At 47.9% G+C, this 71500-nt stretch overlaps 1 protein-coding gene across 4 annotated transcripts; it reads right to left on the reverse strand.

Moving 5' to 3' along the window:
* Positions 1-24873: 24873 nt before the first annotated feature.
* Positions 24874-57198, reverse strand: LOC134943904 (uncharacterized). Of its 4 annotated transcripts, none has more exons than XM_063932471.1 (5): positions 57114-57198; positions 46620-46842; positions 43104-43227; positions 40659-40732; positions 24874-26085 (listed from the first exon to the last, which is right to left on the reverse strand). In XM_063932471.1, exons 2-5 carry the CDS (start codon positions 46714-46716, stop codon positions 25556-25558), a joined length of 825 nt encoding a protein of 274 aa, XP_063788541.1. In that variant the 5' UTR covers positions 46717-46842; positions 57114-57198; the 3' UTR covers positions 24874-25555. The 4 variants fall into 4 exon arrangements, with proteins under 4 accessions (XP_063788541.1, XP_063788540.1, XP_063788538.1 ...); XM_063932470.1 differs by having other exon boundaries at positions 56734-57191; XM_063932468.1 differs by having other exon boundaries at positions 46620-46967; positions 56734-57191.
* Between the last annotated feature and the right edge of the window lie 14302 nt (positions 57199-71500).

Here is a 71500-nt window from a genome sequence, read left to right on the forward strand (position 1 = left end):
GCACTGCTCTAACACACACAAACAGGGTTACACTGAACTGCTGCAACACATACACACAGGGTTACACTGAACTGCTCCAACACACATACACACAGGGTTACACTGCACTGCTCCAGCACACATACACACAGGGTTACACTGCACCGCTCCAACACACATACACACAGGGTTGCACTGCACTGCTCCAACATACACACACAGGGTTACACTGCACTGCTCCAGTTCACACACAGGGTTACACTGCACTGCTCCATCAGACACACACTGGGTAACACTGAACTGCGCCAGCACATGCACACACACACACACACACACACACACACACACACACACACACACACACACACACGGTTACACAGAACTGCTCCAACACACATACACACAGGGTTACACTGCACTGCTCTAACACACACAAACAGGGTTACACTGAACTGCTGCAACACATACACACAGGGTTACACTGCACTGCTCTTACACACACAAACAGGGTTACACTGAACTGCTCCAACACACATACACACAGGGTTACACTGCACTGCTCCAGCACACATACACACAGGGTTACACTGCACTGCTCTAACACACACAAACAGGGTTACACTGAACTGCTGCAACACACATACACGCAGGGTTACACTGCACTGCTCTAACACACACAAACAGGGTTACACTGAACTGCTCCAACACACATACACACAGGGTTACACTGCACTGCTCCAGCACACGTACACACAGGGTTACACTGCACCGCTCCAACACACATACACACAGGGTTGCACTGCACTGCTCCAACATACACACGCACACAGGGTTACACTGCACTGCTCCAACGCACATACACAAAGGGTTACACTGCACTGCTCCATCAGACACACACTGGGTAACACTGAACTGCGCCAGCACATGCATGCACACACACACACACACACACACACACACAGGGTTACACTGCACTGCTCCAACACTCATACACACAGGGTGACACTGCACCACTCCAACGCACATACACACAGGGTTACACTGCACCGCTCCAACACACATACACACAGGGTTGCACAGCACTGCTCCAACATACACACACAGGGTTACACTGCACTGCTCCAGTTCACACACAGGGTTACACTGCACTGCTCCATCAGACACACACTGGGTAACACTGAACTGCGCCAGCACATGCATGCACACACACACACAGGGTTACACTGCACTGCACCTACACTCATACACACAGGGTGACACTGCACTGCTCCAACACACATACACAAAGGGTTACACTGCACTGCTTCAACACGCACACAGGGTTACACTGCACTGCTCCAACACACATACACAAAGGGTTACACTGCACTGCTTCAACACACACACACGCACACAGGGTTACACTGCACTGCTCCAACACACACACACACACACACACACACACACACACACACACACACACACACACACACACACTCACTCACTCACTCAGGGTTACACTGCACTGCTCACACACACTAGGTTAAAGTACAACACTGCACACACACATATTATACATATAATATAGCTGTCCGCCTCTCCCTACCTTTACACACATCTAGTGATGATCAGTCAGGGCCCCGTCCTCTCCGTTTCTGAAGATGGCCGTCACACACACACACCGCTGGCAGATGATTATGTGAGTGTGAAGGGGCGCCTCTGTGTTTCCGGAAGCAGACTCTAACGGAGCATCCTGGCGCAGTGGAGCGGGGAGGAGCGACTTCAGCCCTGCGCCGTCCTACACTGCATGTTTCCGCTTACCGCCCGCGCCGGCGCCCTCTCTCATTCCGCGCCCAGGTCGCGTGCTCCCCTAGCCCCCCCCTAGTTTCGGCCCTGATACTGGTCACAACAATGCAGCAGATATTGAGCACTGATCAGGATACTAGAACTGAGTCTGACACGGAGATGCAAGATACAGCAATGGCCTACTGTACTGTACTATATTTATACTGCTGGTCACCAAAATGCTGCATTGTCCTACTATATACTGCTCACAACAATGCAGCACAGATATGGAATGGATACTTGCAGTGACACAGAGCTGCAAGATACAGCAATGGCCTACTGTACAACTATATACTGCTGGTCACCAAAATGCTGCACTGTCCTACTATATACTGCTCACAACAATGCAGCACAGATATGGAATGGATACTTGCAGTGACACAGAGCTGCAAGATACAGCAATGGCCTACTGTACTGTACTACCATAATTATATACTGGTGGTCCCCACAATGCAGCACACTGAGCACAGATATTACCAGGTGTATCTCACACATCGCTCAGTACAGATTACAGGATGTATAATCACCAGGTGTATAACACACGTCGCACAGTACAGTATACAATATGCAGCTCTGGAGGGATCAGTATTTGGCAGGAAGGCGAGGCCTGGTCCTGGCAGCAGAGTGACAGGCGGCCGTACAGTAGCAGCCAGCTCCAAATCTGGCAGTGTGTGGAGAGGGAGGGGGTGAGGGAAGGGAACGAGCGCTGGAGTGTCTGAGCGGAACCCTTGTGGCGCCATATAAATAAAGGATAATAATAATAATAATAATAATATAGGGTGTATAATCCCCAGGTGTATCTCACACATCGTTCAGTACAGTATATAGGGTGTATTATCCCCAGGTGTATCTCACACATCACACAGTACAGTATATAGGGTGTATAATCCCCAGGTGTATCTCACACATCACACAGTACAGTATATAGGGTGTATAATCCCAAAGTGTATCTCACACATCGCTCAGTACAGTATACAGGGTGTATAATCACCAGGTATATAACACATGTCGCACAGTACAGTATACAGGGTGTATAATTAATTACCAGGAGTATCTCACACATCACACAGTACAGTATATAGGGTGTATAATCCCAAAGTGTATCTCACGCATCGCTCAGTACAGTATACAGGGTGTATAATCACCAGGTGTATCACAAATGTTGCACAGTACAGTATACAGGGTGTATAATCCCTAAGTGTATCTCACACATCACACAGTACAGATTACAGGATGTATAAAATCACCAGGTGTATAACACACGGTGCACAGTACAGTATACATACTGGTCACAACAATGCAGCAGATATTGAGCACTGATCAGGATACTAGAAGTGACACAGAGCTGCAAGATACAACAATGGCCTACTGTACTGTACTATATGTATACTGCTGGTCACCAAAATACTGCACTGTCCTACTATATACTGCTCACAATAATGCAGCACAGATATGGATAGCTTCTGCCCACACTGCAACTTCTGCCCACACTGCAGCCGGACTCGTTTCAGCGCTTTAATGACCACACTGTCATCAGGCTACCAGGTAGCCTGATGACAGTGCGGTCATTAAAGCACTGAAACGTTGCCAATAGGTCTTGCGTCTAAGAGTTTGATTTCGAGTTCGGGAGTGCTGCACCTTGGAGTTCTGTATATATATATATATATATATATATATATAATACTGCAACTATCCAAATAGCAAACAGAAAGGATTGTTACTCACAGGTAAAGGAGAACAAGGCAGTTACAGTAAATATTTTGAAAATGTACAGCATGGCTAATGGCCTATATATTATACTATAGGGCAATAGGGCATAGTATACTTGTTTCCTTCCTTGGTTCACCAACTTTGTGGTAGGTACATTTAACCCTTTTACTGCAGCAATATTGTCTAAGATGTTTTGTATATATATATATATATATATATATATATATAACACACGAGGGGTGGGGGATGAAGCGACCAATGGTGTCTTAGAATATTTCAATAAAAGTGGATCTAGAAGATATACAAAAATATACTATGTCTAAAGAGTAATGACCAGATCAAATGGATCTATAAAAAGTTAATTTATTAATACATTAAAACAGACAATTATTAATCAGCTAGACTAAAATTTGAGCAGCAAAAAATTCTTAAAAAATGGGATAAAAGCAACAGACACAATGCATAGTAATACCAGTTAAAAATATGTTAAAATATGTAAAACAATTTTAACTTAACTTGGTATGAGGTCACTGCCAGGTAGGCCAACGCGTTTCGTCATTCAGACTTCATCAAGGGGTAAATGTAAAGTGGGACCAGACTTCTATTTATACCAGTGATACTCTCATAGTGATTATGACATCACTTCCTGTTACTCAGGCATATGTTGAACAGTGGATAAGGAACTTCTATTTATACTTATACAGTAACTTAATTTAATAGTGTGTATGAACATAATATTGGGTGTGTATTTAAAAGACAGGTTTGGTGCTGGAGAGCTTTTAAAAACTCCCATATAGATGCGCCGGCGGACCTATTCTGCCCCACTTCCGGTTTCGGGCCGTCGCGTCATTTCCGCCCCACTTCCGGTACATTTAACCCTTTTACTGCAGCATTATTGTCTAAGATGTTTTGTATATATATATATATATATATATATATATATATATGCATCAGACCAGTGGTGTAACTCCCAGAGACAAAGGAGACATTTGCCAGTTTCTGTTTTGCCTGTGGGTGTCTGGCATGAACTTACACCCCTGCATCAGACCTAAAGAAGACATATTACAGTCCATGTTGGTCCTCACTGGCTGTAAATGGACGTGGCGCACTTAACATCCCCTATGGTCAGAAATTAAGAGCAACTCCATTCTACATAAATAACACTATTAACCCCCTCATCCCCACTTTTAACCCCCACATCATCAGTGACTGCATATAATGTATATCAGTAGTACTGCAGAGAAATGACTGTATATGAATGTACTGTAGTAGCAGAAGTATTACCATAGCAGGAAGTTATGTATACTGTATACTGTAAAATCCCTTTGTAATCAGCTGAATCTGCAAGCAGATATAACTGGCAGTGTAGCTATAATTCCCCAGAATAGCATAAAGTTAATTTTTAACATAAAATAAGACAGGTTAAGGAGGTACACAGACCTTTTAATCTCGGTGGTTAAAAAGCACATAAACAGTTTGTACTGTTACCTGTAAAAGTCAGGGCTTTAGTATTCTGAAACCCTACAAAGTTTGAATCTGTATTCTAAGAGCAAACTATGAATGGACATTTGAAGCCAATGGTTAGCAACTATCGATGTTCCCAATTTGATGGAAGTACTTTGTCCCATCGAATTGCGAGTATTCGATGGCTACTAGCCATCAGCTGCTATTTTCCAATACCCATATGATGGCTAACTGTTTCTGCAGGGCCACCATAAGGAATGACTGCCAGGACAGGAGTCCCGGACCCAGACAGAGAGGGCATTCTGGGTGACAGCAGGCAGTGGATTTGGCACTGCGGCTGCCAACTAGTTGCAGTTGGTGGACCGGCAGGCAGCCATGGTGAGACAACACAGGTGGCATTTCAAATCTAGCAGTGGCGATGAGCCAATTGGAGCTCATGGACTAGCAGACCAACAGGGTCGACCCGACGCATACGCGAGGTATGCGGATGTGTAGAGCGACAGACTAGGAGGGTGCTGCAGTCGTGTAGCGGGTCCCGGTGCTGCAGCTGTCACGAGAAGCACGTTAGACATCCCACACTTTCCTTAGAACTCCGGAGCATCTCCCAGGGTAAACCCAAGGCACGGCCGTGAGCAAGATCAGTCAGGATCACGTGACCACCACTCCAGGACCCGGAAGAGTGCCAGAGAGCAGGCTGTGAAGACCAACACAAGCGGACGCTGGGACATAGAGAATGGAAGTGCAGGTAAGACTCTGTAAGGGGGAATAGTGCCAGGCAAACAGTCCTAGGTGGGCCTTGAAGTTGTTGATTCCACTTACCCTCCCTCCACCCAAGCTGTAACTGCATCTTGTCAAGCACGACGTAGCCGGAGAGTGTGAGGAGTGTGTGCCTGCTGTGTGGCCGGCTGCTGAAGCACCGAAGGGCTAGGGAGGAGGCATCAAAGGGTGTATGTTTAGGGAATATGGAATAGGAAATTGTCACCCCTGCCTCATTAGTCACCTACTATCTATCTGTTACCCCTGCCTCCTCTGTCACCCACTATCTGTTTGTCACCCCTGCCTCCCCTGTCACCCACTATCTGTCTGTCGTCCCTGCCTCCCCTGTCACCCACTATCTGTCTGTCACCCCTGCCTCCCCTGTCACCCACTATTACCCCTTTCACACCGCAGCTTCAACTAAAGTGCCAATTTTTCTGCCATCCAAACCGGTTCTAGCTGCAGTGTGAAAGGGCCACCTTGAATTTACCGTTTTTAAAAAAACGGTATTTTGAAACGGTTAAAAAGTAGGGTCCTACACGGTTCAGACCCATTTTATTGTGCAGTGTGAAAGGCTCAGAAACGGTATTTCCAAGCCACAGAAGGTGATAGGCTGCCTCCATGCGTGATGTCACCAGGCAGAAGCAGGTAACTGGTGGAAAAACACATGAGACACATGAGAGTGAGTTTAGAAGCGTTTTCTTACTGCAAATATATTATACAATGGCAACTTGGACTGATGAAGAGGTGAGGGAGCTGCTAAGGATCAGAGGGGATGAGGAAATCTGCAGACAAATAACTGGGACAGTCAAGGATGCACTCATATATAAAAACATGGGCCCTCATTCCGAGTTGATCGCTCGCAAGGCGAATTTAGCAGAGTTACACACGCTAAGCCACCGCCTACTGGGAGTGAATCTTAGCTTCTTAAAAGTGCGACCGAAGTAATCGCAATATTGCGATCACAAACCTCGTAGCAGTTTTAGAGTAGCTCCACACTTACTCTGCCTGTGCGATCAGTTCAGTGCTTGTCGTTCCTGGTTGACGTCACAAACACACCCAGCGTTCGCCCAGGCACTCCCACCGTTTCTCCGGCCACTCCTGCGTTTTTTCCGGAAACGGTAGCGTTTTCAGCCACACGCCCCTAAAACGCCGTGTTTCCGCCCAGTAACACCCATTTCCTGTCAATCACACTACGATCGCCGGAGCGAAGAAAAAGCCGTGAGTAAAAATACTTTCTTCTTAGCAAAATAACTTGGCGCAGTCGCAGTGCGAACATTGCGCATGCGTACTAAGCGGAATTTCACTGCGATGCGATGAAAAATACCGAGCGAACAACTCGGAATGAGGGCCATGGTTAAAGTGCTTCAAGCTGCTGGTTTCCAGTGTACAACAGGGAATATTATTAATAAGTTGAAGGCCCTTAAGCGTAACTTTCATAAAATCCATGACCATAACAGGAACAGGAGTGGAGCTGGCCGCATTGAGTGGCAGTACTACGAGCAGTGTTGCAGTGTATTTGGCCACACAGCACTTGCCACTCCAGTGAGCTTGTCATCCAGCATCGCAGCAGCTGAAACAAGGCAGGTACTAGTGGCGGAAACAAGCCAGTCCTATGCTGCGGAATTCATTCCAGGTCCTGTGCCACTATGTCAGTCCCCACCATCGTCCTCGCTCTTACTTGATGAGGACACACAAGAGACGGAAACCGTGGTGACTGAGGCAAGTAGTGAAGGCATCACAACAACACCCAATGTGGCTGTGGAAGAAACGCAGACTGGGCCCAGTCAGCGCCGGATTCCAGGAACGACGCCCTTACGTGGAAACAGTAAGTACAACACTCCAAAATACATAAATAATTAACATAACCTACTAACGAAAAAAAACTACTAATGTAAACTATAAACTCAACTATAAACATAACTACATTTAATATTAACAGTAACTTAACATATGACAACTATGGGGTATATTCAATAAAAGTCGGGTCCAGTCCGACATACAGTTGTCAGAATGGACCCGACAACCCCTCTTCAAAAGAGCGGCCAAATCCGACTGTCGGATTTGGCCGCTCCCATGTCCTGCTGCTGCTGTCAGTGCTGCAGGTGCGCTGACAGCAGCGGCAGAGGGAGCTGTCAGCGGCGCCGGGGGCAGAGGGGAGTGGTGAGCGGCGCCGGGGGTGAGGAGGAGCGTAGGAGATGGAGCGTACGGCGTAGGAGACGGGGGACCAGCGGCTGCAGCAGTGGAGGCTCACGGCAGCGTCCACCCGGCTCCAGCAAGCGGGACGTCGCTTGCTGGAGCTGGGTGGACGCTGCCGGTGGGTCCCTGCTCTCCCCACTGCTCCCCCGTCTCCTTCTCTCAGATCACATATCTCAATCCGACTTTTTTTAAAGTCGGATTGAGATTGTTGGAAACGGGGCTAAACCTGTTGGGTTTGGCCCTGTTTCCGAAAATGCAAGCTGTGTGTATTCCGACAAGTCGGGTTTCCCGACTTGTCGGAAAAAATAGGGCCGTAATGACTAGGTCGGAACCCCTTCCAACCTAAAACTGTCGGAAGCTGCCGTCTTTCCAACAAGACGAAGGCTTCCGACAGTTATTGAATATACCCCATTAAATGAAAAATCTGGTAGAGTGTACGCAGTGTGTAGGTGGGAGGAGGGCACAAACACGTTTTCAAACTCTGCTGCTTTTGTAATGTATTCTTGAACAAAGATGTTTTTTAGTTTACATTTTTATCCACAGTATATAATGTGCCCGCAAGGAGGCGCCGTCCCAACAAAATGGAACAAGCATCACGAATAATGACGACTGTCTTAGCAGAGAAACTTGAGCAGATGGATGCAGCCATGGCAGCTCGAGAGGATGCCCGCCTTGAGCGCTTCCTGTGGGCTCAGCAGGACATGAATAGTACCCTGATGGCCCACATTACTGTGGATACAAGGGAATGCATGAGGGAAATTCAGTCATTTCAAACCTCATTATTCGAAAGATTTTTTGCCATGAGGGAACGTCCACACACAATGGCACCTCAGCAACCCCCTACAAACATCACTCTACACTATCCACACTGTGGCCCTTCATTCTACTATGACCAAACCCAACCTCAATATACCCATCCTCCACAAACCTGCCCTCAATATACCCATCCTCCACAAACCCATCCTCAATATACTCATCCTCCACAAACCCATCCTCAATATACCCAGCCTACACAAACCCACCCTCAACATACCCAGCCTCCACAAACCCACCCTCAACATACCCAGCCTCCACAAACCCACCCTCAATATACCCAGCCTCCACAAACCCACCCTCAACATACCCAGCCTCCACAAACCCACCCTCAGTATACCCAGCCTCGACAAACCCACCTCCAACACACCCCACCTGAATCTGACCATCCTCCACGTACAACTCCTGACTCTCCTGTTTACAGGATGTTACCTTGAGAGGTTATTGTTTATATTGTTTCTTTCATTTAATATTTGATAATGCAAGTGTATTGCAAACAATGTTGATACAAAAGTTTTTGATACCAAGGTTTTACATTATAAAAATTTATAAGGTCCTTGGCCGGTTGTTAAGCCTGTGTCCATGTCTATAATTTCAAATTGGGACAACACACAAACATTAACCTGGTTTATTTGAACTGAACACACAAATGCCATGAATAAACAACAAACTGAAAAAATTTAAGGCAATAATGAGGAAAGTTTGGCCATTAGACCAGCCCTCATCTGTTCTGCACTTCCAGAATGTTCGCACATATAGGTATTGGATTCAGGTGCAGGGTGCTCAGCTGAGTCCTTAACGGCCCACTCTGGCAGAAATTCCTCCCTCTGAAATTCACACAGGTTGTGAAGATTACAGCAAGCCGCAACAATGTTCGTCATGTTTGCAAGGTCCACATCATTGCGCTTCATAAGGCAGAGCCAACGTCCCTTTAAGCGTCCAAATGCGTCTTCCACAACCATTCTTGCAGAGCTCAGAGTGTGCGTGAAGGCAACTTGATTAGGTGTCAGTGTAACATGTTGGGTGTACCCCTTCATCAGCCATCTTCGTAAGGAGTAGGCTGCGTCACCGATTATGTGGACTTGAATTTCCACTCAATCCACAAATTTAGATTTCTAGTTTAAAAATAGAAAAAGATTCAAATTAGCAAAGATGAATTGGTATATGCACATAATCACATGGGTGGTCTTCAGGTTGCCGACTGTCGGGATCCCGGCGCACAGTATAGCGGCGTCAGAAGCCCGACAGCCGGCATACCGACAGTTTTTCCCCCTCGTCGTGGTCCACGACACCCCTGGAGGGAGAATAAATAGCGTGGCGCCTGTAGCGCACCACCGTGCTCGCAAGGGGCTCATTTGCGCTCGCCACACTGTTGGTATGCCAGTGGTTGGGCTTCCGGCGCCGGTATGCTGGTCACCGGGAGCCCAGCCACCGGCATACCATACTACACCACATTACATTCCTGCATCCGGGTCAATGGTCGTTGAATGACATTACATATCTCATGGGACTGCATCCTCTGCTGTCCAACTGACTAGGAACTACACATCCCAGCATGCCCTACTACATTTCTGCTCTTAGACAATGCTATATCTGGGCCACAGCATACTGACAAATGTATTACCAAACTAGCTGGAAAGGCAACATTCTACAGGCATAATGTAAGCATTACTCATTCATATTTACCACTCCAAATGACCCAACCCATTTGGGTCCAAATGCTCGGCTACTGGGCTTTCCTCAATGTATGATTGCCGTCACCTGTGTATAAACACCATTATTACTTCAACACGGGTGATTGCAGTCATACAGGGGGAAAGTCCAGAGCAGTTTATGTTGGTGTGTAATATTGACAGTATGGCAATTTATAATAAAGTACATGAACACCAGGCCCTGCAATTACAAATTATAATGATTATATATTTTGACATACCTCTCTTGGAAAAAGCCGTCCAGCTTGCTTGTCCTCTGCTACATGGTATAGATCGGAATTAGCAAGCAGACGTGCATCACGTGAACGACCCGGCCATCCAATGAAAACATCTGTGAAGCTAAATATATATATATATATATATATATATATATATATATTTACTTTTTATAGTAGGTTACAAAAATACACTTCATTAAAAAAAACAGAATGGACAGAACATTCTTACCAATACTTATGATCGACCACAGCTCGCAAAACAATTGAATGCCATCCTTTTCTGTTATGGTAATCCGCTGGATTGTCCTCAGGAGCAATTATAGGGATGTGTGTTCCATCTATTGCGCCAGCGCACTGCGGATATCCGTTTGAAGCAAACCCCTGAATGGTCTCGTCTAAACGTGGGCCTTGCGGAAGACAAATAAATCTATGGTATAGATTGTCCACCAAAGCGCGGGTGACTTCATGAACAGTGTTGCAGACAGTAGAAATTCTGACTCCAAATAGACAAGCAATTGTGCGATATTCGCCAGGAGTGGCGTTCCACCACAAAGCAATAGCAAGCCTCCTGCTTGGCTCTAATGGTCGACGGAAGTTTGTAACTTGTCTAGTGAGTGCTGGGGTTCATAGATCTAAAAGGTAGTGGAATGTCTCACGTGACATTCTAAAGTGAGCCTTCCACTGCACGTCCTGAAAGTTAAGGACACTCTGCATGAATACATCACCACTCGGACGATCTCTAGCCCACAATCTTCGCTGTGTCGACAGATTTAAGGCTAGAATAGGGTTCATGGAAGCAGATATGAAAGACCTCCTCCTGCGCAGGTATTGTCGCCTTAAAAGGGCTCTCTCTCGCACGACAATGCGCATACTCCTTCCACACTCAGACAAACACTGCAGTCTTCTACTACTCCCCCTAAAACACTCGATTACCAAGCTACATAATGTGAGAATAGCAAATATCCTCTCATAAGCAGAATCCAGAAGTAGTACAGCGGAAACAATGACAAAGTCGCTGGAGACATGTGCTGTGTGCCATGATTGCTGCACTGATCAAAGCACTCCCTACCACCTCCCCCTCCTTTGTAAACACGTCATATGTGTGTGCCAGAAAAGTCCATTTATAATGACAACCACTGTTTTCTATGGGTGAAACGGGTTCAGTGTGAAAGGCACCAAAACGGTAATGAAATGGTAATATACTGGTTACAACATGCGATGTGAAGGGGGTTTAACTGCTCAGACCCGTTTTAAGAACCGTTTAGAGATCCGTTTCAAAAGCAGGTTTTGCGATGTGAAAGCAGCATATCTGTCTGTCATCCCTGCCTCATTAGTCACCTACTATCTATCTGTCACCCCTGCCTCCCCTGTCACCCACTATCTGTCTGTCATCCCTGCCTCATTAGTCACCTACTATCTATCTGTCACCCCTGCCTCCCCTGTCACCCACTATCTGTCTGTCATCCCTGCCTCCCCTGTCACCCACTATCTGTCATCCCTGCCTCATTAGTCACCTACTATCTATCTGTCACCCCTGCCTCCCCTGTCACCCACTATCTGTCTGTCATTCCTGCCTCCCCTGTCACCCACTATCTGTCTGTCACCCCTGTCACCCACTCTCTGACTGTCATCCCTGCCTCCCTTGTCACCCACTATCTGTCTGTCATCCCTGCCTCATTAGTCACCTACTATCTATCTGTCACCCCTTCCTCCCCTGTCACCCACTATCTGTCTGTCATCCCTGCCTCATTAGTCACCTACTATCTATCTGTCATCCCTGCCTCCCCTGTCACCCACTATCTGTCTGTCATCCCTGCCTCATTAGTCACCTACTATCTATCTGTCACCCCTGCCTCCCCTGTCACCCACTATCAGTCTGTCATCCCTGCCTCCCCTGTCACCCACTATCTGTCTGTCATCCCTGCCTCATTAGTCACCTACTATCTATCACCCCTGCCTCCCCTGTCACCCACTATCTGTCTGTCATCCCTGCCTCCCCTGTCACCCACTATCTGTCTGTCACCCCTGTCACCCACTCTCTGACTGTCATCCCTGCCTCCCCTGTCACCCACTATCTGTCTGTCATCCCTGCCTCATTAGTCACCTACTATCTATCTGTCACCCCTGCCTCCCCTGTCACCCACTATCTGTCTGTCATCCCTGCCTCATTAGTCACCTACTATCTATCTGTCACCCCTGCCTCCCCTGTCACCCACTATCTGTCTGTTATCCCTGTCTCCCCTGTCACCCACTATCTGTCTGTCTGTCACCCGTCACCCACTCTCTGACTGTCATCCCTGCCTCCCCTGTCACCCACTATCTGTCTGTCATCCCTGCCTCCCCAATTACCTACAATATCGCTGTACCCTGGGGGGGGGGGTGCAATTATGTGGCCACGCCCCTTTCCTGGGAGACCACATCCCTTTTTGCTGCGAGCGCCTTCGGTGTGCAACTCCCTTTAAGGAGTATATACCATCAAAGGGCACCAAAATTTATATTTGCTTACCAAAAAAAATAAGCTCGGGCCAGCCATGGCTTCTCACCGGCTCCAAATTTTAAAAGCCGCCAGAGCTGTATCTCCATGACTGTCTACTGGTCTGCTAGCTGGCGCCAAATCTACACCTGCTGGTGGGACACAGGGGAGATGAGAGGCTTCTGGAGGTACAGAGGGAGGGGAGAGGCTGTTGGAGGAAGTGGGACATAGGGGGCGAGGTGAGAGACTGCTGGAGGGAGTGGGACACTGGGAGGTGAGAGTTTGCTGGAAGGATAGAGGTGGAGGTGAGAGGCTGCTGGAGAGACATAGGGGGAGGTGTGAGGTTGCTATCACAGCCTAAAATCTCTAGGTGGGAACGTTTTCCTCTCAAGTCCAGCACATACACAGTAGCAGCAAAGTAATGTAACAAGCGACATGGGTGGGGAGACTTACCTCAGCACCAACCTATGCACTGGATGCTACAAGAGAGGAATAGCGGCCACAACAGCTCTTGCAGCCGATGTCTACACTACAGGTCCCATAGGTGACATGTGTTTCCCAGGAGATGGGGAGGGGTTGCACACTCAGAGTATTATTGGTCTCCATCTGCAACCTCAGAGACAAATTCTTTCTTCTTGCAAATGCCGGTGAGTGCGGCCAGATATAGATGGCCTGCAGCCACATGCATTGGTTTCTGGCCAGCCAGGGGCACTATGAAAAAAGACTCAAGCAGATGCCAAATAGCACCATGGCCCCATTGACCTACCAGGAATTCTCCCAATAATGGCAATGGTCAGGGGCGTAGCCAGAACTTTGTGGGCCCTATAGCAACATTTTGAAGGGGCCCCTGTCCCAATGCGTTTAGAGAGACACTTCTCTGCAGCAGTGCCCCCACTTTTTACTGTGCCCCAGTTCATATTATGTCACACTATAGTACCTCAGCTTTATATTGTGCCACATTACTGTGCCCCAGTTCATATTATGCCACACTATAGTACCTCCACTTTATATTGTGATACATTACAGTGCCACTGTTCTTATTATGCCACACTATAGTACCTCCACTTTATATTGTATTTGTACCACATTACAGTGAAATAGTTCTTATTATGCCACACTATAGTACCTCCACTTTATATTGTATCACATTACAGTGTAATTGTGTAACCGTATAATGTCCTCCAGTGCATTTTATACCACATTACAATGAGCAGATCCAGGAGCATAAGTAGATATATTGTAGTCCCCATGGCAGAAGTTTGTAAAGCCTCTTGTGTATCACCACTGATGAAAAATAGAAAAATATATATATAACACATGTAACTGTGACAGGGAAGGTGGCCCCTCTCAGCTCTGGGCCCCATAGCAGCTGCACTCCCTGCACCTATGGTAGCTACACCCTGTATATAACCATAGGTGTGCGCAGGGGGGGTGCCTGGTGCGCACAGGCACCCCCTAATGTCTGACACCCCAATCTCACATGCCTGATGCATCGATCGCCGAGCAGGCTGATTACTGTCCCCTCTGCGCTGCACCCTGTCAGGACTGTATTACTGACCGGACGCCTTGGTTAATTAAGGGTGCCACTGCCACTGGTTTTCAAACTCCCGGCTCCACCTCCATGTACAAAAACAGCGTGATGTGATGTGATTACGTCATGCTGCTCGCACGCCCACCCGCCACATGCCCACCTCTCTCCTTCTATGCTGTGCCAACGCCAGCCACTGATGAGGATCAGAATGCAGCCAGTGTTCCTCTTAGGAAGACAAATTCAATACTGGCAGGCGGTCAGCAGCAGCATTGACACGTCACTCGTTTTTCCAGCAGCAGCAGTACTAGTCTGCGACTGTCAGTGTCAGTGAGTGACTTGTAAGTAAGCTGCTGCAGCTTTCAGAAGAAAGAGAGGGGGAGCCAGACCAGGCTGAGGAGGAGCAGTGTAATTGCAGTGAGTGCCATCAGGGGTGTTTGTTTGGTGCACATCTGACAATGTATCTGCTTTATTAGGATTGGTACAAGGATGGATATTTTATATTGCGTTGACCGCCAATAGATGGTGCTAGACACGCCCAAAAGGCGGTGCTAGACACACCCCTCCAACGGTGCACCCCCTAATAAATTGTGCTGCGCACGCCTATGTATATAACACATGTAACTGTGACAGGGAAGGTGGCCTCTCTCAGCTCTGGCCCCATAGCAGCTGCACTCCCTGCACCTATGGTAGCTACACCCTGTATATAACACATGTAACTGTGACAGAGAAGGTGGCCCCTCTCAGCTCTGGGCCCCATAGCGGCTGCACTGCCAGCACCTATGGTAGCTACACCCTGTATATAACACATGTAACTGTGACAGGGAAGGTGGCCCCTCTCAGCTCTGTGCCCCATAGCAGCTGTACTCCCTGCACCTATGGTAGCTACACCCTGTATATAACACATGTAACTGTGACAGGGAAGGTGGCTCCTCTCAGCTCTGGGCCCCATAGCAGCTGCACTCCCTGCACCTATAGTAGCTACACTCTGTATATAGCACATGTAACTGTGACAGGAAAGGTGGCTCCTCTCAGCTCTGGGCCCCATAGCAGCTGTACTCCCTGCACCTATGGTAGCTACACCCTGTATATAACACATGTAACTGTGACAGAGAAGGTGGCCCCTCTCAGCTCTGGGCCCCATAGCGGCTGCACTCCCTGCACCTATGGTAGCTACACCCTGTATATAACACATGTAACTGTGACAGGGAAGGTGGCTCCTCTCAGCTCTGGCACCATAGCAGCTGCACTCCCTGCACCTATGCTAGCTACACTCTGTATATAACACATGTAACTGTGACAGGGAAGGTGGCCCCTCTCAGATTTGGGCCCCATAGCGGCTGCACTCCCTGCACCTATGGTAGCTACACCCCTGTATATAACACATGTAACTGTGACAGGGAGGGTGGCCCCTCTCAGCTCTGGGCCCCATAGCAGCTGCACTCCCTGCACCTATGGTAGCTACGCCCTTGTCAATGTTCAAACCTCCCTTAGTAGCCAGTAAAAGTGAATCTATTTGTGAACACTGTATATTATAGGATAACATTTCAGTGCATCAATGTACAGCCCTGTTTATTCAGAAGAACCTTATCTTGAGAATTAAAATAAAATGTGAAAACAGTTGTAACAGGTCAATCTGGTGAGAATGTGGTTTCAGGTATAGGTGTCGGTGGTCATACCTGGATTCTTCACCCGGGATCGCGTCTTAGACCGGATCAGCTGCTGGAACCCTAGGCAGAGGAACAAGGAACCCCAACCCCAAACACAAGTCACCACACGTTTGGACGGTGACTAAGAATTTATTATGCCGGATCAGGAAGAGTGGTCACCGCTATTAATTTCGACTTAGATATAAAGGGGTAACAACATTCACAATTTCAGAATAAGAAATACATTCAGTACATAGGTAACATTAGCCAGAGAAATTAACATTTACATGACATTTACCAACATTTATCCCCAATGACGCTATAAAGTCTACATTACACAGTTTTGCTCTGAGTAAGGCTATTATGATATGAAAGAAAGTTCCCTCAGTACAGGTTATACCATATAACAATTAAACTTAAAATGTTAGTTAGTTAATTAATCAGCTTTAGCATATGCTGTATCTAAACTTTGAGTGTCTCTCAAGCAAAGTCAGTGGTGCATAATAAGAACGGGGGTAATTCCAAGTTGATCGCAGCAGGATTTTTGATTGCAACTGGGCAAAACCATCTGCACTGCAGGGGAGGCAGATATAACATGTGCAGAGAGAGTTAGATTTGGGTGGGGTGTGTTCAATCTGCAATCTAATTTGCAGTGTAAAAATAAAGCAGCCAGTATTTACCCTGCACAGAAACAATATAACCCACCCAAATCTATCTCTTTCTGCACGTGTAATATCTGCCCCCCCTGCAGTGCACATGGTTTTGCCCAGTTGCTATCAAAAATCCTGCTGCGATCAACTTGGAATTACCCCCACAGTTCAAAGCAAGCAGATTAGTGGGAGTAGTAGGAAACGGGAATGCCGAAATAGTTGACAGGAATTCCTTGACATGCAAGTAGCAGATGTTAGTTACAGTGCACACGATGATTGATTATATGCCAATATCTTTGCAAAGCAAGCAAATGGAATGGAAGGATGAGGAGAGAGATACTGTACATCCCCTCTAGATTCCTGCCATGAGATGGACTCTTTTTATCCTATTTGTCAGTCTGAGCTATCTAAGGAAAAGCTTGCTCCCGGCTCACTGTCTTTCCCTGTATAGTGCCGGAGCACACGGAGACCATAACACTTTCCCTCTCTCTCTCCTTTGGAGCTGTAATATACAATATTTGTAGTGAGAGGTGTAACAATCTGGATGCTGACTGTCTCTGACAGGAAAGGTGAGGAGGATTGAGGTGCAGAAGTTCCTGAATGCTGCTTTTTCTGACTCTCAGGGTGACCCCACATTACTTTACCCCTCTTGCTCCCTCAGATCGGCGGGCAGCAATACTGAAGTTGCTTTTAACTAGTTATGTGCGGCCGGCAGCTTAGGGCTCCCCAATCACTGGCCTTTTTACAGTCCCCTCAGTGCGGCTCCCCTTTGGCAGCAACGCTCACCTCAGCAGCCTCAATTACCCCAGCAGCGGCTCCCACTTCTATGATGGCTCTGTCCCCACAGCGCCCGACAGCTCCCTTCTCTACCTTGCAGCCATGGCTGGCAGGTCTCTTCTGCGGCGGCTCTGTCTCCCTCTGACAGCAGCCACTGTGTCTCCTCCGCGGCGGCTGGCAGGGCCACTTTGGCAGCGGCTGGTGGGTTCCTGTTGGCGGCGGCTGGCGTGTCTTCTTTAGCGGCGGGTCTCGTCGTCAGACACGGCTCCCGTCTCTCTTCAGCGTCGCCGCCTCTCCTCCTCACAGCGGCGCTTCCGGCAGCAGTGCTCAACCCGGCTCCTCTCCACTCAGCGGCGGCGCGATCCTTCTTCCAGCAGCAGCTCCGTCTCTTCTCCTCAGCGCAGCTCCGTCCCGTTCAGAGGTCTCCTCAGCACAGCACTAACGGCTCCCCACGGCCCCCCTTAACAACAGTTCATTTCAAATTCCCGGATGCTTCCTGCTCTGTGCAGCGGCGATCGGGAATCCCCAGGTCCTTGTGCCCCCCGTGTTTTGGGGGCTGCAGCTCACATCATCCGGGGACTAGGAGAGAGGGTATTAGCCCCTTCTGTGTTGCTGGTCTCATTAAGGGCGAATGGGGAGAAATATATATATATATATATATATATATATTTAGATATATCAGAGTATCACACAGTGATGTAGCACAATGCATTTTATTTGAACAATTAATAATTGGGTTCATTGATTCTTTAAGGTTGATAACAGATGATTTAGATAAAACTCCAATATAACCAAATAACAGTTTTACTCCCAGCCAATCCGAACCCACCACGTTCTGCAGGACTCAAAACAGCCTGGGACGTGGTATACAGGACAGTACAGTACGATCTACAAAACTGTAGGATCCATTTACATCTAGATATGGTTATAGAAAATTCAAGCCATCAGTAGGTAATTTTTATTGAATGTAGACAACTTACGGCCCGATTCAGACGTGTGCACTACGACCCGCACGCATGCGCAGTCTATTGATAATTGTACGCCCTGCAGTGATCAGGTCTGAGTTAAGCCCTTCGTCAGAGGTTTAATTATTGTAGACACTGTATAGTGGCCCTCATTCAGAGTCGTTCGCTTGGTAAATTTCATCGCATCGCAGTGATTTTCCGCTTAGTGCGCATGCGCAATGTTCGCACTGCGACTGCGCCAAGTAATTTTAGAATGAAGGTAGTATTTTTACTCACGGCTTTTTCTTCGCTCCGGCGATCGTAGTGTGATTGACAGGAAATGGGTGTTTCTGGGCGGAAACAGGCCGTTTTATGGGCGTGTGGGAAAAAACGCTACAGTTTCCGGGAAAAACGCGGGAGTGGCTGGAGAAACGGAGGAGTGTCTGAGCGAACGCTGGGTGTGTTTGTGACGTCAAACCAGGAACGACAAGCACTGAACTGATCGCAGATGCCGAGTAAGTCTGAAGCTACTCAGAAACTGCTAAGAAGTTTGTAATCGCAATATTGCGAATCTTTCATTCGCAATTTTAAGAAGCTAAGATTCACTCCCAGTAGGCGGCGGCTTAGCATGAGCAACTCTGCTAAAATCGCCTTGCGAGCGAACAACTCGGAATGACCTCCAATATCCAGAGATTACTGTTATCATTGGCTGGAAGACTGCGCAGGAAACTACATTCCTGCACTTAGCTAACGTGAATCTTTTCCATTTCCATCACTATAGGACAGATTTATTTGAGCTTGGAAGCTGCTGGGACCTGTGATCTTGCCTGCGGCCTGTTGCAGGTGTCGGCACAATACGCGTACATTATTAATAGGTGGAAATATGCACAATGCGTGCTACTAACTTCAGCTCGGGTTCAAATGAATCTGCCCCTAAGTGGTGACTGCTTTCTGATAGAAGGAATAAGATGCTGCCCACTGTGCAATCTATTTACACCGAAGGTAAAATGCTCACGTGAAAATGGATTACACAAGATACAGTATGTGTGGCTGATTCCGGGCCGGAGACAAGCAATAAAAGCAGTGACTTTGCATCTGGACAGACCATGCTGAACTGCAAGGGGAGGTGTGTGTGTGTGTGGAGGGGGGGGGGAAGGAATACATTTGCAATGTTTGCATGTGGGGTAAATACTGGCTGCTTTTCCATGTAGCCCACACATTCTGTAAAGCTTTCATTTTAAACTGCAATATAGATCTGAGTTTAGACACGCCCAACCCGAATCTAACTGTCCCTGCACATCATACATCTGCCCCCCCCCCCTCCCATCAGTGCAGCATGATGTTACCCAGGTGCACAGGCTACATACAGTGGCGGATCTTGCCACGGGTAAGCAGGACTTTTGCCCGGGGCGCCGCCTTCCGGAGGGCGCTGGCGCCATCCGGAGGGCGCCGCACCGTGGCAAGATCCGCCACTGCTGCCCGCTGTGTCCCTGTCCGCCTCCGCTGCCGTCCCCGTCCCGATCCCCGTCCGCCTCCTGAAGGGAACTAGACGCTATGCGTCTAGTTTCCCTTCGTGGAGAGGACCTTTTGCTGTGCGGTGCGCGATGACGTCATCGCGCACCGCTCAGCATTCAAGCGGCGCTTTTAATGTACAGGGGGCGTAATTGACCACGCCCCCTGTATTAGGCCACACCCCATTTCCTGCCCGGGGCGCAGAGCGCCCTTGAACTGGCCCTGGCTACATACCTCCCAACTGTCCCGATTTTCACTGGACAGACCCGTTTTTTGGGGACTGTCCCGCTGTCCCACCCACGGGCCGCAGTGTCCCGCAGTAGGGGGAGTGGGAGTTGGGAGGTTCCTGCACTCGCTGCCCTGCTTAGTAGAACAGCGGAGAATAGACGCTCACAGGGCGCTGGGCATGCCCCCTCAGGGATGAAAACGGGAGTGTGACTCGCGATTGCGGGTCCTCCGCGAAGCCACGCCCCCTTTTTGGGAGCACGTGTGTCCCTTTTTAAGACAGAAGAAAGTTGGGAGGTTTGCATCAACCCCCTCCACCCCCCCCCCCGTGCAGTGCAGCATGGTGTTACTCAGGTGCAGGGACGTGCAGTCAGGGGAGGTAGGAGGCAGTGCATCCCCTGTCATTAATGATTAAAATAATGTATAGAAGATACTTATGACACATATTCTGTGTCATAACTATCTGCTTTAGCCTTTACATTATTTTAATGTTTTTTTACTTGTGTAAAAACTGTCTTCAGTGTGTTTCGGAGGCACTGCTGCCAGTGCCTTCCGCTATCAATGGGAAATGGCCGGAAGCAGGGGGCGGGGCTAAGCTTTGGGCAGTGAAAGCCCATTAAAAAAATCATCCGAAGCGGCACTTACTATAAGTGCCTCTGTGACAGGAGGCGTGCTTTCAGCCTAAATGAAGGCACACCTCCTGTCACTAACACTGATGTCATTGGTCAGTCACGGGTGTGGAGGGGGGTAACGAAACACAGCATGTATTTTTTAATACTTGTCATCTACATGTGCGGCGGCCTATTAGCTCCCTCCCCCCCTCCCCGGTAATGCAGTCCGGCCAGAGGCAGGGGGGAGATAGGAGCCGCGATACCCTTTACACTGGAATATCCCTCGCCCGCCCACTGGCCTACCTGTCTGCCCGCCCACCCGGCGCACGGACTCCCCCGGCCGCCCGCCCAGCGCACGCACTCTTCCGCCCGGCTGCCCAACCACCTGGCACACGGACTCCTCCGCCCGCCCGACACACGGATTCCTCTGCCCGCCCGGCGCACGGACTCCTCGTCTGCCTGGTGTGAGGCAGCCAGAGCAGAGGGAGCAGCTTGTAAATAGGACGGAGGGAGAGATCGCGTCCGGGAGCTACAGGTGAGGTGACATGCTTAACTGGCCGCTCCTTCCCAGCACTGCTTCCATCCTGCCCAACCCCCCTCACCCCCCCCTCCAACTCAGCACCATTACTCCCATCTTGCGCCTCGCTATGCACCACTACTCCCATCCTACCCCCTGCTATGCACCACTACTCCCATCCTACCCCTCGCTATGCACCACTACTACCATCCTACCTCCCTACTATGCACCACTACTCCCATCCTACCCCCCTACTATGCACCACTACTACCATCCTACCCCCCTACTATGCACCACTACTACCATCCTACCCCCCTACTATGCACCACTACTACCATCCTACCCCCCTACTATGCACCACTACCACCATCCTACCCCCCTACTATGCACCACTACTACCATCCTACCCCCCTACTATGCACCACTACTACCATCCTACCCCTCGCTATGCACCACTACTACCATCACCCTCTACTATGCACCACTACTACCATCCTACCCCCCGCTATGCACCACTACTACCATCACCCTCTACTATGCACCACTACTACCATCCTACCCCCTGCTATGCACCACTACTACCATCCTACCCCTCGCTATGCACCACTACTACCATCCTACCCCCCTACTATGCACCACTACTACCATCCTACCCCCCTACTATGCACCACTACTACCATCCTACCCCCCTACTATGCACCACTACTACCATCCTACCCCCCTACTATGCACCACTACTACCATCCTACCCCCCTACTATGCACCACTACTCCCATCCTACCCCCCGCTATGCACCACTACTCCCATCCTACCCCCCTACTATGCACCACTACTCCCATCCTACCCCCCTACTATGCACCACTACTACCATCCTACCCCCTGCTATGCACCACTACTACCATCCTACCCCCCTACTATGCACCACTACTACCATCCTACCCCCCTACTATGCACCACTACTACCATCCTACCCCCCTACTATGCACCACTACTACCATCCTACCCCCCTACTATGCACCACTACTACCATCCTACCCCCCTACTATGCACCACTACTCCCATCCTACCCCCTGCTATGCACCACTACTACCATCCTACCCCCCTACTATGCACCACTACTACCATTCTACCCCCCTACTATGCACCACTACTCCCATCCTACCCCCCTACTATGCACCACTACTACCATCCTACCCCCCTACTATGCACCACTACTCCCATCATACCCCCCTACTATGCACCACTACTACCATCCTACCCCCCCTACTATGCACCACTACTCCCATCCTACCCCTCGCTATGCACCACTACTACCATCCTACCCCCCTACTATGCACCACTACTCCCATCATACCCCCCTACTATGCACCACTACTCCCATCCTACCCCCCTACTATGCACCACTACTACCATCCTACCCCCCTACTATGCACCACTACTCCCATCCTACCCCCCTACTATGCACCACTACTACCATCCTTCCCCCTACTATGCACCACTACTCCCATTCTACCCCTCGCTATGCACCACTACTACCATCCTACCCCCCTACTATGCACCACTACTCCCATCCTACCCCCCTACTATGCACCACTACTACCATCCTACCCCCCTACTATGCACCACTACTACCATCCTACCCCCCTACTATGCACCACTACTCCCATCCTACCCCTCGCTATGCACCACTACTACCATCCTACCCCCAACTATGCACCACTACTGCCATCCTACCCCCCTACTATGCACCACTACTACCATCCTACCCCCCTACTATGCACCACTACTACCATCATCCTCTACTATGCACCACTACTCCCATCCTACCCCCCAGCTATGCACCACTACTCCCATCCTGCCCCTCTGCTATGCACCACTACTCCCATCCTGCCCCCTGCTCTGCACCACTACTCCCATCCTGCCCCCTGCTCTGCACCACTACTCCCATCCTGCCCCCCATCTATGCACCACTACTCCCATCCTGCCCCTCTGCTATGCACCACTACTCCCATCCTGCCCCCTGCTCTGCACCACTACTCCCATCCTGCCCCCTGCTCTGCACCACTACTCCCCCTGCTCCCCCCCCAACTCAGCACCACTGCTCCTATCCTGCCCCCCGCTCTGCACCAATGCTCCCATCCTGCCCCCCTGCTACACAGCACTACTCCCATCCTATCTCCCTGCTATGCACCACTGCTCCCATCCTGCCCCCCTCCGCCTCAATGTACTGTGCGATGTGACCCGATGATGTCACACCATGCGAACGGCCGCCCACCTGCCCGTGTTCTCCTGCTGGGCCCACCAACTCCACTGATGAGGCTGAGAGACAGCGAAGGGCGGGCGCCTGAGAGGCACAGACAGAAGGGTGGGAGGCTCAGAGCCACAGAGGGAAGTGGGGAGAATGAGAGACAAAGTGAGGGGTATTGCGAGAGATTCAGATGGTAGTTGATGGCGTGGCTGAGAGACGACGCAGGGAGGAGATGATGGCGTGGCTGAGAGACGACGCAGGGAGGAGATGATGGCGTGGCTGAGAGACGACGCAGGGAGGAGATGATGGTGTGGCTGAGAGACGACGCAGGGAGGAGATGATGGTGTGGCTGAGAGACGACGCAGGGAGGAGATGATGGTGTGGCTGAGAGACGACGCAGAGAGGAGATGATGGTGTGGCTGAGAGACGACGCAGGGAGGAGATGATGGCAGAATGCCAGAGATAACTGTATTTTATCCTGTATAACACCCAGCTGTTATTCGTATCTGCGCTGTATACCCCATATTACTGTATGCAGAGAGGGGAGGGATTATGGGGGTGATTCCGAGTTGTTCGCTCGCTAGCTGCTTTTAGCAGCATTGCACACGCTAAGCCGTCGCCCTCTGGGAGTGTATCTTAGCTTAGCAGAATTGCAAATAGAAATTTCTTATCAGTTTCTGAGTAGCTCCAGACTTACTCCTACACTGCGATCAGTTCAGTCAGTTTCGTTCCTGGTTTGACGTCACACACACGCCCAGCGTCCGGCCAACCACTCCCCCGTTTCTCCAGACACTCCCGCGTTTTTGCCTGACACGCCTGCGTTTTTCCGCACACTCGCAGAAAACGGCCAGTTTTCGCCCAGCAACACCCATTTCCTGTCAATCACACTACGATCACTTCAACGATGAAAATTCTTCGTTCACCCGTGAGTAAATCTACTAAGTTTTGAGCAAATTTACTGAGCGATTAAGGCAAAAATGCGCATGCGCATGGTACGCAGTGCGCATGCGCATTTTTGCCTTAATCGCTCCGTTGCAAAAATCGGCAACGAGCGAACAACTCGGAATGACCACCTATGTGCAGCCGCTATTTGGGCTCACACCTCTCTCACCGGCTTTCTCTGCAGCACACTCTGGTATGTAGTAGCATTGCAGAGCTTTGCAGATATAGTGCTGGCAGCATTTTCCCGGTGACGCTTGCAGCACAGACGGAGAGGTAAGTATTTCTATTGGGTGCAGTGTGTGTGGTGAGGGACCCCTGATCCCAGGGGCCTGTGTCAGGGGCGATTTAACAGAGGAGGGGGCCCCTGTGCAGACCGCGGGTGGCCCACCTCCTCTCCCCATGCAGTGGCCTCCGTGCTTGTGTTGGAGTCTACTGTGCATGTGCAGGTCTATGGAAACATGGCACTCGCCGTGTTCCGGAGACTAATTTCAGTAATGGGCATGCCCAGCGGCCATTGTGGCTGTGATTTTTTTCCGCGTCTGCAGCGCCCGACGCTGGAAAGGTAAGCATTAAAATATGGGTGCAATGTGTGTAGGGTGGGCCCCCCTGGACATTGCACGCCAATGTTCTGCGTACACCACACCCCCTACACCCACTATAGATACGCGCATAGCTCTGGTACCACTAGAATGTAATTACACATTTCATGGGGTCGTTATAGATGCTTTGTGAAGTCTTTAATTACTGTAGGAGATTTCTTCCAGAACTTCTGATTGGCCCAAATCTTCGCGGTAATCACTGTCTCTATTGTAGTACACATCTTTTCTTTCGCTTTTTGTGATGTGTTTGAGCATCTTCTTCTTCTCTCCGGAATTCAGCATCCTGAATCTCTTTCATTCTTCGATTCTCTTCCCTTTGCTTTCGTATTTCTTCTTTGTGCATTTTCTCTTCCTTCCTCGCTCTCTTCTCTAACGCCTCTTGTTCTGCTGTCAGTTTACGTTCCCGTTCTTCTCGCTCCCGTTTTTTCTGCTCCTCTATATTCAGTCTCTGGATCTCTGCTTCCCTTGCTTGGACAAAATTCAGTACAAATTTTTTCCTGTCCTTCATCTCTCTCACTGGATCCCGCGGCTGTGCGGCACGAAATTGAACATCTTTAATAACTTCACATAAGAACTTTAGGACTTCCTCGTGCCTTCCTCTTAATTTCCGTGTATCGTTTTCAGTGTAATTTTCGAACGCAAAGATCCTATCAACGCCCATGTTCCTGAATGTCATTTCTGTGCCAGTCAGATTCCCGCTTGTCTTGTGGGTGAGAACAACAATGGGATATACACCTGAAATGACACGTACATGCCACTGACTTATCATCATGTGATACATAACATATATTGTATTATATAATGTATGTATTATATAAGTACTGCATTGTGACATGGTGGATAGTATGAGACTTTTGCATGCCCGCCGCCTGTTATCATTGGCTTCCTCTGGTGCTCTACTCCCTATATCATAAAAGACACAATAATCCATTGTGTGATTGTGTGGTGGAGAATATAGATAATTTAGATGATTAAACATTCTCTGCAAGGATCGCTGTAATATAGTAGTAAAAATAAACAGTAATTATATTGGCTATATACTGTTACCTCCTCCATATCTGATGTGTTTTCACCTCATTCACCCTACTGGGGCAGTGGCAAATGCAGGATTTGCATGGGGGGGTTTTCAGAACTGGGTGGAGCCAAGCACGGGCGTGGGGACTGAAGTAACCCAGTATATGCTGGGTCCGTAAAACTAGTGTGTCTGTGTGTGTATATATATATGTATATATATATGGAAAACAAAAGGTGAGAATAGGCGCCTCCTAGTGTAATATTATATATATAATGTGACCATCACCCTTGATATCACCCTGTAGAGTGGAACTGTACCGTGTATGGTGGAATTCCAACCACCTTTAGAATAGCATAAAGTCACAATTTGAGCGGCGTCATCAGTGATCTCAATGATCTCCTGTTAATCTTCCTTCATCTTCGCACGCCTCTACCTCAGTGCGAGTCAGAGGCGTGCGAGTCAGAGCGCCGGTTACGGGTGAGGAGGCTACCGTCCACAGAGCTCAGCAGAGGCAGGAGGCGCACATAGCTCGCTTACAGGCCGTCGGGGACAGACTGTTCCGGAATATCTGCGGGTAACAAGATGAAGGAAGATTAACAGGAGATCATTGAGATCACTGATGACGCCGCTCAAATTGTGACTTTATGCTATTCTAAAGGTGGTTGGAATTCCACCATACACGGTACAGTTCCACTCTACAGGGTGATATCAAGGGTGATGGTCACATTATATATATAATATTACACTAGGAGGCGCCTATTCTCACCTTTTGTTTTCCAGATTTACTATTGGTGGGCTTGAACAGCCAACCACTGGAGAAAAGGGCTGCCACCCCACGAAATATAATACTGGGGGAGTATATTCTAGATATAAGAAAATTGACCATAGGAAAAAAGGATAAGTCATCCTAAGAAGGGTTTAGCGCCATTTACCACCACCAACTTTCTACATGTATATATATATATCTACACATATATATATATATATATATATATATATATATACATACACCTATATATATATATATATATATATATATACACACACCTACATAAACACATATACACATAGCATATTAAACATGCATATATATATATATATATATATATATATATACATACATACAGTACACGTATATGTACGCATGTATATATCATATGTGTGTGTGTTTATATGTATGTACATGGATATACATGTACTATAATTAAAATAAAGTAAACTTTTATTAAGCACTTACAAGTGCCACCAGGAAGACAGCAGGCTACAGAGGACACTAGACAGCCATTAATAATACTCATGCAGCAAAAATTATATATATATATATATATATATATATATATATAAATAATAAGAATTTACTTACCGATAATTCTATTTCTCGGAGTCCGTAGTGGATGCTGGGGTTCCTGAAAGGACCATGGGGAATAGCGGCTCCGCAGGAGACAGGGCACAAAAAAGTAAAGCTTTACTAGGTCAGGTGGTGTGCACTGGCTCCTCCCCCTATGACCCTCCTCCAGACTCCAGTTAGGTACTGTGCCCGGACGAGCATACACAATAAGGGAGGCATTTTGAATCCCGGGTAAGACTCATACCAGCCACACCAATCACACCGTACAACTTGTGATCTAAACCCAGTTAACAGTATGACAACAGAAAGGGCCTCTTAAAGATGGCTCCTTAACAATAACCCGAATTAGTTAACAATAACTATGTACAAGTATTGCAGATAATCCGCACTTGGGATGGGCGCCCAGCATCCACTACGGACTCCGAGAAATAGAATTATCGGTAAGTAAATTCTTATTTTCTCTATCGTCCTAAGTGGATGCTGGGGTTCCTGAAAGGACCATGGGGATTATACCAAAGCTCCCAAACGGGCGGGAGAGTGCGGATGACTCTGCAGCACCGAATGAGAGAACTCCAGGTCCTCCTTTGCCAGGGTATCAAATTTGTAAAATTTTACAAACGTGTTCTCCCCCGACCACGTAGCTGCTCGGCAGAGTTGTAATGCCGAGACCCCTCGGGCAGCCGCCCAAGATGAGCCCACCCTCCTTGTGGAGTGGGCTTTTACAGTTTTAGGCTGTGGCAGGCCTGCCACAGAATGTGCAAGTTGAATTGTGTTACAAATCCAACGAGCAATCGACTGCTTAGAAGCAGGTGCGCCCAACTTGTTGGGTGCATACAATATAAACAGCGAGTCAGATTTTCTGACTCCAGCCGTCCTTGCAATGTATATTTTTAAGGCTCTGACAACGTCCAACAACTTGGAGTCCTCCAAGTCGCTAGTGGCCGCAGGCACCACAATAGGTTGGTTCAGATGAAATGCTGATACCACTTTAGGGAGAAAATGCGGACGAGTCCGCAGTTCTGCCCTATCCGAATGGAAGATTAGATAAGGACTTTTATAAGATAAAGCCGCCAATTTAGATACTCTCCTGGCAGAGGCCAGGGCTAGTAACATAGTCACTTTCAATGTGAGATATTTCAAATCCACCTTTTTCAATGGTTCAAACCAATGGGATTTGAGGAAATCTAAAACTACATTTAGATCCCACGGTGCCACCGGAGGCACCACAGGAGGCTGTATATGCAGTACTCCCTTGACAAAAGTCTGGACCTCAGGGACAGAGGCCAATTCTTTTTGGAAGAATATTGACAGGGCCGAAATTTGAACCTTAATGGATCCCAATTTGAGACCCATAGATAATCCTGATTGCAGGAAATGTAGGAAACGACCCAGTTGGAATTCCTCCGTCGGAACCCTCCGATCCTCGCACCACGCTACATATTTTCGCCAAATGCGGTGATAATGTTTCACGGTGACTTCCTTCCGTGCCTTAATCAAGGTAGGAATGACTTCTTCTGGAATGCCTTTCCCTTTTAGGATCTGGCGTTCAACCGCCATGCCGTCAAACGCAGCCGCGGTAAGTCTTGAAAAAGACAGGGACCCTGCTGTAGCAGGTCCCTTCTCAGAGGTAGAGGCCACGGTTCGTCCGTGAGCATCTCTTGAAGTTCCGGATACCAAGTCCTTCTCGGCCAATCCGGAACCACTAGTATTGTTCTTACTCTTCTTTGCCGTATGATCTTCAATACCTTTGGTATGAGCGGCAGAGGAGGAAACACATACACTGACTGGTACACCCAAGGAGTTACCAGTGCGTCCACAGCTATTGCCTGTGGATCTCTTGACCTGGCGCAATATTTGTCCAGTTTCTTGTTGAGGCGAGACGCCATCATGTCTACAATTGGTCTTTCCCAACGGTCTATTAACATGTTGAAGACTTCTGGATGTAGACCCCACTCTCCCGGATGAAGATCGTGTCTGCTGAGGAAGTCTGCTTCCCAGTTGTCCACGCCCGGGATGAACACTGCTGACAGTGCTATCACGTGATTCTCCGCCCAGCGAAGAATCTTGGCAGCTTCTGCCATTGCACTCCTGCTTCTTGTGCCGCCCTGCCTGTTTACATGGGCGACCGCCGTGATGTTGTCCGACTGAATCAACACCGGCTTTCCTTGCAGGAGAAGTTCCGCCTGGCTTAGAGCATTGTAGATTGCTCTTAGTTCCAGAATGTTTATGTGAAGAGACTTTTCCAGACTCGTCCATACTCCCTGGAAGTTTCTTCCTTGTGTGACTGCTCCCCAGCCTCTCAGGCTGGCGTCCGTGGTCACCAGGATCCAATCCTGAATGCCGAATCTGCGGCCTTCTAATAGGTGAGCCTTCTGCAACCACCACAGAAGTGACACCCTTGTCTTTGGTGACAGGGTTATTCGCAGGTGCATCTGCAGATGCGACCCTGACCATTTGTCCAACAGATCCCTTTGGAATATTCTTGCATGGAATCTGCCGAATGGAATTGCTTCGTAAGAAGCCACCATTTTTCCCAGGACTCTTGTGCATTGATGTACTGACACTTTTCCTGGTTTTAGGAGGTTCCTGACCAGATCGGATAACTCCTTGGCTTTTTCCTCTGGAAGGAAAACCTTTTTCTGAACCGTGTCCAGAATCATTCCTAGGAACAGCAGACGAGTTGTCGGGATTAAATGGGATTTTGGAATATTCAGAATCCACCCGTGTTGTCTTAGCACCTCTTGAGATAGTGCTAAAGCTGTCTCCAGCTGTTCTCTGGACCTTGCCCTTATTAGGAGATCGTCCAAGTATGGGATAACTAATACGCCTTTTCTTCGAAGAAGAATCATCATCTCGGCCATTACCTTGGTAAAGACCCGAGGCGCCGTGGACAATCCGAACGGCAGCGTCTGAAACTGATAGTGACAGTTTTGAACAATGAACCTGAGGTACCCCTGGTGTGCGGGGTAAATCGGAACGTGTAGATACGCATCCTTGATGTCCAAGGATACCATAAAGTCCCCTTCTTCCAGGTTCGCTATCACTGCTCTGAGTGACTCCATCTTGAACTTGAACTTTTTTATGTAGAGGTTCAAGGACTTCAGATTTAGAATAGGCCTTACCGAGCCATCCGGCTTCGGTACCACAAATAGAGTGGAATAATACCCCTTTCCTTGTTGTAATAGGGGTACTTTGACTATCACCTGCTGAGCGTACAGCTTGTGAATGGCTTCCAACACCCTCTCCCTTTCGGAAGAGACGGTTGGTAAGGCAGACTTCAGGAAACGATGAGGAGGATCCGTCTCTAATTCCAACCTGTACCCCTGAGATATTATCTGCAGGATCCAGGGGTCTACCTGCGAGTGAGCCCACTGCGCGCTGTAATTTTTGAGACGGCCCCCCACTGTCCCCGAGTCCGCTTGAGAGGCCCCAGCGTCATGCTGAGGTTTTTGCAGGAGCCGGGGAGGGCTTCTGTTCCTGGGAAGGAGCTGCCTGTTGGTGTCTCTTCCCTCTTCCTCTGCCTCGTGGCAGGTACGACAAGCCCTTTGCTCTCTTATTTTTGTAGGAGCGAAAAGGCTGCGGTTGAAAGGTCGGTGCCTTTCTCTGTTGGGGAGTGACTTGAGGTAAAAAAGTGGATTTCCCGGCAGTAGCCGTGGCCACCAAGTCTGATAGACCAACTCCAAATAACTCCTCCCCTTTATACGGCAAAACCTCCATGTGACGTTTTGAATCCGCATCGCCTGTCCACTGTCGTGTCCATAAGGCTCTTCTGGCTGAAATGGACATAGCACTCACCCGAGATGCCAGTGTGCAAATATCCCTCTGTGCATCACGCATATAGATAAATGCATCCTTTATTTGTTCTAACGACAGTAAAACATTGTCCCTATCTAGGGTATCAATATTTTCAATCAGGGATTCTGACCAAACTACTCCAGCACTGCACATCCAGGCAGTTGCTATAGCTGGTCGTAGTATAACACCTGCATGTGTGTATATATTCTTTTGAATAACTTCCATCTTTCTATCTGATGGATCCTTAAGTGCGGCCGTCTCAGGAGAGGGTAACGCCACTTGTTTGGATAAGCGTGTGAGCGCCTTGTCCACCTTAGGGGGTGTTTCCCAGCGCGCCCTAACCTCTGGCGGGAAAGGGTATAATGCCAATAACTTTTTTGAAATTATCAACTTTTTATCAGGAGCAACCCACGCTTCATCACACACGTCATTTAATTCTTCTGATTCAGGAAAAACTGTTTGTAGTTTTTTCACACCATACATAATACCCTGTTTTACGGTATCTGTAGTATCAGCTAAATGTAACGTCTCCTTCATTGCCAAAATCATATAACGTGTGGCCCTACTGGAAAATACGTTTGAATTTCTACCGTCGTCACTGGAATCAGTGCCCGTGTCTGGGTCTGTGTCGACCGACTGAGGCAAAGGGCGTTTTACAGCCCCTGACGGTGTTTGAGGCGCCTGGACAGGCATTAATTGATTGTCCGGCCGCCTCATGTCCTCAACTGACTGTTTAAGGGAAGATAAACCATCACGTAATTCCACAAATAAAGGCATCCATTCTGGTGTCGACCCCCTGGGGGGTGACATCTGCATATTTGGCAATTGCTCCGCCTCCACACCAATATCGTCCTCATACATGTCGACACCACGTACCGACACACACCGCAAACTCACAGGGAATGCTCTAATGAAGACAGGACCCACTAGCCCTTTTGGGGAGACAGAGGGAGAGTCTGCCAGCACACACCACAAAGCGCTATATATACAAGGGATATCCTTATATTAAGTGCTCCCTTATAGCTGCTTTAATATATATATATATAGCCATTAATGTGCCCCCCCTCTCTGTTTTACCCTGTTTCTGTAGTGCAGTGCAGGGGAGAGACCTGGGAGCCGTTCTGACCAGCGGAGCTGTGACAGAAAATGGCGCCGTGTGCTGAGGAGATAGGCCCCGCCCCTTTTTCGGCGGGTTCTTCTCCCGCTATTTTTCCAGTCAGGCAGGGGTTAAATATCTCCATATAGCCCCTATGGGCTATATGTGAGGTATTTTTAGCCTTGTATAAGGTTTATATTTGCCTCTCAGAGCGCCCCCCCCCAGCGCTCTGCACCCTCAGTGACTGCCCAGTGAAGTGTGCTGAGAGGAAAATGGCGCACAGCTGCAGTGCTGTGCGCTACCTTATGAAGACTGAGGAGTCTTCAGCCGCCGGTTTCCGGACCTCTTCACGCTTCAGCATCTGCAAGGGGGTCGGCGGCGCGGCTCCGGGACCGGACTCCACGGCTGGGCCTGTGTTCGATCCCTCTGGAGCTAATGGTGTCCAGTAGCCAAGCAGCAAATCCACTCTGCATGCAGGTGAGTTTACTACTTTCCCCCTAAGTCCCACGTTGCAGTGATCCTGTTGCCAGCAGGACTCACTGTAAAGAAAAAAACCTAAACTAAACTTTCTCTAAGCAGCTCTTTAGGAGAGCCACCTAGATTGCACCCTTCTCGTTCGGGCACAAAATCTAACTGGAGTCTGGAGGAGGGTCATAGGGGGAGGAGCCAGTGCACACCACCTGACCTAGTAAAGCTTTACTTTTTTGTGCCCTGTCTCCTGCGGAGCCGCTATTCCCCATGGTCCTTTCAGGAACCCCAGCATCCACTTAGGACGATAGAGAAATATAAATATTTATTTATTTTTTTGGTGGAGGGGTTTCTGGGTGCTCGGAAACCCCCCCCTGCGTGCACCACAGTGGGGTCCTCCACATATTCATTGCCTCTGGGAGACACTACCACTCTTAATCCTGCCCTGACCCCTGCTATTACGGGCTAGCTGAACAACTAGGCACCTAAGAAGATATCAAGCTCTCCATCTTTCATCACGGTCATCAAATAGGTGACAGCCTCAACAGTGCCGTTTCTTGCGGCGGGCGAGCCGTGCAACCGCACGGGGCGCCTGCCGCGGCACTTCTTCAGCACTTTGAAACCCCTTTCCCTCTCCTCCCAAGTGCCCAGCTCGGGGGGCGGGGTTTCGCGGAATGACGCGTTTGCATCGTGACGTCATGACGCAATTGCGTCATTCCGCAAAACCCCGCCCCCCGAGCTGGGCACTTGGGAGGAGGGAGAAGGGCGAGCCGCACAGACGAGGGAGAGGCGGCTGAAGAGCGGCGAGAACCGCTCTTAAATGTAAGTCAGCCCCTCTCCCTCTCTCTCCCTCCCCCCCCCCACCACCTGCTTTAATGTGTAAAATGGGGACACCTGTCTACCTTAATGTGTAAAATGGGGACACTTGCCTGCCGTAATATGTAAAATGGGGACTCTTGCCTTGCGTATTGTGTAAAATGGGGACACCTGTCTGCCGTACTGTGTAAAATGGGGGCACGTGCCTGCCGCAATGTGTAAAATGGGGACACCTGTCTGCCGCAAAGTGTAAAATGGGGACACTTGCATTGCGTATTGTGTAAAATGGGGACACCTGTCTGCCGCAATGTGTAAAATGAGGACACTTGCCTGTCGTACTGTGTAAAATGGGGACTCTTGCCTGCCGCAATGTGTAAAATGGGGACACTTTTTTCTGCCGCAATGTGTAAAATGGGGACACTTTTTCCTGTTGCAATGTGTAAAATGGGGGCACGTGTCTGCCGCAATGTGTAAAATGGGGACACTTGCCTACGTGCTGTGTAAAATGAGGCAGCGTGCCTGCTGTAATGTGTAAAATAAGGACTTTTTTTTTTTATCCTGTGGTGGCCATGTTGATGAGATCAGATGAGGCCACGCCCATCTTAACAAAGCCACGCCCATCGTAACGAGGTCACGCCCCTTTGCCAGGACCGCATGTGCACTGCAGGGGAGGCAGATGTAACATGTGCAGAGAGAGTTAGATTTGGGTGGGTTATTTTGTTTCTGTGCAGGGTAAATACTGGCTGCTTTATTTTTACACTGCAAATTAGATTTCAGTGTGAACACACCCCACCCAAATCTAACTCTCTCTGCACATGTTATATCTGCCTCCCCTGCAGTGCACATGGTTTTGCCCAACTGCTAAAAGATTTCCTGCTGCGATCAACTTGGAATTACCCCCCCCCCCCCCCGTGTATAATATCTGCTTGCAGACATTGGGGTAAATTTACCAAGGTGGGAGTTTATTTAGAACTGGTAACACTTATCTAATAGATAACATGATTGGTTGCTGTGGGCAACATCACTAGTTCTAAAAAGAAACTCCCACCGTAGTAAATTTACCCCATTGAGAGAACCTCAGTAGAGGTTGGCTTTAGACCCTTGATCACTCTCCCAAAATATTTTTTATATAATGTATGCTATTGGCATTTGCCTACTATGTCTATAATTGTTATACATCCCAACGACGGCACGTTTTCTTATTAGATTGTACTGTTTATTTAATTGGCACATAGGACCAGTTCTATATGTTTTCACTCTGCTACATGATATCTATACACTGTTTCAAGTTTACATAGATGGATATATTTCATATTGAGGTATAAGTAGAGGCCTTGGTGTTCGGGGTGTTGGCTGACCCCACCTTTTTAGCTCCTTTCAGATCCTAGGATAGCTTACGCTATATAAGGGGGTCATGGCTGCATAAATGTTGCTGCTATGGAGGGTAGAACACACAGAACATATAAAACATGTGGAACATGTAGAACACACAGAACATATAAAACATGTGTAACATGTAGAACACACAGAACATATAAAACATGTGGAACATGTAGAACACACAGAACATATAAAACATGTGGAACATGTAGAACACACAGAACATATAAAACTTGTGGAACATGTAGAACACACAGAACATATAAAACATGTGGAACACATAGAACACACAGAACATATAAAACATGTGGAACACATAGAACACACAGAACATATAAAACATGTGGAACACATAGAACACACAGAACATATAAAAGATGTGGAACATGTAGAACACACAGAACATATAAAACATGTGGAACACGTAGAACACACAGAACATATAAAACATGTGGAACATGTAGAACACACAGAACATATAAAACATGTGGAACACATAGAACACACAGAACATATAAAACATGTGGAACACATAGAACACACAGAACATATAAAACATGTGGAACACATAGAACACACAGAACATATAAAACATGTGGAACATGTAGAACACACAGAACATATAAAACATGTGGAACATGTAGAACACACAGAACATATAAAACATGTGGAACATGTAGAACACACAGAACATATAAAACATGTGGAACACATAGAACACACAGAACATATAAAACATGTGGAACACATAGAACACACAGAACATATAAAACATGTGGAACACATAGAACACACAGAACATATAAAACATGTGGAACATGTAGAACACACAGAACATATAAAACATGTGGAACACATAGAACACACAGAACATATAAAACATGTGGAACATGTAGAACACACAGAACATATAAGACATGTGGAACATGTAGAACACACAGAACATATAAAACATGTGGAACATGTAGAACACACAGAACATATAAAACATGTAGAACACACAGAACATATAAAACATCTGGAACATGTAGAACACACAGAACATATAAAACATGTGGAACATGTAGAACACACAGAACATATAAAACATGTGGAACATGTAGAACACACAGAACATATAAAACATATGGAACATGTAGAACACACAGAACATATAAAACATATGGAACATGTAGAACACACAGAACATATAAAACATGTGGAACACATAGAACACACAGAACATATAAAACATGTGGAACATGTAGAACACACAGAACATATAAAACATGTGGAACACGTAGAGCACACAGAACATATAAAACATGTGGAACACGTAGAACACACAGAACATATAAAACATGTGGAACATGTAGAACACACAGAACATATAAAACATATGGAACATGTAGAACACACAGAACATATAAAACATGTGGAACACATAGAACACACAGAACATATAAAACATGTGGAACACATAGAACACACAGAACATATAAAACATGTGGAACACATAGAACACACAGAACATATAAAACATGTGGAACACGTAGAACACACAGAACATATAAAACATGTGGAACATGTAGAACACACAGAACATATAAAACATGTGGAACATGTAGAACACACAGAACATATAAAACATGTGGAACATGTAGAACACACAGAACATATAAAACATGTGGAACATGTAGAACACACAGAACATATAAAACTTGTGGAACATGTAGAACACACAGAACATATAAAACATATGGAACACATAGAACACACAGAACATATAAAACATGTGGAACACATAGAACACACAGAACATATAAAACATGTGGAACATGTAGAACACACAGAACATATAAAACATGTGGAACACGTAGAACACACAAAACATATAAAACATCTGGAACACGTAGAACACACAGAACATATAAAACATGTGGAACACGTAGAACACACAGAACATATAAAACATGTGGAACATGTAGAACACACAGAACATATAAAACATGTGGAACACGTAGAGCACACAGAACATATAAAACATCTGGAACACGTAGAACACACAGAACATATAAAACATGTAGAACACACAGAACATATAAAACATGTGGAACACGTAGAACACACAGAACATATAACACATGTGGAACATGTAGAACACACAGATCATATAAAACATGTGGAACACGTAGAACACACAGAACATATAAAACATCTGGAACACGTAGAACACACAGAACATATAAAACAAGTGGAACATGTAGAACACACAGAACATATAAAACATGTGGAACACGTAGAGCACACAGAACATATAAAACATGTGGAACACGTAGAACACACAGAACATATAAAACATGTGGAACATGTAGAACACACAGAACATATAAAACATCTGGAACACGTAGAACACACAGAACATATAAAACATGTGGAACATGTAGAACACACAGAACATATAAAACATGTGGAACACATAGAACACACAGAACATATAAAACATGTGGAACACGTAGAACACACAGAACATATAAAACAAGTGGAACATGTAGAACACACAGAACATATAAAACATGTGGAACACGTAGAGCACACAGAACATATAATACGTGGAACACACAGAATATATAAAACATGTAGAACACACAGAACATATAAAACATGTGGAACATGTATAACACACAGAACGTATAGAACATGTGGGACATGTAGAACACACATAACATATAAAACATGTAGAACATGTAGAACACACAGAACATATAACACATGTAGAACACACAGAACATATAACACATCTGGAACATGTAGAACACACAGAACATATAAAACATGTGGAACATGTAGAACACACAGAACATATAAAACATATAGAACACACAGAACATATAAAATATGTGGAACATGTAGAACACACAGAACATATAAAACATGTGGAACATGTAGAACACACAAAACATATTAAAAAAAAATGTGGACATGTAGAGTAAGTACTGGTTTCAGTTGCGTGTGGCTAACAAATACTGCACAGATTTATTATTGTATGGGGGGGGGTTGTTGGCATGCACACCCTAAATCTAAACATAATAAGAAGTGCTAACATGCTAGGACTTATACTGCCACATGCAGAAAATAAAATGCATGTGCACACTAAGTGCTAAGAACACTGCTAATCAGGACAATATAATAAATTCTGCAAATTAACATGGAGCAAAATTTAGGTTCTTAGCATAAGTTTGGCCACAAATATGGGTCCACCTACCACGGTCAGGTGACCTCATCAGGTGGGTCACTAACATTCCTACGGTTCATGTCCAGAGTTTGCAACTCCCCCCACCACACACTAAGCCAGCACAACCCAACCGCCAGCGCCATAACTAGGTGTGTGCAGAAGAGGCATTGCCCACAGCACGCACCTAGTTAGAGCGCATATTTCCCCCAGAGCCAGCTGTCAGAAAAGGGCTCCTGCCACCCGTCGGAGATCGGATCTCTAACTCGATCCGATCCGCGGCAGTGAAATGCGCTGCATTGCCCTTCCCTCCCCACTGACAGCCTGGCCCCGCCGTCATGCTCTTTGCAGCCGTTGGCGCTGCAGAGCATGCTGAGTGATGTCTCATCCTCCCAATGGGAAGAAGTCCTGCTCCAGCCTGTGGCTCAGTGACTGGCTGAGCACGCAGGCTGGAAGGAGGAATTCCCTGGCAACGTGTGGAGTCTGTGCTGGACGGTGCTCTGTGAGTAGTGATTGTGTGTGTGTGTGTGTGTGTGTGTATATATATATATATATATATAATGTGTGTGTGTGTATATATATATATATATATATATATATAGTGTATGTATGTATGTGTGTGTGTGTGTGTGTGTGTGTGTGTGTGTGTGTGTGTGTGTATATATATATATATATATATGTATGTGTATGGGATCAGGTCAGGATCCCAGCAGTCGAAATCCCGATGCCGGAATCCCGACACTGTTTTGAACATATGCTGTAATGTGTAAAAAGGGCACGCTGTCTGACGCAATGTGTAAAAAGGGGACGCTGTCTGACGTAATGTGTAAAAAGGGGACGCTGTCTGCCGTAATGTGTAAAAAGGGGACACTGTCTGCTGTAATGTGTAAAAAGGGGACGCTGTCTGCCGTAATGTGTAAAAAGGGGGATGTTGCCTGCCATAATGTGCAAAAAGGGGGTCGCTGTCTGCCGTAATGTGTAAAAAGGGGGATGCTGTCTGCCGTAATGTGTAAAAAGGGGACACTGTCTGCCGTTATGTGTAAAAAGGGGGACACTGTCTGCCGTAATGTGTAAAAGGTGGACGCTGTCTGCCGTAATGTGTAAAAAGGGAAATTTGTCCGCCGTAAGGTGTAAAAGGGGCTCTACCTGGTTACTGTGCGGCGTATTTGAATAATGGAGACTACTGTGCACTGTTATATGAATTGGTATTATTTTGGGCCACACCCCTTCTCCATGAAGTCACGCCCCTATATTTTTGGCGCACGACAATGGCGCGCACTGCGTCTGTTTTTGTTTGGCGGGGGGGGGGGGGGTGTCTCCAATGCCGTTCCTGGCAGCCAGCGCTTAAATGTCTAGTTACGGCACTGCCAACCACTACAAGGCTTCACTATAGTAAGAAATCATTTTAAGGCTAAAAAGTGTCATAATACACGTTACAATAATAATTACCACGAAGCAGCCTGGCCACACCGACCATACATACTGTATCCGATTCTGGACACATACCACCCAAATCTAACCCTGTGTATTATCTTAGCTGACAACAGAGGCGGATTGGCCATAGGGTCTACAGGGAAGATTCCCGGTGGGCCAACGCACCCGTGGGGCCTGTTTTGTTTGAGGACATGTGGTCCTATTTATAGACATAATGAATAAGATGCCAAACAATTTGCATATATGAAAATGACTTTGCCACTTAGCCTGTGATTGCAGATGATCTAGTGTACGCTCTGTCTGCCTGCTTGGCTGACATATAAGATTGAGTGAATAGTGATTGGGATACGGTTGGTGTAATAAGCAAGAAAATATCTTTCTAAAGAATAATATAGTTTCCTAAATTCTGAAGGTGTATCATTATATAATGTGCTCATAACATTTACTTTTATTTCTTTTTAACTCCTCCCTTGATGCTGGACATGCCCACTATCTGGGAAGTCTTGGGGGAAGGGTGCTGCTGCCGTGCCCATGGCTAGACCTTACACCTCTGGTGCTGCCCATGTGGGGCCACTAGTACAAATTTATCCAGGGCCGCTTTTTGTTCCCAATCCACCCCTGGCTGACAACATGGAGAGAGGATAGAGTTATTTTGAATGGTCAAGTTGGTTTTCTGGAGGATAAAATCTAGAACTTGATGATAAATATTTCCCAATCTAAACAGCGTCAGACAATAGACATTTACCTGTCAGCTCCATGGCAGTTCTTATCACACATTGTAACTCGTCTCTTTCCTGAGGAGCAATTGATCTCCTTACACTAAACAAGAGCAATGAGAAGAAATCATTTTACATTGCAAAATAAACCATCCAATAATCTAACCACACAACTAAAACGGAGATAGAGGCTTGGCTTTCAATATGTATTACAGTATCAGTGTGTATATACAGTACCGTAGTACATTACAGAGAATAAATACCATGAATAGTAACGTAGTAATGTTACTGTCAGTAGCGGATCTTGCCACGGGCAAGCAGGACTTTTGCCCAGGGCGCCGCACCATGGCAAGATCCGCTGCTGCTGTGCCCCCTGCTGCCGCTGACCCCCGCTGTAAAGAGGACCCTCCGCTGTGGAGAGGACCTTTACTGTGCGGTGCGCGATGACGTCATCGCGCACCGCACAGCAAAGGTCCTCTCCATGAAGGGAACTAGACGCATAGCGACTAGTTTCCCTTCGTGGAGAGGACCTTTGCTGTGCGGTGCACGATGACGTAATTGCGCACTGCACATCATTTCAGCGGCACTACTACTGTACAGGGGGCGTAACTGACCACGCCCCCTGTATGAAGCCATGCCCCTATTGGCCGCCCAGGGCGCTAGAAGCCCAAGAACCGGCCCTGGCTACTGTATTTGGTGGTCCCGCAGCCAGCGGCGCCCCCCCTCAATGGCCGGACCGCTCCCCCTAAACGGCAGCTAAACGCCGCAGTTCATCCCCCTCCCCTCCCGCCAAGCAACCGCCTCTGTGTCAGAAGCGATCGCTAGGCAACGATGACTGCCATGCGCCGGCGCACTGTGGCGCCGGCTCATGCGCAGTTCCGACAAGGGTAGCACGGCTGCGAAGAAGTGCAGCGTGCGATCGGGTCGGAATAAGCCCCCGTGTTGCAATATTGTAGAACGTGCAATAAATTAAATATCCACTCTTATTAATTGTCTGTTTATTACTGGGAAATACTCATTAGCCTGTTCTGTTTCTACCAGAGGCGGATTGGCCATAGGGTCTACAGGGAAGATTCCCGGTGGGCCGCCGCACCCGTGGGGCCTGTTTTGTTTGAGGACATGTGGTCCTTTTTATAGACATAATGAATAAAATGCAAAAAATTTGCATATATAAAAATTACTGCCACTTAGCCTGTGATTGCAGATGATCTAGTGTATGCTCTGTCTGCCTGCTTGGCTGACATATAAGATTGAGTGAATAGTGATTGGGATACGGTTGGTGTAATAAGCAAGAAAATATATATTTCTAAAGAATGATATAGTTTCCTAAATTCTGAAGGTGTATCATATAATGTGCTCATAATATTTAATTTTATTTCTTTTTAACTTCCCCCTTGATGCTGGACATGCCCACTATTTGGAAAGTTTTGGGTGAGGGTGCTGCTGCCATGGCCCATGTCTAGACCTTACACCTCTGGTGCTGCCCATGTGGGGCCACTAGTACAAATTTTTCCAGGGCCGCTTTTTGTTCCCAATCCGCCCCTGGTTTCTACATAGTATAATCTGCCCAGCATATTGGCTGTAGTACTTACTTTGAAAAAGTTTATATCAATTAGATAGTTGGTGCTTCGATATATTTAATCACTCTTACAAGTGTGTTGTCGTCGCTGATATTACCATATGCCTAATGTACCGCTGAAATCACAAGCATTTATTTTCACATAATGGGACCTATTTATTAATTATTGTGTTGTTGACCTGATGATGATTTTTTTTTTATTGCCGATAATTATGGTAGTAAGAAACAGGATGCGCTGATTTAAATCACATGGATTTTTTTTTCTTTAATCATTGATTTAAATCATGTGATTAAAAAATAAAAAATCAAATATAAAGGTGTTTAGTATTGTTAAAATTAACGTTGAAAATTTACATTTTTGACAGTTGTGTTTCAAGAATTCAATATATAGTAACACGGATGTAGATTATGGCTATTACTTGCTGACCTAATTTAATTGACTCATGTGATACAAAGAGGCACAGTAGGTGTGCATTAGAGAGTCATTGCAATTACCTATACCCCTTTCAGACCGCACAAATAACCAGTATCGACCAGGGTTCTAGGGTTTATGGTAATGGAGACAAGATAATTTAAATGAGCCACTGACAGTCCTTGTAGGCCTGAAGTGATTCCCAGGATGCACCTCTGCTTTATCTTATCAGCAGAACTTTACCCTTTTTAGAAGCATAATATTTGGCAAGACTCTTATATTGGCAGATACCTATTGGGAACAGAGTAGACTAAAGCACACATGAAATTCTTAAGCTTTTATTTCACCATTTTCTAAACTCAAAATACTTTGTGAGAATTTTAATGAAGTTCCTAAATTTGTTTTTTTTTTAGATCTTTGTTTCAGCCCTAATGCATATACTAGAAACTGTAGGGACATGTACAAAACTTAGTATCCCCTTACCTGTGCACAAACACTGGGACAATAAAATCTGAAGTTTTGATTTCTTTTTCCGCCTTCACAATTCTTTGAGAAAGGTCAAATCCTCGGCTCCATGTAACAGTGTCACCCAGAGGAAGCAGATTTCCTGAAATACAATATAATATTTCTACCAGCTCTCTGTATATCTACAATTCCCAGTACAGCTGGGAAGTAGGGTGAGTGAGGGAGTAATAAGCAAAGGGTGGAACCTATTTCCTCTAACGACGGCAGGACTAATAGGAGTAGAGCAGTTGGAACAGATGAATGGTTAAAAGTAAGAGGAATTCTGGGCTAAATGGCCACTGAGTAGATGAAGGTTGTCATTGAAGTTTTAGAGAAGAGGGCTGTGAGTACAGGAGAGTTGAGGACCTTGCTCCTAGGAGCTTACAATCCAGGGGATGACATAATGAGTGAGCATGTGGATGGGGACCTGTGGGCAGGACGTAGGCGAGGCAGAGATGACTGAGGTAGGAGGGTGGTGGAAGTGACCTGGTGACAAGGTTATATGGTGGAAGGTTACACTTTGATGACCAGGTGAGTTTTCAGTATGCGTTTGAAGCTATGCAGGGTCAGTGAGAGCCTGATTGAGTGAGGGAGCTCATTCCAGTGAAGGGGGAGCCGCACGGACAAAATTTGGGATTTGAGCGAGAGATGCAATAACCAAGGCAGAAGAGATGTGATGATCATTGGCTGACCAGAGACGGCGGGAGGAAGTATGTAAGGAGATGAGGCTGGTGATGTGAGGGACGATGGAGTTAGAGAGGGCCTTTTATGTGGGGGTGAGGAGTCAATGCAAGTTTTGGCAGAGGGGAGTGGTGGATGTGGAATGGCGGGAGAGGAAGATGAGTCTAGCTGCAGTGCTGAAAACAGATCGGAGGGGAGCAAGATGGGAATGTGGGAGCTCAGTGAAGAGAAGGTTGCAGTAGTTGAGCCGAGAAATGATTAGTGAGTGGATAATCAGTTTGGCAGCATTCTGAGAGAGGAATTGCCTGATGCAAGCGAGGATGCATAGCTGGAACAGACAGGACTGTGCCAGAGATTGAATGTGGGGGGCAAAGGAGAGGGTGGAGTAAAGGTTGAGCGGAATTGGGGAGGAGGCGAGATGATGGTGTTGTCAGTAGTGATGGAAAGATTAGGGAGATATAGACTCTGTTAGAGGGGAATGCGGTGAGTTCAGTTTTTTCCATGCTGAGCTATAGAGAGCACTCACACATCCAGGTGGAGATGGTGGAGAGGCAGGTAGATACCTGAGAGAGGACAGAAGAGAAGAGGTCAGGAGAAGAGTGGTATGGTTGCATGTTGCCAGCATAGAGGTGGAATTGGAGGCCAAAGGAACTTAGGAGTTCTCCCAGGGAAGAGGTCTACAGTACAAGTGAAGGGGGCCAAGGACAGAACCCTGTGGGAAACCAACGGGAAGGATGGAAGGTGGTGAGGCGGAGCTGGAGGCAAACATAGAGGAGCAGTTGGCAAAGTAGAAGGTGAATCAAGCATGGGTGTTCCAGATAGGTCTGAGGGGTGTGGAGGAGGAGAGGATGATCCATGGTGTTGAAGACAGCATAGAGGTCCAGGAGGATAAGCAGACAGAAGTGACCCCTGGATTTGTCTGAAAGCAGGTCATTGGTAACTTTGACCAGGGCAGTTCCAGTGGAGTAAAGTGGGGAAGAACCAGGTTGCAGGGGATCAAGGATAGCGTCCTCAGAGAGGTAGCTGCTGAGATGGTTGTAGACAAGCTGCTCAATCAGTTTGGAAGTGACAGGGAGAAGAGAAACGGGGCTGTAACTAGTGGGTGAGGACAGGTTGAGGTTGGGTTTTTTGAGAAGCCAGATGTGGGCTCTTGTTCTATCAGGGCCCAGGACTCAAAGCCCGACAATCCCTTCTTGATGGCAGTCCTGCTTGTAATAACTAAATGCAGCAATGCACAAATGGCAACATTTTCTACAAAGTCCATATATTGAAATATGTCCCTTATTCCTTTTGCTGATTATACGGTATGCCTTAAACACTTTGTATGACATACAAAGCTTTTCACAACAATTGCAGAAGGAGACTTGGGCCAGTATTCAATTACATCGGGAGTGAAAACTCCAGATGCGTGTTCGTTTTTTTTCAGGCTATTCAATTTGAACACCCCAAAAAAAGTACTTTATCACCGGAAAACACACAGGTTCAGTGAAACCTGTGTGTTTTTGGCAGAAACAGCCCCGTTTTCAGACAAAACTGGGCTGTTTTCATGGATTTTGGTTTGCCTGTCTGCCGGAGGCATGTGAAGCAAATGCCCGATAAGCCATGGCACGCTCCAGTTTATCGGGGCCAATTGAATAGCCCCTCAGCGATACTTTTACCCATGATCTGTAATCAAGGGTAATTGAATAACCCCCTAGGTGAGGGTGTGACAAGTCCTCCCTATTATGTAGTTTAGCAGCGCTCTTTGTAGTGATTGTAGAAGGAGGCAGTTGGTGATCATGGTGGGATGTGATATACTCTACACACTGCTCACAGTGACTGTAAAAAGAGATATCTGGTGATCATTTTGGAAAGTGTGAAATGTCCCTTCTCATTGCATTGCTTAGTGGTGCACCTCACAGTAATTGCTGAAAGGGGTAACTGGCAATCGTGTTGGAATATGTCACACACTAATAAATGGACCCAGCACATGCTGGGTAACCACAGACCACCCAGCCCCCTCCTAGGCCTATCCAGTAACCGCCACACCACCTCACTGCTCCTTTCCATCCCAGTTAAATATCTACCTAGGGATGGCCATTGGTGGCTTATCCAGCAATGGTACCATCAATGGATAACCTTGATGGTGTTAAACCATCTAGAATGAAACCATCAATGCTTTTACCCATCGATGGTCACCCCCTGCATTACTGACTACGGGCCAACCAGAACCCGGGGGCGTGGCTTCACAGATGTCAGGGATGGTAAGCTCTGTGCCCTTACACTTTGAGGGGGGAAAAAATAATTCACTAGCATTGAACCTTCGATGGCTTTAAACCATCTAGTTCTCCTCCATCGATGGTAAAAGTATTCAACATCGGTCATAGACCATCGATTATTATCCCGAACCATTGATGGTCGATGGCCATCCCTATATCTACCGCATCACATTCCCAATCAGTCTGTCCTGTCAGTGCAGCGGGAGCTACTGGGGAATCTTATGCCTCCCGTCCCATGCATTCCATTACTCCAACTGCGCATGTCAGAGATGGGACAGACCGTAGCCAGTTATTATATAGATTTTGTTTTATGGAACTTCCTGTACAAGCATTAGCACTAATAATAGTAATAATAATAATAATAATAATAATAATAATAATAATAATAAAAAATAATAATAATAATAATAGTAATAATAATAATAATAATAATAATAATAATAATAATAATAATAATTAATAGGTTTAGATAAATCTAGCAAGTTCTTTGGAAATTAAGTGACATAATTATTGTGTCCTTAAAATCAGTGACAGAACAATGAAATTATATTCTTACCAAGCTGAGCAAAGATTTCTCCTGTCTCGTAGGGGTCCAGCGATTTATATCCGCGATTATCCACTAGAGTGATGTTTTCCGTCAGCTTATATGGCATTCTCACAGTTGTTGCTCCTCCAAGTGTTCCCCTCGCCTTGGCCAAGTTCTTGTATTCTCCATCATCCCAGACATACTTACAGGTGTTGATGAATGAGGACTTGCCATTCCCTAATAGACCAAAGAGCTGGACGAGAATTCTGTCAAAGCCCTGATTACCTCTTTTACATTGGTCAAAATCAAATTGGTTAATCATATGTCTGTATTGATCTATATCCATGTCTGCCTGACTTAATCCTACCTTCTCTGTGACTGCAAGTAAAGGGACAATGTAATTACCTTCTTGAAGTTACATTATATAGGAATAATAAAGACAGAACTTCCTCCTTTACAACCAATGATACCATATCAGGCATTTTCTGAGCAGGTTTCCTTATTTCTTGAAGCTGCAGGACCAAAGGTTACATAGCACCACCATATACTGTACATAATGCAGAGGGCCAATAACTAAAGTGACTGTAGGCTGATTACAGTATATAGCAATTGCTTGGTGAATGAATAATGATGCTATCCACATAGGCAAACGCAGGGGGGCGGGGTGGTTCTGGTTGCCTGGAAACCCCCCTCTTCTTGGCAAGTGGCTCAAATTATGACAACAATAGCAATGATGTATAAGATTACTAGAGCTGCAGCCACATCATGCAGAGTAAGGGACAGAGCAGAGCTGCCGCACATGCCTAGTGATAGCAGCTTCTTCTACCAAGTTTGCTGTGTGTGTGGATCTGAGTCCTCAATCAGTGCACTGCACCAGAGAGGAGCTACCAGGAAGAAAAAACAGGAGCCTTACCATGAGGTGGGAGAATGTGTGCTTAGAAAGTGCAGTACTGGTTCTGTTATACCCCTTTCATACCGCCAATGCCGGATACCAACCGGTAATTGGGAACGGGTCCTTCCCGGGTGGGATCCGGTATTGGACGCCGCTACTGGCTTACCCGACCCGACAATATGTTGGCCAGGTTGCCATAGCAGCAGGGAGCGGAGCCAGCAGCGAGGGCGGAGGTGGCGCTGGGAGATGAGATCATTTTCACACCGCCTCTCTCTGTTGTAGTAAACGGGTCCCGGGTCATATCGACCCAGGAGCCGTTTACGCTACCATCGACCCAGTATTCAACCTGGGTACAACACTGCTTTATTCCCGGGTTGAATTGCCAGGTCAGGCAACCCAGGATTTCCTAAAGGGGTATTATATATGTGTATAGAAGCTCAATCCCTTCTCTGTATGGAAAAGTGTGTGTATAAGATCCATAGCAAACTCAGGCCCCCATTTATCAACGAGTTTCCTTGCTGGAAACTCGTTTTTGGAGTTAAATGGGACCAATCGCTATTTAACAAGGCTAATAGCGCTGCTAGTGAGCAGCGCTATTGGCCTTTCATATTCCCCATACTGCGGCATGCTAAACTGTATTTAAGAACGAGCGCTATTTCTGAAAAAGTGCTCGCTTACCTGTAATGGCCTCGTCTGCTCCGGGCAGACGTTAGGACACCACTGCATTGGAGTCCATCCTGCGCTCTGACTTCCCCCTCCCGCAGCAATCCCAGCATGCATCTCGCCTGCAGGGTTGCTATAGAGACAGGAAGCCTGAGGAGTTCTCTCAGGCTATACAGTGTAGTGGCGGCGTTGTACGGCGTATGTCACAGTATGGCCGCCACGTCCGGAAATCATTAGTGCGCATGTGTGTAATGCACCACAATGTGAAAAAAAAATAAAAAAAATGTAATGCACAAGTACGGATGCAGGTAAGTTGGTAATTCAGTTTACAATATTAAGCAATGGCAATAAATTTCACAAAAGAAAATAATACATTTATTTAATTGTTCTGGAACTGGTAGCCCCGGAGTTGTTTTCTCTGCAAGTACCTGGATCCAAATGGTTCAACTGTAATACCTCCAGACAAGTGCACCAGCAATTACACAAATATTCTTTTGCACTGTAAATACTTCAATTTGCAGAGAACAGAATTCGACAACAATACTATATAAATACAATACTAATTGTTAATAGAGCTTGTCTAATACAAGCTGTTAACCATTACTACTACACATGCAAACAATAGTGCAATACCTTTAGTCACTCTTACACTACTCGGTACTATCAATATCCCCAATAACCTTAAATCACAAAGTTCAGCTGAGTATTTTATAGATGGTGCATGTTAGGTTAGGTGTCTTGTCTCCAATAGGGATTAATGAAATTAGGCAAATGTTTCGAGTAAATTTCCCATTTCAATAGTTGCTGCTCGACCAGCACAAAAGAGACACTTTCTCTAGGTTGCAGCTACTCCTCTCTCAAGTGACGTTTCCTAGCAAGATTGCAAATGAGTACATTAATTCCAACTAGTCTGTTTCTGCCTTTTCTTTATAGTTCCCTGAGGATGTGAGGGTTTACAGTACTCAGGCGTTGGTTACTCCGTGGGGTATGCTGTCTAAATCCCTCAAGGGTAATAATTAATGTAGAATATCCTTTTACGGTACTCCTTGTCTCTCTCTTTACCTCATGTGCAGCTTTCCTTCACTAACTTTCTGTAATGTCAATCAAGTATGCAGGAGCATTAGTGTAAAGAAAGGCTTCACTAGCTGCATCGCTGGCAGGGCCGGATTAACAATGGGGCGGATGGAGCTGCAGCTCCAGGCCCCCCATTCAAAATAGGCCCACAGGATCCCTTGCAGTACTGCCAGTGTTGACAGGAAAAAGTTTTTCCTGTCACCACCAGCCCAGCATACTCTCCCCCTGACCAGAGCCGGCCTTCTAAGCCGTAAGCACCACCTCCCAGACCTGTAAGAAGCTCCGCCTCCAGGATCCGCACACAGCTCAGCCTCTGTGATCTGTCCAAGCTCTGCCCCCGGGACCCGTCCAGAGCTCCATCTTCGGGATCCGTCCAAGTTCCGCCCCTGGGACCCGTCCAGAGCTCCATCTTCGGGATCCGTCCAAGCTCCGCCCCCGGGACCCGTCAAAGCTCCGCCTCCGGGATCCGTCTAAGCTCCTCCCCCATGATCCGTCCAAAGCCCCGCCTCCAGGATCCATCCAAGCTCCGCCCCCAGGACCCGTTCAAAGCTCTGCCTCCTGTGCACCTTTGGATCATGGATGGCCTGTAGCTTTGCAGACTCTGCTGACAGTGTTAGAACTCTGAAGATGGATCTTCAGCAGGTGGGTAAAGCTGGGGGTCAGTGAGGTTGCCGGGGAAGGGGGGGGGGAGTTGTGAGTGCTAGATCATTTAGGACAGAGGTCTGCTGCTTGTTTGCACCGTTCACACAGGGGGTCGCATCTCCTCCTGTGAACATGCTGCACCTCCCCCATCCCATTTTTACTCCTTTCATGTCATCTGCTGCTCTTACACCAGTATCCCCCCCCCCTTCCCACCTGTATCTCCCCCCCTCCTCCCCACCTGTATCCCCCCCTCCCACCTGCATCTCCCCCCTTCTCACCTGTATCTCCCCCTCCCCACCTGTATCTCCCCCCCCCACCTGTATCTCCCCCCCCTCCTCCCCACCTGTATCCCCCCCTCCCACCTGTATCTCCCCCTCCTCCCCACCTGTATCTCCCCCCTCCTCCCCACCTGTATCTCCCCTCTTCTCGCCTGTATCTCCACCCACCTGTATCTCCCCCCCCTCCCCACCTGCATCTCCCCCCCCCCTCCCCACCTGCATCTACCCCCCCCCTCCCCACCTGCATCTCCCCCCTCCCTCCCCACCTGCATCTCCCCCCTCCCTCCCCACCTGCATCTCCCCCCTCCCACCTGTATCTTTCCCCTCCCCACCTGTATCTCCCCCCCTTCTCGCCTGTATCTCCCCTCCCTCCCCACCTGTATCTCCCTCCCTCCCCACCTGCATCTCCCCTCCCTCCCCACATGTATCTCCCCTCCCTCCCCACCTGCATCTCCCCCCCTCCCCACCTGTATCTCCCCCCCCTTCTCACCTGTATCTCCCCCACCTGTATCTTCCCCCCCTCCCCACCTGTATCCCCCCCCTCCCCACCTGTATCTCCCCCTCCTCCCCACCTGTATCTCCCCCCCTTCTCACCTGTATCTCCCCCCACCTGTATCTCCCCCCCCTCCCCACCTGTATCTCCCCCCCTTCTCGCCTGTATCTTCCCCTCCTCCCCACCTGTATCTCCCCCTCCTCCCCACCTGTATCTCCCCCTCCTCCCCACCTGTATCTCCCCCTCCTCCCCACCTGTATCTCCCCTCCCTCCCCACCTGTATCTCCCCTCCCTCCCCACATGTATCTCCCCTCCCTCCCCACCTGCATCTCCCCTCCCTCCCCACCTGCATCTCCCCCCCTTCTCGCCTGTATCTTCCCCTCCTCCCCACCTGTATCTCCCCCTCCTCCCCACCTGTATCTCCCCCTCCTCCCCACCTGTATCTCCCCCTCCTCCCCACCTGTATCTCCCCTCCCTCCCCACCTGTATCTCCCCTCCCTCCCCACATGTATCTCCCCTCCCTCCCCACCTGTATCTCCCCCCCTCCCCACCTGTATCTCCCCCCCTCCCCACCTGTATCTCCCCCCCCTTCTCACCTGTATCTCCCCCACCTGTATCTTCCCCCCCTCCCAACCTGTATCCCCCCCTCCCCACCTGTATCTCCCCCTCCTCCCCACCTGTATCTCCCCCCCTTCTCACCTGTATCTCCCCCCACCTGTATCTTCCCCCCCTCCCAACCTGTATCCCCCCCTCCCCACCTGCATCTCCCCACCTGTATCTCCCCCCTTCTCACCTGTATCTCCCCCCACCTGTATCTCCCCCTCCTCCCCACCTGTATCTCCCCCCTCCTCCCCACCTGTATCTCCCCTCTTCTCACCTGTATCTCCCCCCACCTGTATCTCCCCCCCCTCCCCACCTGCATCTCCCCCCCCCCTCCCCACCTGCATCTCCCCCCCCTCCCCACCTGCATCTCCCCCCTCCCATCTGTATCTTTCCCCTCCCCACCTGTATCTCACCCCCCTCCCCACCTGTATCTCCCCCCCTCCCCACCTGTATCTCCCCCCCCCTTCTCACCTGTATCTCCCCCCACCTGTATCTCCCCCCCTCCACACCTGTATCTCGCCCCCTCCCCACCTGTATCTACCCCCCCCTTCTCTCCTGTATCTCCCCCCACCTGTATCTCCCCCCCCCCTCCCCACCTGTATCTCGATGTTCAAGTGTGTATGTTGCAACAGGGAAGCGCTGATATAGATGCACATTCAGGTATGGGTCGTTGGCTCGACCCAACTTAGGTCGACCACTGAAGGTCCACATTGCTGTTAGGTCGACAGGCAATGGGCATTAGGTCGACATGTAATAGATCAACAGGTAAAAAGGTCGACATGAGTTTTTTTACTGTTTTTGGTGTTGTTTTCTCTGTAAAGTGACTGGGAACCCCAATTAGTACACCATGTCCCCTTGCATGCTTCGGGCAAGGTGTTTCCCTCCGCTACCGCTGTGCTCAGCACAGGTTACAATTCCAGTCGTAGTCCACGTGGATCGTTAAGTATGAAAAAACAAAAAATAAAATGTTGAAAACTCATGTCAACCTTTTGCCCTGTCGACCTAGTACATGTCGACCTATTGCCTTTCGACCTAACAGGTCGACCACTGAAGGTCGAGATTGCTAACGACCGCATCCCGCACATTCAATCTAATGGAGTACTGATGAATGCTCTAAATGAGAATCTTCAGCTACATGTCCTCTTTTAATTGCACACTTTTTTTTTTCTTAGGAAAACATTTCTGTTCCCTTTCCACCTGTATCTATACCACCTCCCCACCTGTGTGTCTACCACCTCCCCACCTGTGTGTCTACCACCTCCCCACCTGTGTGTCTACCACCTCCCCACCTGTGTCTCTGTCTCCCTCACCACCTGTATCCCTACCCCCTCCCCACCTGTATGACTCCCCCTCTCCACATATGTTTCTGCCTTCTCTCTACCTGTGCTTCCACCACTCTCTCCATTTGTGTCTCTGTGCCACCTTCACTACCTGTCTCTCTGCCACCTTCACTACCTGTGTGTCCACCCCTATACCTTCCTACCAGTACCTCTGCCTCGTTCGCCCCTTGTGCCATTGCCCCCTTCCTACCTGTTTCTCTGCCCTCTCCCCACCTGTGCTTCTGCCCTCCTTTCCACCTGTGTCTCTGCTCCTATCAACCTCTTTCTCTGCCATCCACCCCACCTATGGTTCTGCCTTCTCTCTACCTGTGCTTCTACCTCTGTCACTACCTTCCACTCCACCTGTGTCTTTGCCTTGTCTCCATCTGCGCTTCCGCCTCCCTCTCCAAATGCATCTCTGCCTCCCTCCCCACCTATATCTTTACCCCCTTCTCCACCTGTGTGTCTGTCTTCTCCCCATCTACGCTTCAGTCTCTGTCTCCAAATGTATCTCTGCCTCCCCCCACCTGTGTCTCTACTCCTTTCACGACCCGTACTTCCACCCCTCTTGCCACCTGCGCCTCTCACAAACTGTGTAGAAAAGAGGGCAGTGCCTGATAGACCAAATGTAGCAGCAGTTTCATCATGGAGCCATCAGAGTTCCTAATATGAGTAATGCAGGGGACCCTGAATACAATGTGAAGATCAGGTCAGTAGTCTGTGTTGGGGGTATGTCCTGCACATTCCTGTTTCAAGATCCTGCGCATGCCTAAGCCGGCCACTAAGCTGATGCACTGTAGTGAGTATTTAGACATCCAGCGTAGTCCCTCCCATCCCCAGGACCAGGTACGCACCCCTCCCTGCTTCTATACCCAGCTGTCCCCCTTTTTTTCCTACTCCTTCCTTCCTCAGGCTCACCCCTCCTTTCCCTCTATCCTGTTGTTCTGCTTCACTCTAAAGGATGAGGTGTGAGTAGTTAACAGTAATGTAGTGTTGGGAGGTAGATTGGTGAGGTGTAGTGCGGGGATATAGTGTGGGGAGGTAGCGTAGTGATATAGCGCAGGAATGTAGTGTAAGTAGGTAACAGTCATGTAGTGTTGGGAGGTAGGTTGGTGAGGTGTAGTGCGGGGATATAGTGTGGGGAGGTAGCGTAGTGATATAGTGCAGGAATGTAGTGTAAGTAGGTAACAGTAATGTAGTGTTGGGAGGTAGGTTGGTGAGGTGTAGTGCGGGGATATAGTGTGGGGAGGTAGCGTAGTGATATAGTGCAGGAATGTAGTGTAAGTAGGTAACAGTAATGTAGTGTTGGGAGGTAGATTGGTGAGGTGTAGTGCGGGGATATAGTGTGGGGAGGTAGCGTAGTGATATAGTGCAGGAATGTAGTGTAAGTAGGTAACAGTAATGTAGTGTTGGGAGGTAGGTTGGTGAGGTGTAGTGCGGGGATATAGTGTGGGGAGGTAGCGTAGTGATATAGCGCAGGAATGTAGTGTAAGTAGGTAACAGTAATGTACTGTTGGGAGGTAGGATGGTGAGGTGTAGTGCGGGGATATAGTGTGGGGAGGTAGCGTAGTGATATAGCGCAGGAATGTAGTGTAAGTAGGTAACAGTAATGTAGTGTTGGGAGGTAGGTTGGTGAGGTGTAGTGCAGGGATATAGTGTGGGGAGGTAGCGTAGTGATATAGTGCAGGAATGTAGTGTAAGTAGGTAACAGTAATGTAGTGTTGGGAGGTAGGTTGGTGAGGTGTAGTGCGGGGATATAGTGTGGGGAGGTAGCGTAGTGATATAGTGCAGGAATGTAGTGCAAGTAGATAACAGTAATGTAGTGTTGGGAGGTAGGTTGGTGAGGTGTAGTGCGGGGATATAGTGTGGGTAGGTAGCGTAGTGATATAGTGCAGGAATGTAGTGTAAGCAGGTAACAGTAATGTAGTGTTGGGAGGTAGATTGGTGAGGTGTAGTGCGGGGATATAGTGTGGGGAGGTAGCGTAGTGATAGAGTGCAGGAATGTAGTGTAAGCAGGTAACAGTAATGTAGTGTTGGCAGGTAGATTGGTGAGGTGTAGTGCGGGGATATAGTGTGGGGAGGTAGCGTAGTGATATAGTGCAGGAATGTAGTGTAAGTAGGTAACGTAGTGTTGATCGGTGAGCTCTCTCCCCCAGTCAGCTGACACCGGAATCCTGCCCTGTGACACCGATCAGCTGTCCTGTAAACCGGTACCTCCATTTACAGTGTATGAGATGCCGGTTTACAGCTCATCTGATCTGGGTCACACACAGCAGGAGCCCAGTGACCATATGACTGGGGGAGAGAGCTCACTGATCACCGTGCAGCTTAGTGTAAGCAGAGGTGGGAGGGGGTGTCACAGGTAGGAAAGGGGAGTAGACGGTGGCGGCTCATGCGCTGTACAATCTCAGGATATTTTTCATGAAAAAGAGCTTTCTCACAAGCTCTGTCCCTGTATGCCATAATTGATACTTTCTTGCTATGTATTCAATCATCTCAATGCGATTTTGGTCGAATTTATCACATTCCGTGCACATGTCAGATGCGGATTGTGATAAATATGCCCCATAGTGCGGAGATGTAGTGTAGTAGTGGTATAGTGAAGAGATGTAGCGTGGGAGTGAGGAAGTGAAGTTGTATGCCACTACACCCCCCCCCACCCCCTGCCCTCACTCTGTGACGCTAATCACGCCAAATGCGCGACATGCAATAGGCCCTTCATAGATTTCAGCTCCAGGCCCATGTGGACCTTAATCTGGCACTGATCGCTGGTAAGAGTTAAATTATAGCAGGATATCTGACGGCAATACCTGCTCTTAATCCTGACTGAAAGGAAGCGCCAGTGTTCATTTACATCGGGGTGGGGAACCTTTTTTCTACCGAGGGCCATTTGGATATTTATAAAATCCTTCGGGGGCCATACAAAAATTCTCAACTTAAAAAAATTACCCTGCCCCCCAGTAGGTCTGCCCCTTAGAGGTACTGTGTGTGCACGGGCCCCAAAAAATGGGTGTGGCCAGTTAAAATGGGACGTGATACACATATGCCCCCAATAGTGCGGTGCCAGATCCACAATTGCCCCCACAGTGCCAGGTATACAAATGCCCCCACAGTGCCAGGTATACAAATGCCCCTCACAGTGCCAGGTGTACAAATGCCCCTCATAGTGCCAGGTGTACAAATGCCCCTCACAGTGCCAGGTATACAAATGCCCCTCACAGTGCCAGGTATACAGATGTCCCCACAGTGCCAGGTATACAAATGCCCCCACAGTGCCAGGTATACAAATGCCCCCCACAGTGCCAGGTATACAGATGCCCCCCCCCAGTTCCAGGTATACAGATGCCCCCACAGTGCCAGGTATACAAATGCCCCCACAGTGCCAGGTATACAAATGCCCCTCACAGTGCCAGGTATACAGATGTCCCCACAGTGCCAGGTATACAAATGCCCCTCACAGTGCCAGTTATACAGATGACCCCACAGTGCCAGGTATACAAATGCCCCTCACAGTGCCAGTTATACAGATGACCCCACAGTGCCAGGTATACAAATGCCCCTCACAGTGCCAGGTATACAGATGTCCTCCCCCCTCCCCTCTCCCCTCTGTGCTGCTTACCGTGGGACACGGAGGAGAGCGCGGCTGTCGGGTGGGAGCGGTGTTGTGTAGTACTTCAAACCAGCCATCAGTTCGAGAGCCAATCAGAGCTCGCGGACCAGCAGCCGTGGCTCCTGATTGGCTGCCGGTCCGCGAGCTCTGATTGGCTCACAGACCGGCGGATGGTTTGAAGTACTACACGCCACCGCTCCCACCTGACAGCCGCGCTCTCCTCCCTGTTCTGACAGCTGAGACACGCTGCCGCCGGACTGAGCGGCAGCGTGTCTCACTGACACAAGCTGGTGGGCCAGACCAAACGGCTTCGCGGGCCATATACGGCCCGCGGGCCGGAGGTTCCCCACTCCGGATTTACATAGTACAGAATACTGCAGGCTTGAATGCTAAAAATCAGTTCTAGGCAAATTTAGCTACCTCTGAAGGGCGTACTTTATGTAGTGCTATAGCCGGGTAGCGTGACATGCAGAATGCTCCAGGTGCTGTTTTGACTCCCTGTATATAGCCAGTGCCTGCTGAGCTGTAATGGCTCCTACTATGTGGTGCTATGGTAAATCGCAGTTATACCTCTCCAGGTGTCTGTGTTAGGTCTCCATGCTGTCTGTAGCTGTCAGTGTGGGATACTGGGTATCTTTCCGGACAATCTGCTCCCACGGACTATTCCTTTGTTACTCCTGCCCACCTCTTGCCTTAATTGGGGAGGCCTGGTCCACTCTGAGGCATTACCAACTGCCAGGGCTCCAGATAAAACTCCACCCACTGCCGCTATGGAAGCTGCTGCGGTCACTCTTATTACATCTGCACCCCCAGACTTGCCTTGCATGGGGGTAAAGCCATCTCTCTGACCACCCTTGTGGTAGGAAGGTCTGCCTCCATCTCCTCCGTCACCCCCATGCCACCTCAGCACACACTTGAAGGCAATGGCATAGCTCTCCTCTCAAGATTACCTCAGCTCAGCTCTCGCCAACCAACACTTTCTCCTCTGTCACTGGTCTCACCACCTGACTGGTCATGTGTCCTGCTCCTGAGCTCTTGAGCAGTTGCTGGGGCTGCTGGGAGCTGCAGTGTGTCAGTTGTATGATGACATACACCTGCATTATAGCATAATGCACAATGTCAGACATACTATAATACTTCACATTGTGGTGCATTACATGTGCTGAAAATTACCATATTCTGGCACATGCGCAGACTCTCCCTATACAGATCATTCGTCAGCGCTGATGTAAGGTAAACATCAACACTGACGCGGCAAATACCACCATCGCTCGCCGTGGCATAGGCTCTTCTTAAATAGAAGTGCGCGATGCCACTATACCACGGCGGGGGGAAACGGTATTTCTCTGACGTCCTAAGTGGATGCTGGAACTCTGTAAGGACCATGGGGGATAGCGGCTCCACAGGAGACTGGGCACAACTAAAGAAATATTTAGGACTACCTGGTGTGCACTGGCTCCTCCCACTATGACCCTCCTCCAGACCTCAGTTAGAATCTTGTGCCCGGCTGAGCTGGATGCACACTAGGGACTCTCCTAAACTCCTAGAAAAAGAAAGTAGGTTTTTTATTTTCAGTGAGACCTGCTGGCAACAGACTCACTGCTACGAGGGACTAAGGGGAGAAGAAGCGAACGTACCTGCTTGCAGCTAGCTTGGGCTTCTTAGGCTACTGGACACCATTAGCTCCAGAGGGATCGAACACAGGGCCCGTCCTCGATCGTCCCCGGTCCCGGAGCCGCGCCGCCGTCCCCCTTACAGAGCCAGAAGCAAGAAGTTGGTCCGGAAAATCGGCGGCAGAAGACTTCGGTCTTCACCAAGGTAGCGCGCTGTGCGCCATTGCTCCTCATGCACACCTCACACTCCGGTCACTGATGGGTGCAGGGCGCTGGGGGTGGGGGGGGGGAGCCCTGAGCAGCAATATTAACACCTTGGCTGGCAAAATCTACACCATATATAGTCAGGAAGGCTATATAGGTGTAAAAGTTACCCCTGCCAGAGTTCCAGAAAAGCGGGAGAAAGTCCGCCGAAAAAAGGGGAGGGGCTTCTCCTTCAGTACACTGGCGCCATTTTTCCCTCACAGCTCCGCTGGAAGGATCGCTACCAGGCTCTCCCCTGCAGTTTCTGACTACATAAGGGTAAAAAAGAGAGGGGGGGCACTAAATTTAGGTGCAGTATAAGTATATTAAGCAGCTATAAGGGAATTTCAATCAGTTATAGTGTTAATCCCTGTGTTATATAGCGCTCTGGTGTGTGCTGGCATACTCTCTCTGTCTCCCCAAAGGGCTTTGTGGGGTCCTGTCCTCAGTCAGAGCATTCCCTGTGTGTGTGCGGTGTGTCGGTACGGCTGTGTCGACATGTATGATGAGGAGACTTATTTGGAGGCGGAGCAGTTGCCTGTAAATGTGATGTCACCCCCTGCGGGGCTGACACCTGAGTGGATGGACTTATGGAAGGAATTACGTGATAGTGTCGACTCCCTACATAAAAGGTTTGACGACATGCCAAATATGGGACAGCCGGCTTCTCAGCCCGTGCCTGCCCAGGCGTCTCAGAAGCCATCAGGGGCTCTAAAACGCCCGCTACCTCAGATGGCAGACACAGACGTCGACACGGATACTGACTCCAGTGTCGACGACGATGAGACTAGTGTAACTTCCAATAGGGCCACACGGTACATGATTGAGGCAATGAAAAATGTGTTGCACATTACTGATATTACCCCTGGTACCACAAAAAAGGGTATTATGTTTGGGGAGAAAAAACTACCCATAGTTTTTCCCTCATCTGAGGAATTAAATGAAGTGTGTGAGGAAGCGTGGGCTTCACCCGATAAGAAATTGGTAATTTCTAAAAAGTTACTATATAGTGATGTGCACCGGAAATTTTTCGGGTTTTGTGTTTTGGTTTTGGGTTCGGTTCCGCGGCCGTGTTTTGGGTTCGAACGCGTTTTGGCAAAACCTCACCGAATTTTTTTTGTCGGATTTGGGTGTGTTTTGGATTCGGGTGTTTTTTTCAAAAAACCCTAAAAAACAGCTTAAATCATAGAATTTGGGGGTAATTTTGATCCCATAGTATTATTAACCTCAATAACCATAATTTACACTCATTTTCAGTCTATTCTGAACACCTCACACCTCACAATATTTTTTTTAGTCCTAAAAATTGCACTGAGGTCGCTGGATGACTAAGATTAGCGACCCAAGTGGCCGACACAAACACCGGGCCCATCTAGGAGTGGCACTGCAATGTCACGCAGGATGGCCCTTCCAAAAAGTACTCCCCAAACAGCACATGACGCAAAGAAAAAAAGAGGCGAAATGAGGTAGCTGTGTGACTAAGCTCAGCGACCCAAGTGGCCGACACAAACACCTGGCCCATCTAGGAGTGGCACTGCAGTGTCACGCAGGATGGCCCTATCAAAAAAGTACTCCCCAAACAGCACATGACGCAAAGAAAAAAAAAGGCGAAATGAGGTAGCTGTGTGACTAAGCTCAGCGACCCAAGTGGCCGACACAAACACCTGGCCCATCTAGGAGTGGCACTGCAGTGTCACGCAGGATGGCCCTTCCAAAAAACACTCCCCAAACAGCACATGACGCAAAGAAAAAAAGAGGCGCAATGAGGTAGCTGTGTGACTAAGATAAGCGACCCAAGTGGCCGACACAAACACCTGGCCCATCTAGGAGTGGCACTGCAGTGTCACGCAGGATGGCCCTTCCAAAAAGTACTCCCCAAACAGCACATGACGCAAAGTAAAATTAAAGAAAAAAGAGGTGCAAGATGGAATTGTCCTTGGGCCCTCCCACCCACCCTTATGTTGTATAAACAGGACATGCACACTTTAACAAACCCATCATTTCAGTGACAGGGTCTGCCACACGACTATGACTGAAATGACGGGTTGGTTTGGACCCCCACCAAAAAAGAAGCAATCAATCTCTCCTTGCACAAACTGGCTCTACAGAGGCAAGATGTCCACCTCATCATCATCCTCTGATTCATCACCCCTTTCACTGTGTACATCCCCCTCCTCACAGATTATCAATTCGTCCCCACTGGAATCCACCATCTCAGGTCCCTGTGTACTTTGTGGAGGCAATTGCTGCTGGTGAATGTCTCCACGGAGGAATTGATTATAATTCATTTTCATGAACATCATATTCTCCACATTTTCTGGAAGTAACCTCGTACGCCGATTGCTGACAAGGTGAGCGGCGGCACTAAACACTCTTTCGGAGTACACACTGGAGGGAGGGCAACTTAGGTAGAATAAAGCCAGTTTGTGCAAGGGCCTCCAAATTGCCTCTTTTTCCTGCCAGTATACTTACGGACTGTCTGACGTGCCTACTTGGATGCGGTCACTCATATAATCCTCCACCATTCTTTCAATGGTGAGAGAATCATATGCAGTGACAGCAGACGACATGTCAGTAATCGTTGGCAGGTCCTTCAGTCCGGACCAGATGTCAGCATCAGACTGCCCTGCATCACCGCCAGCGGGTGGGCTCGGAATTTGTAGCCTTTTCCTCGCACACCCATTTGCGGGAGAATGTGAAGGAGGAGCTGTTGACCGGTCACGTTCCCCTTGACTTGATAATTTTCTCACCAGCAGGTCTTTGAACCCCTGCAGACTTGTGTCTGCCGGAAAGAGAGATACAACGTAGGTTTTAAATCTAGGATCGAGCACGGTGGCCAAAATGTAGTGCTCTGATTTCAACAGATTTACCACCCGTGAATCCTGGTTAAGCGAATGAAGGGCTCCATCCAGAAGTCCCACATGCCTAGCGGAATCGCTCTGTCTTAGCTCCTCCTTCAATGTCTCCAGCTTCTTCTGCAAAAGCCTGATGAGGGGAATGACCTGACTCAGGCTGGCAGTGTCTGAACTGACTTCACGTGTGGCAAGTTCAAAAGGTTGCAGAACCTTGCACAACGTTGAAATCATTCTCCACTGCGCTTGAGACAGGTACATTCTACCTCCTTTGCCTATATCGTGGGCAGATGTATAGGCTTGAATGGCCTTTTGCTGCTCCTCCATCCTCTGAAGCATATAGAGGGTTGAATTCCACCTCGTTACCACTTCTTGCTTCAGATGATGGCAGGGCAGGTTCAGGCGTTTTTGGTGTTGCTCCAGTCTTCTGTACGCGGTGCCTGTACGCCGAAAGTGTCCCGCAATTCTTCTGGCCACCGACAGCATCTCTTGCACGCCCCTGTCGTTTTTTAAATAATTCTGCACCACCAAATTCAAGGTATGTGCAAAACATGGGACGTGCTGGAATTTGCCCAGATGTAATGCACGCACAATATTGCTGGCGTTGTCCGATGCCACAAATCCACAGGAGAGTCCAATTGGGGTAAGCCATTCTGCGATGATCTTCCTCAGTTGCCGTAAGAGGTTTTCAGCTGTGTGCGTATTCTGGAAAGCGGTGATACAAAGCATAGCCTGCCTATGAACGAGTTGGCGTTTGCGAGATGCTGCTACTGGTGCCGCCGCTGCTGTTCTTGCGGCGGGAGTCAATACATCTACCCAGTGGGCTGTCACAGTCATATAGTCCTGAGTCTGCCCTGCTCCACTTGTCCATATGTCCGTGGTTAAGTGGACATTGGGTACAACTGCATTTTTTAGGACACTGAGGACTCTTTTTCTGAGGTCTGTGTAAATTTTTGGTATCGCCTGCCTAGAGAAATGGAACCTAGATGGTATTTGGTACCGGGGACACAGTACCTCAATCAAGTCTATAGTTGGCTCTGAAGTAGTGATGGATACCGGAACCACGTTTCTCACCGCCCAGGATGCCAAGGCCTCAGTTATCCACTTTGCAGCAGGATGACTGCTGTGATATTTCATCTTCCTCGCAAAGGACTGTTGGACAGTCAATTGCTTGGTGGAAGTAGTAAAAGTGGTCTTACGACTTCCCCTCTGGGATGACCATCGACTCCCAGCAGCAACAACAGCAGCAGTAGGCGTTACACTCAAGGATGCATCGGAGGAATCCCAGGCAGGAGAGGACTCGTCAGAATTGCCAGTGACATGGCCTGCAGGACTATTGGCATTCCTGGGGAAGGAGGAAATTGACACTGAGGGAGTTGGTGGGGTGGTTTGCGTGAGCTTGTGTACAAGAGGAAGGGATTTACTGGTCAGTGGACTGCTTCCGCTGTCGCCCAAAGTTTTTGAACTTGTCACTGACTTATGATGAATGCGCTGCAGGTGACGTATAAGGGAGGATGTTCCGAGGTGGTTAATGTCCTTACCCCTACTTATTACAGCTTGACAAAGGCAACACATGGCTTGACACCTGTTGTCCGCATTTGTGATGAAATAATTCCACACCGAAGAGCTGATTTTTTTTGTATTTTGACCAGGCATGTCAATGGCCATATTCCTCCAACGGACAACAGGTGTCTCACCGGGTGCCTGACTTAAACAAACCACCTCACCATCAGAATCCTCCTTGTCAATTTCCTCCCCAGCGCCAGCAACACCCATATCCTCCTCATCCTGGTGTACTTCAACACTGACATCTTCAATCTGACTATCATGAACTGGACTGCGGGTGCTCCTTCCAGCACTTGCAGGGGGCGTGCAAATGGTGGAAGGTGCATGCTCTTCACGTCCAGTGTTGGGAAGGTCAGGCATCGCAACCGACACAATTGGACTCTCCTTGTGGATTTGTGATTTCGAAGAACGCACAGTTCTTTGCTGTGCTTTTGCCAGCTTAAGTCTTTTCATTTTTCTAGCGAGAGGCTGTGTGCTTCCATCCTCATGTGAAGCTGAACCACTAGCCATGAACATAGGCCAGGGCCTCAGCCATTCCTTGCCACTCCGTGTGGTAAATGGCATATTGGTAAGTTTACGCTTCTCCTCCGACGATTTTAATTTTGATTTTTGAGTCATTTTTTTACTGATCTTTTGTGTTTTGGATTTTACATGCTCTGTACTATGACATTGGGCATCGGCCTTGGCAGACGACGTTGATGGCATTTTATCGTCTCAGCCATGACTAGTGGCAGCAGATTCAGCACGAGGTGGAAGTGGATCTTGATCTTTCCCTATTTTTTGAACCTCAACATTTTTGTTCTCCATATTTTAATGCACACAACTAAAAGGCACCTCAGGTATACAATGGAGATAGATGGATAGTATACTTATGGATGACGAGTGACTGACGACACAGAGGTAGCTACAGCCGTGGACTACCGTACTGCGTCTGCTAGTATAGAGATGATAAAGATATAATAAAAAAAAATATGATACTACTGTCTACTGTAGGTATATATATATGATATAATGATGGACCTGCTGGAAACTGTCAGCAGACTGCTAAACTAACTAGTACTAGACTAGTATGAATGAAGATAGAAAAAAGAAAACACCACACAGGTAGAGGTATATTATTTACAATATTGGCCGAGCACTAGTAGTCACGACACAGAGGTAGCACTAGCTACAGCCGTGGACTACCGTACTGCGTCTGCTAGTATAGAGAAGATAAAGAATTATAATAAAAAAAAATATGATACTACTGTCTACTGTAGGTATATATATATAATATAATGACGGACCTGCTGGACACTGTCAGCAGACTGCTAAACTAACTAGTACTAGACTAGTATGAATGAAGATAGAAAAAAGAAAACACCACACAGGTAGAGGTATATTATTTACAATATTGGCCGAGCACTAGTAGTCACGACACAGAGGTAGCACTAGCTACAGCCATGGACTACCGTACTGCGTCTGCTAGTATAGAGAAGATAAAGAATTATAATAAAAAAAAAATATGATACTACTGTCTACTGTAGGTATATATATATAATATAATGACGGACCTGCTGGACACTGTCAGCAGACTGCTAAACTAACTAGTACTAGACTAGTATGAATGAAGATAGAAAAAAGAAAACACCACACAGGTAGAGGTATATTATTTACAATATTGGCCGAGCACTAGTAGTCACGACACAGAGGTAGCACTAGCTACAGCCGTGGACTACCGTACTGCGTCTGCTAGTATAGAGATGATAAAGAATTATAATTTAAAAAAAAAATGATACTACTGTCTACTGTAGGTATACATATATAATATAATGACGGACCTGCTGGACACTGTCAGCAGACTGCTAATCTAACTAGTACTAGACTAGTATGAATGAAGATAGAAAAAAGAAAACACCACACAGGTAGAGGTATATTATTTACAATATTGGCCGAGCACTAGTAGTCATGACACAGAGGTAGCACTAGCTACAGCCGTGGACTACCGTACTGCGTCTGCTAGTATAGAGATGATAAAGATGATAGAGATGAAAAAAATATATATAACACTACTGTAGGTAAATATTTATATAATATAATGAATGACGGACCTGCTGGACACTGTCAGCAGAATGCGTTTATAGAATAAAAAAAAAAGACACCACAGGAGTGTTTAACTTTTTCAGGCAGACAAACGTATACTGGTGGTCACTGGCAGCAAAAGTGTGCACTGTACTCCTGCTATAACTGCTCCCCAGTCTCCCCCACAATTAAGCAGTGTGAGCAGTGAGCACTCAGCACAGTCAGATATACATATATCATGCAGCACACTGAGACTGAGCACAGATAGTATGGAGCGTATTTGTTCAGGCAGAGAACGGATAAAAAAAAAATAGCAAAACCTCCCCAATCCTCCCAACACTAAGCTAAGCAGTAGCACTAGCAAATCAATTAGATCAAGTGTAATACGTAATAATAACTAACTACTAGTACATAAGGTAAACGGAGAGGACACCAGCCACGTCCTCTCCCTATCAATCTCAATGCACGTGTGAAAATGGCGGCGACGCGCGGCTCCTTATATTGAATCCGAGTCTCGCGAGAATCCGACAGCGGGATGATGACGTTCGGCCGTGCTCGGGTTAACCGAGCCGCACGGGAGAATCCGAGCACGGCTCGGACCCGGCCAAAAAGGCTGAAGTTCGGGCGGGTTCGGTTTCCAAGAAACCGAACCCGCTCATCACTAGATACTAATGACGTACCCTTTCCCGCCAGATGATAGGTCACGTTGGGAAACACCCCCTAGGGTAGACAAAGCGCTCACACGCTTGTCAAAGAAGGTGGCACTACCGTCTCCGGATACGGCCGCCCTAAAGGAGCCTGCTGATGGAAAGCAGGAGGCTATCCTGAAGTCTGTATATACACACGTAGGTGTTATACTGAGACCAGCTATTGCTTCAGCATGGATGTGCAGTGCTGCAGCTGCGTGGTCAGATTCCCTGTCGGAAAATATTGATACCCTAGACAGGGACACTATATTGCTAACCATAGAGCATATAAAAGACGCAGTCTTATACATGAGAGATGCACAGAGGGATATTTGCCGGCTGGCATCTAGAGTAAGTGCAATGTCCATTTCTGCCAGGAGAGGGTTATGGACTCGGCAGTGGACAGGTGATTCTAAAAGGCACATGGAAGTTTTGCCTTATAAGGGTGAGGAATTGTTCGGGGATGGTCTCTCGGACCTCATTTCCACAGCAACAGCTGGGAAATCAGCATTTTTACCCCATGTTCCCTCACAACAAAAGAAAGCACCGTATTATCAGGTACGTCCTTTCGGCCCAATAAGGGCAAGCGGGTTAAAGGCGCGTCCTTTCTGCCCAAGAGCAGAGGTAGGGGGAAAAAGCTGCAGCATACAGCCAGTTCCAAGGAGCAAAAGTCCTCCCCCGCTTCCGCCAAGTCCACCGCATGACGCTGGGGCTCTACAGGCGAAGCCAGGTACGGTGGGGGCCCGTCTCAAATACTTCAGCACTCAGTGGGCTCGCTCACAGGTGGATCCCTGGATCCTTCAAGTAGTTTCTCAGGGGTACAAGCTGGAATTCGAGACATCTCCCCCTCGCCGTTTCCTCAAATCTGCCTTGCCAACAACTCCCTCAGGCAGGGAGGCAGTGCTAGAGGCAATTCACAAGTTGTATTCCCAGCAGGTGATAGTCAAGGTGCCCCTCCTTCAACAGGGATGGGGGTACTATTCCACAATGTTTATGGTACCAAAACCCGACGGTTCGGTCAGACCCATTTTAAATTTGAAATCCTTGAACACATATATAAAAAAATTCAAGTTCAAGATGGAATCGCTCAGGGCGGTTATTGCAAGCCTGGAAGAGGGGGATTACATGGTATCTCTGGACATCAAGGATGCTTACCTGCATGTCCCCATTTACCATCCTCACCAGGAGTACCTCAGATTTGTGGTACAGGATTGTCATTACCAATTCCAGACGTTGCCGTTCGGCCTGTCCACGGCACCGCGGGTATTTACCAAGGCAATGGCCGAAATTATGATACTCCTTCGAAAAAAAGGGGTTTTAATTATCCCGTACTTGGACGATCTCCTGATAAAGGCGAGGTCCAGGGAGCAGTTGTTGGTCGGGGTAGCACTATCTCAGGAGGTGCTACAACAGCACGGTTGGATTCTAAATATTCCAAAGTCACAGCTGGTTCCTTCGACCCGTCTTCTGTTCCTTGGGATGGTTCTGGACACAGACCAGAAAAACGTGTTTCTCCCGGAGGAGAAAGCCAAGGAGCTGTCATCTCTAGTCAGAGGCCTCCTGAAACCAAAACAGGTGTCGGTGCATCACTGCACGCGAGTCCTGGGAAAGATGGTAGCTTCCTGCGAAGCAATTCCATTCGGCAGGTTTCATGCGAGAACCTTTCAGTGGGACCTGTTAGACAAGTGGTCCGGATCGCATCTTCAGATGCATCGGCGGATAACCCTGTCTCCAAGGACAGGTGGTGGCTGCAGAGTACTCATCTTCAAGAGGGCCGCAGATTCGGAATACAGGATTGGGTCCTGGTGACCACGGATGCCAGCCTTCGAGGCTGGGGGGCAGTCACACAGGGAAGAAATTTCCAGGGACTATGGTCAAACCAGGAGATTTCACTGCACATAAATATTCTGGAACTGAGGGCCATTTACAATGCCCTAAGCCAAGCAAGACCTCTGCTTCAAAACCAGCCGGTACTGATTCAGTCAGACAACATCACGGCAGTCGCCCATGTAAATCGGCAGGGCGGCACAAGAAGCAGGATGGCAATGGCAGAAGCCACAAGGATTCTCCGATGGGCGGAAAATCACGTGTTAGCACTGGCAGCAGTGTTCATTCCGGGAGTGGACAACTGGGAAGCAGACTTTCTCAGCAGGCACGACCTCCACCCAGGAGAGTGGGGACTTCATCCAGAAGTCTTCCAAATGATTGTAAACCGTTGGGAAAGGCCACAGGTGGATATGATGGCGTCCCGCCTCAACAAAAAGCTAGAAAGATATTGCGCCAGGTCAAGGGACCCTCAGGCGATAGCTGTGGACGCTCTAGTGACACCGTGGGTGTACCAGTCGGTTTATGTGTTCCCTCCTCTGCCTCTCATACCCAGGGTACTGAGAATAATAAGAAGGAGAGGAGTAAGAACTATACTCGTGGTTCCGGATTGGCCAAGAAGAGCTTGGTACCCAGAACTTCAAGAGATGATCTCAGAGGACCCATGGCCTCTACCGCTCAGACAGGACCTGCTGCAGCAGGGGCCCTGTCTGTTCCAAGACTTACCGCGGCTGCGTTTGACGGCATGGCGGTTGAACACCGGACCCTGAAAGAAAAAGGCATTCCGTAGGAAGTCATTCCTACGCTAATTAAAGCCAGGAAAGATGTAACCGCAAATCATTATCACCGCATATGGCGAAACTATGTTGCTTGGTGTGAGGCCAGGAAGTCCCCAACGGAGAAATTTCCGCTGGGTCGTTTTCTGCACTTCCTACAGTCAGGGGTGTCTATGGGCTTAAAATTGGGTTCCTTTAAGGTCCAGATTTCGGCTCTGTCGATTTTCTTCCAGAAAGAACTGGCTTCACTGCCTGAAGTTCAGACACTTGTTAAGGGAGTGCTGCATATTCAGCACCCCTTTGTGCCTCCTGTGGCACCTTGGGATCTCAACGTGGTGTTGAGTTTCCTAAAGTCACATTGGTTTGAGCCACTTAAGACCGTGAATTTGAAATATCTCACGTGGAAAGTGGTCATGTTGTTGGCCTTGGCGTCGGCCAGGCGTGTGTCAGAATTGGCGGCTTTGTCTTGTAAAAGCCCTTATCTGATTTTCCATATAGATAGGGCAGAATTGAGGACTCGTCCCCAGTTTCTCCCTAAGGTGGTATCAGCTTTTCACGTGAACCAACCTATTGTGGTGCCTGCGGCTACTAGGGACTTGGAGGACTCCAAGTTACTGGACGTAGTAAGGGCCTTGAAAATATATGTTTCCAGGACGGCTGGAGTCAGGAAAACTGACTCTCTATTTATCCTGTATGCACCCAACAAGCTGGGTGCTCCTGCTTCGAAGCAGACTATTGCTCGCTGGATATGTAGCACAATTCAGCTTGCGCATTCTGCGGCTGGACTGCCGCATCCTAAATCTGTAAAAGCCCATTCCACGGAACTTCCGGTTCCGGGTTTGCATGGGCTAACAGGCTAACACCGGAGCTCCGCTTCCCGCCCGCGAACGACACCTTCTAACGGCTGTTTACAGACTCCAACACCGCCAGCTTACTACTGCGATCCGGGTGCTACCCGATGGATCGCTTTGTGACATCCGGAGCTCAGCCGGGACAGCCCGCGCCGCGTCAGGAGAAACGCCGCTCTGAGGGGAATATGGCGCCGTAACGAGGCACGGACGCTGCAGCCCCTGCTTCTAAAAAGATGGCCGCTGAGCTGTCAGACTCACCTCATAAGGTATGCCGCTCTCCTGACTCCCCGTTACCTATGGGGATGTGGTGGAAGCAATACGGTCCACCATGGCACCGCTCCTCTCCCAGGCTGTAACAGATATCTCCTCCCAATTGAAATCCCTTACACATAGGGTGACCCAGGCTGAGAATCAACTGGGGGCTACTTTACATGAAGTTGCTGACATGCGTCACAGTGTTAAAGCATTAACATCTGATAACTACCAGATATGGAACAAGCTAGACGATATCGAAAATCGTTCGAGACGTAATAACATCCGCCTGGTCGGTTTTTCTGAATCCAATAAAGGGCCAGCGATTGCTCATTTTGTCAGAAACACGCTACCTGATTTATTGGGAATTACTCAGGAATGCCGGGACTTAGTGATTGAACGGGCACACAGAGTGGGCCCTGCCCCGACTCCCTCGAAACCGAGACCACGTGTCACGCTATTTAGATGTCTAAACTACCTACACAAAATGGCGTTTTGGTCGGCATCCCGACGTGTCAAAGATCTTCAGTGGGAGGGAAATAAATTGTTCATTTTCCAGGACTACTCCGTGGAACTGACTAGGGCTCGTAAGGCTTTTTCTCCGTTATGTTCGAAGCTAGTCACTGAGGGCCGCAAATTCAGCTTGCTATACCCAGCTCGTTTACGGATTTCCGATGGCTCCACCCACAAAGATTTCCTCTCTCCTAAAGATGCTGAGGACTATCTGTGGGAACTCCTTCGGGACAATGCTACTGACATCAGTGACCCCGTGTCCCTGCCTCCCTGATTGCAGCCCAGCAACCTTTCTACTGTCTCTAACACAGATGAGTGTTCTTTAGTCACTCTCGAGCAGAGTATATGGTTCCACTCAGTTGCTTACAGTCATTCTATGACCCCTTTTGCTAGCTATGTTATGTCACCATATTAACATATGCGTTATCCTGGTTGGTCCTCACTACATGTTACTGTATGGTATTGCATTGTCTGTACAGACCTCATTGCTGCACTGCTCAATTTATTTTTATTTTTATTTTATTTTCTCTTTTCCACCACCATGATTTGGAATACGGCTGTTGCTGCACCCACTATATCTCGACGGTATCGAGCTGGTGGTAGTATTCATTTTTTGTTAATTGTTATCCAGTTCGCGGAGGAAGGGAAGCTCCTCACTCCCCCATGCGCCTGCAGAATATTGCTAATACCTATCTCTCCCTTAGGATATTGTTTCTCGTACTCCGGAAGCACAGGGTCTATTGTGTCTTCTGCATTCTGCTTACATGTTATATGTTTTTAGTAAGACTCCTAATGGCCCCTGTATATCAGTGGTGTCTTATGACTGTTTTTATGTTTTATGTGCGTTTATCTCCTCCCCTCTCCCTCTCCCCCCTTTTTGTTTCTGTCCTGTCGAACACTTCTAGAGAGATGAGTGGCATTATTGTTTCATCTACTGCACTATGTCTGATGTAAAAAAAGGGACGTGGAACGTGGGAGGATTCAATTCACCGGCTAAGAGGAGAAAGGTACTTCTTCACCTTAACAAGCAGAATATAGACATTGCTTTTCTACAGGAAACTCACCTGATCCCCACGGAAGTAACTAAACTTGCTGTGCTGGGTTGGTCAGTGATGGCCTCCAGCCCGTATTCCTCCAGAGCCCGGCGGGTAGTGATTCTGATGAAGCGGCACATTCCCCATACCGTGTCCTGCACTATCCAAGACCCAGACGGCCGTTATATTATTGTATCCCTGACTATGAAAGGTAAACCACTGATCCTTGGGAACATATACGCCCCTACATCATACTCAAAACGTTTCTTCCAAAAATTGATTGGTTTGCTTACCCCTTACTTAGATGTACCTATGGTTATTGGTGGGGACTTTAATCTGGTATCATCTCGGCTCCTAGATAAATCGACCTCCTCCATTTCCACCCACCACTTGCCCAAATTGGGAATTCCATCACTCTCAGATCATCTCCAGTTAGTCGACATTTGGCGGGCTCACCATCCTACTGACAGAGACTATACATGCATGTCGGCCGCCCACTCTACCCTCTCACGTATAGACTACCTCCTCATCTCCCGATCTCTATTCTCCTCTGTAATGGACTCCTCCATCGCCCCAATTGTCATCTCAGATCACGCTATCTTACTTAGCCAAATCTCCTGATTTCTGTTTATGTTTGGAGTCGGCTTGGAAGGACTTCGTCCAACTCAATGGATCCCACTTGGACTCAGATCCGATATTATTTTGGATGACTGCAAAGACGGTTCTTAGGGGGGACATCATCTCCTTCGTGGCACACTCCAAACGGCAGTATACCTCCAAATATCTATCGCTCCAGTCAGCTCTTACACTTAATTTTCAACAATTTAAAAGCTGTCCTACCCCTACCAATAGACAATCTTACCTACAATCCAAAACACACTTTGAAGAATATATGGGATCTATGGGTGATCGACACATGTTCTCGGTCAACTACCGATTCCATAGGTTTGGCAATAAAACCGGGAAATTACTCACTAACCTCCTCAAGGGCTCCCGTCCACCCGCGCTGATTCATCCTCTCCGCAAGACCCCAGATGCGCTCACTGTTTCTGATCTAGAAATTGCT

The sequence above is a fragment of the Pseudophryne corroboree genome, chromosome 7 (assembly GCF_028390025.1).
Source record: "Pseudophryne corroboree isolate aPseCor3 chromosome 7, aPseCor3.hap2, whole genome shotgun sequence".
NCBI lineage: Eukaryota > Metazoa > Chordata > Amphibia > Anura > Myobatrachidae > Pseudophryne > Pseudophryne corroboree.

What these genes read in the sequence shown, in the direction of transcription:
- LOC134943904 (XM_063932468.1), bottom strand. Translation starts at nt 46,935, where the DNA reads ATGGATATAGATCAATACAGACATATGATTAACCAATTTGATTTTGAC. An exon ending in AGAAATCTTTGCTCAGCTTG is followed by an intron (nt 43,228 to 46,619) that starts GTAAGAATATAA and finishes ATTGTATTTCAG; the next exon opens with GAAATCTGCTTCCTCTGGGT. An exon ending in AACTGCCATGGAGCTGACAG is followed by an intron (nt 26,086 to 40,658) that starts GTAAATGTCTAT and finishes GTGTCATTTCAG; the next exon opens with GTGTATATCCCATTGTTGTT.